A 72089-nucleotide genomic window follows, 5' to 3' on the forward strand; every position below is an offset into this window, starting at 1 on the left:
CACTAGATAGACTGACAATCTACATTATTTTGATTATTTTTTTCTTAAAGTAACCACATTCACCAGAAAACGTTCAAAAAGAAAATAATGGTTTTAAAGAAACAATAAACAACAATTTGACACTCTTTGAGGCATGGTTTTATAGGCAACTAGTTTTGGTACCATCCTTAAATTCATTTTGATAGCATATAGTCATGTGAATCCCCACTAGCCATCCAGGATATGCTCTATGTAGTTCTGTGTACCGGGCTGGAACACCCTGCAAAAATGTAAGAAAAGCTTTACCACACATGTCATTGACAGCTATACTGCCCAAAGACAACAGGTAGTGTAGTGGCAAGCTTCTATCAGTGTCACCTGGGCTGTTGGTGGTGTCTGCAAGGTTTTTGCATGCCTTTTTGGTAGTTATCTTTTGGAGCAGAACTCCATATTGCTGCTTTAAGTCATCTCAACCATGTCACATTATATCTGCAGGACGGCCATTGAAGACCACTCATGAAATCACCAGGGAAACGCCTCAGTGTGACCTTGCTGTTCCATTGTTATCTCAATTGATGTCCTCAAGTCTCAAATCACGGTGGACATAAACATGTGAATGGGTCCATATGAAGATCCTTTGCCCATGATATATGACAGCATGTTTGCTTACCATTGCAATGGAATAAAAAAAAATTCATACCAGTCTTTTTTAGTTCTACTTCATGTGGTATTATTTGTTGTAAAATCGATTTACAATAAAACAAATTACTTTTCTCCAACAGTGTCCTGAACTAAATTACTTTCCTTCTTGTACAGTAAAACCGTACTTGCCATGATGCTCAATCCAAGGCCATCAAAGCCTGCCTGAGCAAGTGAGCAAATTATGATAAGAAAATACAATGCAGACAGGTCTCGTGCATTTTCTTATTTTGTCAATGACAGTATACATTTAAAATGTGGTGGTGAAAGTTTATGAATGCTAAAAGGGAGTGGTGGTGTCTTTTCATGCAGTCTGTAAAGATCCACACATGTTTACGACAAAAGTTGTTGTAATGCTGTTTGCCCGTTACATCACGTTCAATCTGAAGTTGCATTTCTCTTTCCTGGTGTTTGCAGAGAAAGGAGTGAATCATTTTCGGCGGGCTCTGTCCAAGGTCCTGACCTCTCCGATCTAGACAGCCTCTCTGGCGTCATCCCTTGCATTTATAAGAGTTATCTGCCAGCCATTCTCACCCTTTTACTTTTATCTTAGATCTCTGCCACTAATCGCCATGGCTCCTTGTACTCATTGTAATGCCTAAGTCTTACACTAGGTCATTAACATACACCGCAGCCCCTGTTACTGAGGTTTTTAATTTGCTAACACTGTATAATTGGCTATTGAGTGGCCCAAATCACCCTGTGACACACTAACTCTGTGAGGCATTGTGCAATTGCCATTTCTCTGTCGCTACTGGGAAAGCGCTATCTAAGTGAAGCTAAGGGAGCCATTTGCACTGAAGTTAAAACAGGCGAAGACACATTTAGCTATCTATCTCAATACCTGTCAGGTCCTCATAGGACACTGAATCAGACAAAGGAATGAGTTCAGAATGAGACATTCTGTGCCGAACCCTCAGGATTCGTTTATAGTTAAAGACTAATTAGCCGCCTAGAAAACACAGTACATGCTTAGAGCAATATGACAAATCACTTTGTTTGGCAAGTACAAGGTGGTTGCTTAATTTTTAAAGCTTAGTTTCACAACTTGGTACAGATAAACAAGTACAAAGGTTATGGAGTTAATTTTGGTATCTGAAAATATGTGTGCATGTCAATGTGCTTATGGGTCTAGTGTACTGTATGTCCCACTGGTTAAGTGTGTTTCTGTGAATACATTTCCCCCCCATATGTTAAGGATTCATCAGATTAATGCAGATGTTAACTGTGTGTGTGTGTGTGTGTGTGTGTGTGTGTGTGTGTGTGTGTGTGTGTGTGTGTGTGTGTGTGTGTGTGTGTGTGTGTGTGTGGGTGGGGGGGGGGGGGTGTGTGTGAGTGTGTGTGTGTGTGTGTGTGTGTGAAATGACAGGGACTTCCTGCATTATTCAGTTGCTTATAGCCTGCAAACCTTGGCATCACTTGAATGTCAGGTAATTTTTCAAAAGCAAACGGCTTAAAGTAACCTTGTGGTGTTGATGCACACACATAGATACACAATGCTACACAGTCAAGAAAAAATACACACACACACACACACACACAGAGAGAGAGAGAGAGAGAGAGAGAGAGAGGGAGAGAGAGAGAGAGAGAGAGGGGGAGAGAGCGAGAGAGAGAGAGAGAGAGAGAGAGAGAGAGAGAGAGAGAGAGAGAGAGAGAGAGAGAGAGAGAGAGAGAGAGAGAGATTTACTTGTGTTAACATCGACATTAAATATTTATGGTACTTGTTCATCACGATTAGACCCACCAGGGAACTCATGAGAAGGCTCTCCAGGCTTGGACACTGATACTGTGAAACACACAAACACACTCTCTCTACCACTCAGCACTCTCAGTCCATTGGTGGTCTCAGACCACTACCACCAAATATGACTACATCTGTGCCCAATTTACTGTATTCCAGATAATGCCTGAATTCCCAAGTTGGATTTAGAGGACTGTGCCAAGCGTTTTTGCTGTAACACTTTTAGTAAAAAGTCACAGAAAGTAAAGTGCTTGTGAACACACATGTCAATGTACAGAACATTACTGATAACTGGAACCCAGGGGTCTGTATTGATAGCCTATGGCTTATGCTTATTGGCCCTAAATAAAAACAGATTTTGCAAACTAAAGGAGGACTGGAGGTTTTGAGGACAGAAACATTTTGTGTACGAGTTCATTATGTGCAATTCACCACATCAATTCAAACATTACTCTGCAAACTCTTATGTGCCATCCAAGGCAACTATGTATATTACAGATTAGACGTTATGAGGCTACTGCGCATTTAGTTTTAACATTTATTTTTAAGGTATGTCGCCAGACAACGACTGATGTAACAAACTGTTGCTAAGGTAATCTCCAGCCTGGCAAGAGTGCATGCAAACTGCTTTCTTGTTTACTTTGTTTCTTCAGGTCATTTTGATGGTGATGTTCTGATGCCCATGTCCTCCTTATTGCACGAAACGTCTGCAAAAAGATGAGTTGTATTTTTTAGAGAGAGGAAATAGACTAATTCATGGCCATGAAAGATCCAGTCCTTGTATGCCACAAGGTTTCTCACTGCTCCTCAGCATATAGTATTAAATGTTTTCTTATTTGGACAATTCTGAGGATTTAAAAAATATATATATATATGACATTGAGAGCTGTTGATTGGTTTAAGGACTAGATCGTAGACATAAACCACTACCGGAATCAACCAGACAGCAAAATGTCTAATTTAGCTCTGTTCCTTTAAAACCACAGGTTCTAAACTGGCAACAACTGTGGATAAAACCGACTGGAGCCCGACTGACCTGTTAATCTGGACACGACATCGGCGAGCCGTCTCAGTACATATTTTCTGACCTTAGGCTTTGTTTGTTTTTAAATGCCTGCCGACACCTAATTCCTGTCTTCTCTGCATGACCTATTGCCTCCACCGCCTTCCTCATTCTTTGTAGCCAGAGCATCATGCATAATTTAACTTTTGCGCGAAAAGCGTCAACACAGGATACAAATGCTCCATGACATTTGTACTTTTTAATAATCCGATCTCCAGACACGTTTTAACCCCGTCTCTGCATCTGGTCATCTGAGAGCACGTGTGAATAAACAAAAATATGCTAACTCAGGGCAGCCATGATGTATTGATTTCAGCATGAATTAGAGGGGAACGACGGTCAGAATCGTGATGTTTGCTTTAATTTGATCTCCATTTCTATATATTGCTGTGGATATTGTATGATAACAAAATATATCTCATTGAACAAGCGACCAAACTCATGTGAAAATATTTATTTGAGCATTCATTCAATAATATAAACAACAATATAAAGAAAATAATCTTTCATAACGATCTATCGTAACATTAAAAAAACGTGCATTTGGCTGTAAAAGACATTCTCACAGATACTTATTATACATTTATACACTTTCAAAATTCATATAAAAACAGCAACTTCAAAGGGTAGGCAAAGACAGGATACATAGAAGTGCAATGGTGTTTGTTGAAAGGAGGGTTGTGGAGCCCTTGTGTTTACAGATAATCTTTTCCAGTAATACTACGTGAACAGCTATGAGTACAAATTGTTTGATTGTCAGATATGTGTCTGTGAGCCGATATTGAGGCTAAAACACACACACACAGATACACAACAGACACACACACGCACACACGTCTTGGCCTCTGGACTTGTGCACAAAAGAGAGCAAGAGGGAGACAGTCTTGCTGGGCTTCATCCAGTAACAAACCAGGATGTATCCTTTCCATGATCTCACGTAGAAGCACGAGGCAGTAGCAAGCATCTGATGGCAGAAATGCTTTAGATCGCTGATCAGAGGACAGGAAATTAAGAGTCTTCACCACAACCCCCCGACCCCCCCACCCTCCGCCACAGGTTGTGCTGGTCCCTGGCCTGGTGGCAGCACCAGGGCTGTTTTTGCTCCAGCTGCCCTGTCACCTCCTCAGCTCCTCAGTCTGCTCCACAGAGCTCTTTAATTAACTCACGCCGCTGTCCACCCAGTTAGACGATGCTTGTCCATTGGCACAGAGCGCTGTGAACTCATGGAGTGCCTTGACCCAAAAAAGCAAACATCAGGATGTCTGGTGTTATGAGTGGACAAAGTGATTTTTCTACGATTAATTGGTTGGGATTTGAATGGGGTCGTATGTGCAGAGTGGACTGGCTTTGTGCTTGTGTGTGCGTTGTCAAGGTGGGGGTGTGAGATTCAGTTGGTGCTTCGGGAACAACAGGAACATCACTTCCTGTCCTCCAAAATGTATGTGTGTCCATGTGTGACTGTGAGTCCTTCCGTGCTAATCTCTCTTCTCAAGGATTCAAAACACACACACACACACGCACACACACACACACACACACACACACACACAGAGATAAGGTTAAGTATTACATACATGTTAGAGCTCACAGGTACTTCATCATTTTTACTGAAAGCACAAACCATTAGGGTGGTGGTTTTATTTTATATAAGTACAGCACCTTCTGGTGGCTACACTACAAACTGCATCTTCAAACTGATCTAAAGCACATGGAATTCACACATAGATATAAAGATTTGTTTAACGGCCTAGTGTGTCCATGCCAGTGATTGAAATGATCGTCCACTACAACATCTGTATTTCTGTTTATATCATATCTACTTCATCAGCATTCATATTCATATAGGACATCAGGAATTCAGGCAAATAATCTAAAGAATTTCTCCCCATTCGCCAGCATGTCTCTCATTTATACGCAAGTGCACATTTTATGCAGTATGTAAGATTATACGGTAGAGGCCATATACATTCATATATTTTACTCACCATTTTAGTGTATGTGTTCAGGTCTGTGTCACGGTCAAATTCATCATAGCAGCCTGGCCAACTGGTGTGCGATTAGCCCCAGAGTGGTGACTAGACAGAGAGGTGTAGTCCTGCAAGCCTGCAAAGACCAGAATGCAACAGCTGTCAGAGAGATAACAATGCTTAACGCAGAAAAAGGGAATATAAAAATGTACTGCACGTGTGTGTGTGTGTGTATCTGAGTGTGTTTAGCTGTGTGTGTGCGTGTGTATCTGTGTGTGTGTGTGTGGGAGGGGGGTGTTTGTGTGTTTTGATTTGATTTGATTTGTTTATTTGATGAAGAGGGACAGTGTGCATTAATAAACATTAAAATGTAAATGCACCCAATTGTAGCCAAAAGGCTAGTTTTCATTGGCAGTCCCCCTGCCAGAGTGAAACTGGCTAAAGATAGGGAAGAATTACAGCATAACATTGGGGAGGGGAGTAGAGAAAAGACAACACCCAGACTATGCTCCTAGAGAAGTACAGTGTGGGAACAGTAAAAAAAAAAAAAAACACACCTCAGTACATAAGCACATACAACTCACAAACAATACATAGGCTACATGAATACAAAACACCAGAGCTACATGAAGAAGCTGCCACTTGCGTTAGCGCTGTGTGTGTGTGTGTGTGTATGTGTGTGTGTGTTCCTATGCATCCTATGCAAAGCAATTCCCGGAGAATGTGTGCATTTAAAGGAAGTATGTGACACAATTAATTGTCACTTGACCTTGACTGTTTTCATATACTAAACTGACAGAGTGATTATTGCCCTTTCAATGGACTGTTCAGAGTAGCTGCACCACACAGAGGACATCCTCTCTCTGTCCTGCACTGGCATGGAGACGAGAATGAGACTCGACTAGCATGAGGAGATGGGACGGGGGAGACAGAGTTTGTTTGGGTTCACAGAGAGGAAGGTGGAGTTCTGTGGTTTACTCTGGAGAGATAGTCCCTCAAATGTTTACACGTGCACTGTCTGACATATGGTCACTTCTAATAAATACACATGTACACACACACAAACACACACTAAACCAACCCACACAAACAATTTGAATTCTGCAGAGGTAGGGTACTGCATAGAAATGCACACAATCACAGACCTGCAAACAAACAAATACAAAGAAATACACACACACACACACACACAAGACACCTGAGCACGGGGTCTGAATCCTTAATGAATGACCCCCCTCTGTCTCATCATCACTGTGAAGACTTTGGCTAAGGCCAGCGCTGTTTATTTAGCCTCCCAGGCTTCACGCTGGGATCTGAAGCAGATGGGGCTTTCACTGGGATCTGTAGCAGAACTGCAACAGGATCCACCTGCTTACATCCACAGCCCACTCAAAGGTGTTGTATCTTCATTCAGGACTCTGCCAAAAGTCAGACAAAGGCCCCTTGAGGGCCCATATCGACAACCAACAAGCGGAAGATCCTGGGTCTGTGGTAAGGGGTCCTTTACTTGTCTGATTTAGACTCCATTTGGCTCTTTAAGGAGTAGGTCTTGTTGCGCACATAAATTACATGAACCCGAGATCGCAATTCGCCCCTGATTCATAGGCAGCATAAAGGCTCCCACAGGCTGGGAAGTGTAACATACAGTATTTGAAAGATTCCAGAAATACCTGAAAAACACTCACGCAATCTCCTTTTAGGAGAACACTTGCCAGAAGTGTGTGCATAAGTCATCTGTCTCCCATACATTTTCCCTGGTGAGATGCTCCTAATAAGGCTGTCTTTTGTTAGTCGGGTGCTCTGTAATACGTTCTGATGGATGGGGCGTTGAAGTGATTCATGTCGCCCCACTGTGCATTCTTCAGGCTGTCAAGAATCCCCCGCAACCTCCTCAGCTCCCTCCCACTCAAACCATCAAGAAACCATCACTTACTGAGGTCAGGGTGACTTAGAGAAACAATTTGAGTTAAAACTGAGTAGTATTTAATACCCATTCCTTGAAAAGGCCTAAAATGCGGAGCTGAGGTCATGTGCTGAAACTCAGAACATAAGAGTTAGTACATATGGGCGTAGACTGAACCCGAATTAACCTCAGATCTGGGGTTGTTGCGGTGGGTTGGGGGTTTGGTGATCGTCACCTCCTCCACTCCAGCCTCAATTTCCACCGTCTCCTCCTCCTCCTCCTCCTCCTCATCCACAGATTCCTCCTCTCCCCCCATTTCCTCCTCTGACAGAGTGGTGTCTCTGTCCGACTCTGCATCTCCTGTGTCTCCTGCCTCCATGAGGAACCTGTCTAGGTCATCACTGCTCGTGTTGCCTAATTGGAGAAAAGTGCCATGACGTCATCAGAGCAACATCATACAACAACAAAACAAAAGCAGGACAGAGGTACATATTCTATTCAGCCCTACTCAAAGGGCTTAATGACATCTGCAGCAATGGAGAAGGTCAGGCAGTACTGTGTGGTGAAGCAAATACATATGTTGCTCTCACATTAAACGTTAAAAACATTCCAGTGTTAGACATCAAACAAAAACACATTTCGCCCACACGCAACAATGTTAATGTCACAGAATAACACATCTGCCTTGAGGTATGCACAACTCACAGGAAATCAGCAGCTGCAGAGTTTGGTTTGAAATAAAAAGATGTGCATATGTGGCATTGAATGGCATAGTGTCAGGCACATGGAAAGACTTACTAAAAAAGGTATAGTCAAAGGTTGGTGGATAGTCGTAGTCTGGCGTGGTTTCAGGTTCCTCAAAGTCATCCTCTTTCTCCGTCTCAGCTGCAGAAGAAAAAACAACAGTAGGGAGATAGTTTATGGAGGGCAAACATAGACATCCAGGGCAGGATATTAGAGGCGCCTTCCACACTGTCATGGCAAAACACACTAATTCTGTACACAATCATCAAGCCTTCACCGGCGCCAGAACTCTGGCCCTCACTGATGCTAAGAACCTAAACTGCCATAGTAATATGGTTCCTCCTGAGAGGAATAACAAGGACATTACCCCCACATAAGAGTTAGTACATATGGGTGTAGACTGAACCCGAATTATGTGTGTTGTGTGTTATGTGTGTTGTAACGTCGAGTCCTTGAGGGATCTCAGTGCCAGATTCTCACAAGGAGCTGCAAAGTCATACCATGTGGTTTTGTTTATGATAGTTTTTTTTTTTTTTTCAATAGCCCACTCAAGTGTTCTTTATTCACACAGGCAGTTTCATTTAGCGGAAAAAAAAAAGCCCTTGAGAAATTCTGAGTTCTGAGTTTAGAAAGAACATAATTGACAATAAGACCCAAAAGAGTCACAATCCTACTTTTATGTAAACTGTCTGTTGTTCACCTCAGGGCTTTGACGGACAGCTCGAAAAGGGCAGACAAAAGCAAACCTTGTCAGACATGATGGGGTAAAGGTTAGTTATCCAAATAATCAACATTTCTGACACCAAGTGTCAGAGCTGCGTTAGCATATGAGACTGTCTTCATTTTGCAGAGCTTATTGTTTGAAACCTAATAGCCTCTGGGGTCGGCTGTGTTGAAAGTGGAGCGTGCCAACCACGGGAACAGCTGAGCTGATGCTGTCAGTCGCCACACGCAGGTGACCTTATCCACCCCCACAGAAAAACAACTCGAATCCGCAGTGAGTCATATCGATAAGTTGCTGCCAATAGTTTTTCAATTAATTAAAACGTCAAATCAGTGTCATTTTTTGCCACGGCTACTCAACAAAACATACAAACACGTGTATTTTTTTTCTGTATTTGTGTGACAATGCGCACCATATTGAAAAATTTGATAAACTATTTGTTTTTAAGGACATCTGCTCTTCCCTAAAAATATATGAGTACTTCACAGTGCAGACAAGGAGGCCAGATCATTTATTTTTTTAAATAAACCTAAAAAACTGGGATAGTCTGCCAGCAACCCAGCTTTAAGAACCACCATGACTGACCATCACATGACCAAAACTTGGCTCCTGAGCCACGGAAGACAATCACGGGGTACACAGACTGCTGGTGTTGTCAACTCAGCTGCCAACTCGCACGCTTCTCCATCAGACTCGTGTGAAGCAAGGAAACAGTCCAGGAAAAAAAAATGCTGTGTGCTCGTCCATGTCTATAAAAAGCCCATTTGTCCCTTCTCTATCCAGGGAGATGGAGACTTGAAACACAAAGGTGGGCCTATGTGCAGTAAGGAGGATCTGGACCATTAGGACTCTCTGAGGTGCGGCTAGGCCTCTGATGGGCTTTCAAATGTAGAGGGCATGGAATAGGATTCCCAGCTGCCTAACTCCTCACCACAGGACTTACATGAATAAACAGGTGTGTGATTCTTCTGAATGACTTGAACAGCAAGGTAATGGCAATGAAGCGATTGAGCAAGTCTGGATAATCCTTAAACAATAGCAGCAGGCCCATATCTGTTTCTTGAAATATAATGAGTTCTTCATGTGCTATCTCGCCCCAAATCCTCTGGGAAATGTCTTTAAGAAATTCCTGTTAACAACAAAGAAGAGCTTCACTAAACACTGAAGCTGCTGAAAGGTTTGGTAACTTCTGTAAGGAGTCCATTATTTATTTATTTCAGTGAGACTGGACATGACAATATGGGCAGGCAGCCTGACCTGTCATTAGTTGCAGCTGTTTTTTAAGACTCTAGACAGAGCTAAGTTTGGAACTTGCACTCACTCACTAGTCCACTATAGAACAGATCAGTTATTTTGTAGTGTTGTACTGTACATTTTATGCACAATAGTGCAACATAAAATTCCCAGACGATGAATACCACAATTTGCTCCAGTATACCACAACTCATTAGCCTGACGATGTCATACTCATAATTCTAGTCAGAATATGAGTCTGAGACCGGACCACTGGGCTGTGATTATGGGGCGTGTTTCAACGAACCAGGAAAGAAAATTCCTCTTCGCTGAATTGGATACCTAGAACCAATCAGAGCAACGTAGTATTATTACCATCTGATAGATTAAACTTTTACCTGATCCCGTAGGAAGGACGGCAAAAACATCTTTTCAATCGACAAATGCCTTGATCGCGTTTCTCTGTTCCTCTTTCAAAATGAATGCGCTGTCAATATCTGTTGAGATATGCCTGCTCACGTTACTTAATTAGCACTCAAGGCTAGAAGCTACCATTAGTTTTAATGTTTTTTTGTCTACGCTGTTAGCATAACCTTTCAATAATGGTCTAGAGTGCATAAGTTAAGACCTACAATCCTAGGCAACATTGGTGTTGCGTATACACAACTAACCGAGTCAATGTAGACATAAAAAAAGTCGTGTGGATACCTTAAATCATATCAAATATGTCCCACTAAGCTCCCGAGACGGCGCCATCTTTGTTCGATGTATACCGGTATTCTATCTATGTCTGTCCATCAACGTATAAAGCCCGCCCTTACAATTTGAATGGTCAGATCCCTTTTCGGGGCCGTTTAAACCCTCCCAACTAGCTCGACTCCAGACTGAATCTCCCAGACCAAAAATGTTGTGGGCGGAGTTCAGGCTGGTATCCAGGCTAACAACTCATTGCATGGTGAACAAACTGAATAAGACAAGGGTCAGTCAACAATTGGATATGCTTTAATGATGTCTGGAACTTTCAAAAATAAACTATGTCTGAGAGCATTTACAGAGTCCGCTACAAATGGTTTCTATTTAATTTGACTTTTTATAAAACTTCCTATAGGCTATCTGGATTAATGTACACTAGAGGAACTAAAATCAACTAAACAATCTGAATGAGTGATGAAATGAGAGCCACATTAACAATACAGACAATACAGACAGTTAACAACATAGAATGTTTTGGAATGTAGAATCTCAAATCTGAAATTCTGATTAACATGAACTCAATAGATTGGTCTATGTAGAGATGGGTGAGTGGATGTTCCGAACATAGCTTTGTGCTTACTTTACTGTCAAAATGTTCAGTGTATTACTGTATTCATTTTAGGAAGATATCTAATTACCCAATAAGGCACCAGGTACCAGGAAACATTAGTAAGTTAAAAGTTTCCTGGCAAGTGTGTCTGGCAGTTCCGCTCTCTCAATGGTAATGCAGTAATGGGAAGGCACGGACACAGCAGCCTCAAACTACTGCCTGGATCGTGTGATCATTTGGACACGCTAAAATAACTGCACGATCCAGTAATTTCCCTCATGGCTGGTCTAGTCCACTTGAGTCGACCCCCATTAATCCTGGGACCGCAGTCTTGTAAAGACCCCCAAAGGATCGTGTGGACTGAAGTGTGGAAGCGCAAGGGGCCAGGAAGCTCCATTAACTCCAGGCCTGATGGAGAGGCGGGGTGTCACATGATGGTTTGCCGATGGTGCGGTAAAGCCTTGAGCTCCTTCGGCACACCAGGCTATCCAGCAGAGGGGCTTCTGCTTATCTAAACTCTACTCTCTGATAATTTTACGTTTTACTGATTATTATACGTTTGTCTATTTTTCTAATTTTTAATATCTGTAACATATTGCTCACTGTCCCATGCAGCAGTAACATGCTACTTTACTGGCAACTCAGAAGAACAGATGACAGCTACCCTAAGATTTCATTCTTGTCTATAAGAATGGGCCTGTGAATTTAAAGGAATGTGAACGAGAGGCTCCTGAATAAGGGTTCGTTTTGCTCTGTTATGCTGTTCCTAATATGCAGGACAGAGGAGGATGCATGGCGACCCATTCAAAGTAAATTAAGTAATCACTCTCACATGAACTCCAATTACACAGCTCATGCCCTCTGAGCACACGCGCGGCACACTCAACCCAACACAAGCACAGATGCACGTGTGCACATGCACATACATGCACACACATGGAAACACATACAGAGTAATATACACACACACACACACACACAAACACTCAAACAGACTAACACAGACAAACAGGCTGCAGTCCATACTACTGTGAGTCATCACCTCAGTCTCACATGACTGTTAAACCGTGGGAAAAAAAGTGGTCTGCTGGAGAAAAGTTACCTGGATCACCACCAATAAACAGCTGCCGTCGTTAATAGCACGCCATAAAAACATTGTCTCCTCAGATGGAGAGTGCCGACGGCCATGTGCCTCACTCAAAGCTGTGTGCTGTTTACTCTACTGTTGCCAGCCTGCAGGAAACACAGACTCCAGTGCAATCCATCAGCACGCCATGCAGCTAGACGCGGTGAGAACCAGGTCCCTTCTCCGCCGCACCTTCACAAGAAGCACCATAAAGCCTGCCTATCCTACCTCTGTGTAAGCCATGCAGTCTCCTTCAAACAGTTTTCAAACATGTGTCATCATAAAACACTACTCGCGTGACAAAAAGAGGATATTCAAGGCAGGAACGAATCTAAACAAACTATTAACTAAAATGATATGTGGCTTTCCAACTGTCCAGCGGCAGGAGTGTACAACATTTTTCTGAATGCACTGGCAGAATCGCACACGCTCTTAGGTAACATTCTTTGAATGAAAGGGAGCATGAGGCCAGCGATGTGGTTAGTGTGAGAGCCCGCAGCAGGTAAAGCTGGTGTTGGCACGGGAGGCTCCTCTGTGCTGATGCTCCAGTGAGTGAGATCTTTGTTTGCTGAGCAGTGGGGAACCTTTCACACGGCCCACAGAGAAATCCCCTCCTCTCATAGAGCCTTTTTACATGCAGGGTTTTCCCCCACTAAAGGCTGATTTATGCTCAGAGACGTAAGCGCAAGCGCAAGCGCAAGTGCAAGGGCTTGCGCGGCCCTTGCGCGACTTTTCACGTCTTGCGTGCATCGGCCCCTTTTTCTAGACTTGCAGACCTCGCAGCCTGCATTCTATCAACGAATGTTACAAGATGAGGTTACTAAAATATTCTGCATGTCTACTCAGTTTAACAGTGCTTCCCAAGTAAAGGTTTGAAAAGAACTTCAAGCTTCAGACTTTCTGTTAGGGAACCTGTTATCTATCTGCAGAGAAAATGTCAGGCTCATACAAAAACATTAACGTGAATTAATTGATGCTAATACCTAGCGCGGTGTCTATAGGGTTTCCCATATACGTTAGCATTAAGCTAACGTATTTTCTACCACAGTAAAACATGCAATACTATGTGATTGTTTTTAGAAAACGAATGTTACGTGATGAGATTACTAAAATGAAGTCTGCATGTCTGCTCAGTTTAACAGTGCTACCCAAGCAAAGGTTTGAAAATAACATCAAGCTTCAGACTTTCTGTTAGGGAAACAGCTTTCTATCTGCCAAGCAAATGGCAGGCTCATGACAACACGCACAACCTTTGGGAGCATGAACTGCTATTAGTAAATTTTGCGCAACAATTAACCCCAACGCAGAAGCAAGCAGCCGCCTTAAGTCTTGCATCATCACTACCCCACCACCACCCCAACCTACACACAGCACTCATCCACCCACACAAACACCCAAAACTATCAACCCACCCAGCCACCCACTCACCACGATACACACACACACACACACACACAAACACACACACACACACACAAACGCGCACACACACACGCACACCACACGCACACACACAAACAGACACACACACACACAAGCCAGCACATTTTCTTCAAAGTTGCTGACCCACATTGTATTTTTCTTTCATCCTTCATCATCTGTTATCCTCTGCGTGTCATTACCACCACCCACCCAGGTTGAGTCTGTGGGTTTGGCAAGTCCAGCTGCTTCACGCTATGGAGTGTGCAGGGATGCTGGCCTGGGTCAAGCCTGTGGACTCTCCTGAGTGAAGAGTGATTGTTATCAGATGGAGTCAAAATCACGAGGCAGCTGGTGAATGTAAGGATCCATACCAAAAGAATGGGACAGAAATGCAGAGAGAGAAACAGAGTGGTAGTGAGGGGGACAACAGAAGGAACAGTCGAGAGAGAGAGAGAGAGAGAGAGAGAGAGAGAGAGAGAGAGGGAATGAGAGAGAGAGAATAAGATAAAGCAAGAGAGACTGTGATTGGTTGATTGTTGTGTGACTTTCCCATTAAGCCTATCCTCCTTTTGCTGCTTAATTTAGGAGAATCAGCCCTTCTGCTGGCACAAGCTGCAACAACTCTGGACATGTCCCATCCGAATCTGACGCCAGCTGCGCCAACTCCAAGACAGCGCAGCATTAAGCCCTCAGTGCATAATAACAGAAGATAAAACCCCCATCATATCGCCATTTTTCCTGCAATTAAACTTCTGCGCTCACAACAAGAAACCAGTGTTGTGGAACTCCCTTTGCCTACATCTCAACAAGGGAGTGGTGAATATTTCCTGAGAGTTAGTCAATAATGAAAACCATTTATTGGTGTGCACTGTGACTTGCCTTTAAACCAAATATTCTGATCACCATCTTTATCTCATTTAGAAGTTGTTCAACTCTTGGCTGAACTTAAAGCGCTATAAATACAGTTCAAAGAACAAAGGACTAATTATTTTTCAGTAATTAGTCGCATGCAACACATACATTTATCTTTCATTTTTCATCAGCAAGCCCTGCGCACTGTCTTTGTGATCTTTCTTGACTACAATACCTCCCAAAGCCAACTGGCAAGCCAGACGCCATATTAAACATCTTGCAAAGCACACTGATACGTTATCTCCCTTCCTCTCTCTCTCTTCCTTACTTGTTCTTTCATTCAGAGAAATTCAGCTGGATAAAACAGCTGTAATGAGGGGAGGATAGGATGGAAATGAAGGAAAATGAGAAGCCTATCAAATAGTTTTGCACCCACTCGCTCTTCCTCTCTCTCTCTCTCTCTCTCTCTCTCTCTCTCTCTCTCTCTGTGTCTCTGTCTCTGCCAACAAACATGTCTATACAATGCAGCTGTGCAGGGCCAGCTCAGGGATTATGTTGTAGTCTCTTTCTCTTGACTTCCCCAGATTGAGTGGGATAGTTTCAGACAGTGAGAGAGAGAGGGGTCAAAGAGAAACTCTCTGATGCAGACCCACTACTCTCTCAAAACAATTTGGCTACAGAGAACCTGTTTACATTTCTTCGACATTTTGCTTGGGTTCGGTTGGGTTTAGGAAAAAAGTTTTTAGGGGTAATTGAATGTTCGAGTAATATGCAGGCCATATGTGTTGGGACCATACCCCCTCCATGGCCCATGGCCAACACTATATCACTTCCAAATGTGACCAGCGTAAAAACATCACAGGGCATTAAAAGGCTAATATTACATCACTGTGGTTAATGGCAATACTGGAAATGACTCACCAGCCAAGGGCTATTCCTTTTCTCAATGTACAATGTTTTTGTGCTTTACAGTAGATTGGTTGTGAATATGCACAGTTCAATCATCAGGAGTTGCCAAATGAGTCAGTGCTCTCAATGAAAATGTAAAAGCTTTGCATGGGAAAATCTTTATGTTAAGCCACTGCCAGCCACTGCCCCCCCCCACACACACACCCACTCAAACACCCTCCTACCAAAAAGTCACCTCAACTCCAAGAACACTCATACACTGCAATATGTAACATCCTTGCAAGCTGTACTTCCATTCTAATCACAGGATTCTTGTTAACCTCAAGCAAGCTAACACTTGCGCATGGCCACCCATGACACACATGCACACACACGTCGTTACAGTTGTGTGGTGCAGGCACCCTGGTATTCCATGAGTTCTCTTGGCACTCACAATTGATATTCAAGCTTGTGCTTATAGATTATTTGCTTCTCAGCTTTCACTCACTCTCCTGCACACGCCCACCACCGGCGCTCTCCAATTTCAACTTTTGAAAACTTTCCCCTCTGCCTGTATAATTTCTCTCTGTGTCTTTCTCACTCTCTCTCTCTCTCACACACACACACACACACACACACACACACACAACAGTCATAAACACACTAAATATATTCATAGTCATTTCCCAGTTGTCAGCAACTTTTTCTATCTCTCAAATGCATATAAACACACACACACACACACACATATGCACATTAACATCAGTATAACTGCAGCAGCACTCACCCCGGCAGAGAGACATAAGCAGCAGGGCTCCTAGCAGGCAGACAGTCAGATGGGGAAGCCTGGACATGCTGCACAGAAGAGAGAGCGTGTGCATGTGAGTTTGGGTGTGAGTGATCAGCCTCTACACTGGGCACTGGGCTCTGAATGACTGAACAAGGCAAGAGTGTGCGAGGGAAGGGAAAGAGACAGAGAGGGGAGGGGAAAGAGAGAGGGATGGGGAGAGAGAGGAAGGAGAAAGGGGCAGGGGCAGGGGCACGAAATGAGATTGGGGGAGTGGTTGGTGGGAAGATTCCCCTCGCCTGGATGCCCTGCAAAACCTAGTGTTACTCTGGCCAATTGGATGGTGATTCAAGATCAGCTGTGAGCTAACCAGAAAGCAGCTGAAGCCGGGGTCTTAATCATTTAAGTAAAAAGGGTTTATTGTGAGGTGGAGGGGCTAGGGATGAGATGAGGATTAGAGGCTACTGATTGTAACCACCCTTTTCAGCCTAAGTGCTTCTATCATGGATTAGTGTTTGATGAACCAGTTTAAGGCCAGTGTTTCAGGTCACAGAGTCCATGTAGGTCTTTTAAGAGGTCAGCAAGTATTGGCGTGGGTAGAGGGGTGCTGCAGCACCTCCTTTTGACAAGGGGTGTAACACACAGTGTGTAAATACTTGCCCATTTTACAGTCACCAATGGGCTATCTGAAAAGAAATAACAGCATTTGTGCCTACAAAGCCCCTGAAGTCCCACAAGGTGACATTTTGTATCTTTGAGTGCACAATTTATTAACTTGTGAGGACATGCTATTATCGTGCGCACATAGCTACAAATATCATCCTACGGGACAGAGTGCTAGCTTGAAATATTATAGAAAGATCTTACCCAGCGGTGCAAGAATATGACTAGTCTATTATGTTGTGCTGGTTGCTTTTAATAAAGAGGTTATGGGTTTTCTCATTTTTTGATTGAGATGTAGGCCTATGCTTTTGCTTCGATTATTGTTGTGTCCCCTTTTGATCTTTCCCCTTTGTTGATCTTTATGTTTGGGATATTTCCTTCCACTGCATATTGCAATCCCTTTTGCCTTCATCTGGACGATATTGCGGAGATATTTCTCCAAAAAGAATCACTGGCACCGACGAATTTAGCGCTGGTCCCCGTCCTCACCATGGCTTTTGGGTTGACAGTGTAGCTGCCAAATGTGAGGACCTGCCTGATGTGAGGCCGCATGCGCAAACTTTGCGACACTATTGTAGTACAACGAGCCAGGTAATGCTGGTGGTGTAGGCTACACTACAGCATGAAGTGGAATGACAAGCGCATTTGTTTACGTTTGAAATCCACCAAGGTTTATGATGTTAAGCTTCATGTTTATTGAATTATTAGTTAAGCAGTGCATTCATTAGCCTACTAGTAACAGTAATACAACATAGCCCCATATGTTGACACTGAGCCTTATGCTGTAAACCGTTGACAAAATTATAAAACACTACGTTAAATAAACCTACATTATGCGTTAAGAGAAGCCAGATACGTTGATATTAAACCATGTATGAGAATGCACGTCTTGGATAGTTTGCTCCTGAGCCTTCTGCCGTAAACCGTTTGTGTTTGCGCATGCGGACTCACATCAGGCAGCGGCGGACTCACATCAGGCAGGGTCCTCACATTTGGCAGCTACAGACAGTCCTGGGAGTTTTTTCGAACATAGCAACAGTAACTAAGGGGGCGGGGCTTTTGTGTTTCATAGCCTCGAAGATACCAAAACCAACAGACTCGCCCTTTCAGGTGATGCTAGTTGCTAATCTGTGAAACGAAGTATGGTGGAGTAATCCGGTTTTGGAACTACAGAAAAATTCATTGTTGTTGTATAATATGGGTATTTTGAATACATATAAATATACATTTTTTCTAATAAAATAAATACTATATTCTTTCTTGTAGGCCTACATATCTGAAAATATATTCTCCCCCTGACATCACCTTTGAAATCGCTGTAAAACATTTTAATAGACCTTTAATATGAAGGCTAATATAAAATGTAGCTATATTGATACCAGTAATATATCAAATGACGGCACTGCAGATCTGGATAGCCCTGATTAATAAAATGACAAAGGTAGCAAAAAAGCAGTGCATGACGATTTCAGTCACAGTTTTGCACAACGGCTGATAAATTATAATTGACACCAGTTCAGTTTTGCTCTAAAGCACCTTAGGATAACTCTCTATAATCGTTACCTATATAATTACATAATATCACAATATGACCTTAACTATAACATTAATTTAAAACCATATTATTTTATCTTGGTGATGGCTACTGCTAGGACAATAAAGTGGGAAAAAAAAAGTCTGGTGGAAGGTGGATTTTGCAACGGTTGGAATGGAATTTGACATTTGAACTACATTTCAAAAGTTAACGGTCAGCGCAATAGTCCTTCAAAAAGCTCTATTCCACAACAGTTTTTTTTTTGCCTATAAACACGGTTTGTGTGGGGACAATGTGATATCTTTGTAGTAAGTTTGCTTTGTAGGCCTACATATTAAAACGTAGGCTTTTCAGACAAGGGGGGTTAACTTGTGAAAGTTTTCCTGATTTTCTTCTCTGTCACCTCAATGTGTGTCTTTTGTCTTGTCCGTGCTCTCCTTCCCTGTTGCTCTCTATAGCTTGCTTGTCTGAGTGCTGATGAACTTGGCTATGTTCCTCAGTAGTCTCTGGCTGTGCCTGTGTGACTTGGCTGGCTTCCCCTTTTCTGTCGTAACTGCTGCACTCCCCAGTCCTCCCCTCCCACTCCATCCCCCCCCCCCCCCCCCCCCTCCTTCCCAGCTGTGTGAACAGAACCATGGGGATGGAGTGCGTGACTGGCAAATGACAGTGCATACGTGAGGCTAAGCATGTGCAGGCTTTAGTCGAGAATGACTCTTTGAATTCTCTTTCCTCTCTCCTTAGTGGTGTCCTTCTAGATGGGGGGAGGGGGGGGGGGGGGGGGTATATGGGTTGGGTTGAAACGTGTAAGCAGATTGGCTAAAAGTATTCACCCAATATCACGCTGAAAGGGGATATGTCCTATGATGGGGTGTGAATGAAACCTCATAGGGGTGGCTGAGGGAGTGGATGAGATCCCAGAGGGGTCATCACAAGAGAGACTGGGCACGCCACCAGTGTCCACTTGGCGGGTGCCAAGTAAAACTACCCGCATGTAAGACAGCCTTATAGAGGGGCCTGGCAGACCCACTGCCTAGGGATCAGCACTGGGATTTTATCAGTCCCTTAATCACTTCCTCTCTTTCCCTCTGTCCATTTTTACTCTCTTTGGCAGTTTTTACCTCTTCTCTCTCTCTTTAGATCGCTCTAGACTTAGAGGTGCTGCTGTGGTCCCTGTGGATTTGGTATAGTGTGCTTGTCCTGGCCAGCTAAACTACAAATCTTTTTATAGACTGTTTCCACATATCTCCCATCTTTATAAATCCAGAGAGTCCGGTCTTTCTTGGCCTTGACTGCTTTGCTGGGGCCAGAGGGCATGGACAGAGGACATAGCGTGGACTAAAGCAGGTCTAGTTTATATTATATTATAGACATTCTTTTCTCCTGGGATAAATTACCAGCCACATACAGCAGTTTGAGGCATTGGGTTTTAGAAGTGCCCAGTGTGAATGGGTCACAAGACAAGGCCAACAGTCTTAACACTGCCAGTGATAATTAATTGAATGATAAGGGGGGTTCGTGACCCACTTGGCCATCTCTCTGTCAGACAGACGTGAGGCACACACCCTGAGCATGGGGAGGGGAGGGGGATGCAGTTGGTGGAGACATAGTAAGGGGTGTGGAACTTGGCAAGATCGGCAGATCTGCCCCTGGCACAGAGCTTGGCTGCATTCTGTGAAGTAGGCCCTAAGGCCAGCTTGAACATAGCTGATGTGCCACTGTTGTGCAGCCGACGGATGGGCGGTTGGGCAACCATCAGCTTCTGTGTGTCTGGCAAAAGCCTGATGTTCGCTATCACTATAGTCTATTCCAGGCTAATGGACTCCATATGGAAGACCATCTGGTTCCTATTGTAAGAGTAGCTGGCAGCATGTGAATAGATGGAATAGTTATCTCTGTGTGTTGTCTCCTAACTCGGGCTTAAAAAGGTGCAAAGAGAGAGAGACAATACAAGAGGAGGCAGAATGGAGTGGACTGAGTTTGTTTTTGGAGAAGTGAGGTCTTTAACCACATGACTAGCAGAGTGCTAGTGAGGGGGGTTTGCCTGAGTGTGACTACAGGCCCTGTAGTAACAGACTCTCTCAGCTGGAGGTTAGATAGATAAAGACAAACTTTTATTAATCCCGTGTTGTTGTTAATATAACTGATTGCAGCAGGCATTATGTTACACTTTCACATTCTGATTTACTTATGCTGTGATTGTGTCTGCTTGGTCTAATAATGCAAGCACTAAATCTAGTGTAGTGAAAAGACTCTTTTCAGTGACCAGCAACTACTAATGTACATAGCCATGTTCTATGTTAAACAGCTATGTGGAATAGATTTACCCCTGGTCCTGGTTGAAGTGCTTCATACAGCTGTTGTTAGAAGAATTCTGTGTTTCTGTCGACAAAGAAGGAAACTCAAAAAGAAGGAAATGCAACAAGAAACAAAGTTCTTTGAAAGGCATTATTTTGCTTCTCGTCTGTTTTGTGTCTGTTAACAGTTAGAGACAAGGGAGAGAAAACTAACAAAGTAGTTTTTTGCCATGTACTGCCGTGTATTTGTCTGCCAGAAATCACAAAAGATGAACTACAACCTCTGTATGCATGTGGTTTGAGCCATGTCGCCATATTGTGAAAGAGGTAATTGCATTAACTCACATTTTTCTGAGCCGTGTCGCCATATTGTGAAAGAGGTAATTGCATTAACTCACATTGGTCGGCAGCCCAATAACAGCACAGATCAGTTTGCAGGATATGGTGTTGGTTACGACTTCAAAGCCAAGTATTGGATCTCTTGAGGAGAGTAATTTATGCTGAGACCACATGTGTAAAATGCATTTTTACAAAACACATCACAATAAATAAGTTATTTACTAACACCACTGAAAAATTCACTTTCGAATCCGCAAAATAAATGGTTTGGATCTATTCAAGTATCCCCCCCCCCCCCACCCCTGCTCTGTGAGCCAAGCCGGTGTGCTGTCCGTGTGTTTTTAGGGGAGAAAAAATATAGCAACTCTCACTGGAAAACACACCATGGAAACACCCTTTAATGATAAACATATGGACAGGATTTCTGTCCTGCTCCAAAAAAGCAGTCTTTTGTCAAACATTAAAGGTGTCCGGCTGGACATTTTCCAAGGTGCCTTTCCAAGGCAAGTATTTTTACTCTCCAGCTGTAATGCCTGTAATGGTCACCAGATCAAATTACATTCAGTACTGTTATAAAAAAAATTCTCCGAATCTTTCCAGAACATAAGTATACTCAGAAATATTCAGAATTGTTCACAGAATTTAATAGACTTTAATAATGACAATCAAGTCAGTGCTTCACATGAAATTCTTTGAGAAATACATTTAGCTCCTTATAAGACTTTCCTTAAGCGCCACTGCTTCTCTCCAGGCTTGGTGTCTCTTAAGGAAGCCCAGAGTAGGAGGACAGGAACTTGGAGAGGGTGCACTGCACTCTCCCACCAAAAGCCAGCATGGGCTCACCATGGGGGGGTTTCAGGGGCCTCTAGTACGTGAGAACATCCCGAGGATGATGCATCCCCAGGGGCCACGAGGGGACTAAGATGATCATCTCGCTCTCTCCCTCTCTCTCTCTCCCACTCTTTCTCTCTCCCTCTCTCTTTCTCTCTCCTTCTCTCTCTCTCCCACTCTCCCTCTCTCTCACCCCCCTCTCTCCCTTTCTTTCTGTCTCTCTCTTTCTTTCTCTTCCTCTCAGTCTGTACATACCCAGTGTCCCACTGCAGCAGCCCAGGCCTGTGTCTCTGTAGGATAGACCACTGTCCACTGTTTACCATTGGACATTTGCATGGAATCTGGGCACACTTCCAGACACTGTTTCTCTCAGCGCAAGAGTATACACAGGTCGGCCATGGTTTCTCAATTATGCACTCATGTCTCTCGCGCTAGCTCTTTTAACTATTCGGGATGGCAGCACCAAGAAATTTCCATGCAGATTGCAATAATTGAATTATATTACCAGGTCATTCTATGCATGGATGAAGACAATAGCAGATAATTATTGCAAAAAAACAATGTCAAGGGAACTTCTGTTTGTTGTTTCTGTGCCCTAGGCTGAGCTCTTCAGTGCGCACCAGGCTAGACAGTACTTTGTGGAATCTACATCTCCCATTCATGTCATTCTCCCTTGATCTTCTCAGAAAACACATGAACACCCAACCACTATGGTAAGAAAAACTAAAAAAAATATCCTCTCCTGTCGTGAAACATGTGTGGCACAAGGAGCAGAATTCATTCCATCTGCTCTTCATCTAATCTAAAGCATCCTGAGCCTTAAGTCCACGAAGAAGAATGAGAGACTCTGTTACCATCTGACAGGCCAGACACAGAGGGGTGCAGCGCTGGGCTGAGATTCTCTCCACTGATAAGAAAGGCCTTGTTGTCTCACTTTGCTGTAGTCGTAGGGTCCAGGCGAGTCACAGGCATGTGGCAGAGAGCTATTTTTACCCAAGCATGAGAGGATGTGATTAATATACTGCTAAGCAAGCCTTTTGGATACTCACTGACAGTAAGGGTTGTACATACAGCACTATACAGTGTCTTAAGAGGATGCTCTCTAATTCACACCAGAGTAGCTGGTTTCGGATCAGCGTCTTATGATAAGTGAGTTGCTGTTCAATGCCGCATGGTCTGTGAAACGCTGCGAGAAAGATTTGTATGATAAGGTTTTTTATTTTTCAAATCAACTGTTTGCGGTGATTTGTTTCATTTAATCTTTTCTTTTTGTGTTGCCATTCCAGCAAAGTTGGTGGTGATGGGCCAGTATCCAGATGCCACAGTAATATAATATAATTACCTCTGCAGGAAAACAATTGTTCGCTTAGTGTGTCACTTATCTGTTGTTAAAACAATTGGATGTTTTGCCTGCCAGGACTACACAGGGGTGTGTGAAATGTCTGTCTTATCACCCACAAAATCACAGTTCTTTTAATAAACTATATATACTACACTAATTATATTTTAATATACAGTATATGCTATTCTTTTAATATACCTTAGTTATTATGCCATTATCTTGTATTTACACGAAGGGGCATTTTCATCGAGTCAGAATAGTCTTACGCTGTAAAGGGCCGTATTGGGCATTTAACATGGATAGGATTCAAGAACATGACAGACAGAGAGCACATTATAGAGTTTAGTTAGGAGGAGTTGGGGAATTGGGTGTTTTGCCTACCAGGACTACTCTGCTGTTTTTGGGTGTGTGAAATGCCTTGTCCATTTTGAAGCATATTTCTGTCGTATCACCCACAAAATCACAGTTCTTTAAATGTACATTCTTTCCAAGTTATTATGCCCCTATCTTGTATTACCCTTATTTGCATTGAGACAGAATAATCTCACGCTATATTGGGCATTTAACATGGCTGGGATTCAAGAAAATGACAGACTAAGAGAAGGAAACACAGTGTCAGATTAAGAGAATTTGAGGAATGAATGCTTTTGGACTTCACTGGCTACGCTCTATGTAGAGTTATGCACATAGTGTAATGACTGTTCACAGGACGACAGTTATAAAGGGGGGATGGTGTCTTAGACATAAGCACCTGCTAGGTTTCCTGTTCCCACCATTTCCCTACCGTGAGACTGGGCAGGAAATGTGTCAGTTTGGGAAAGCGAACCCGGAGGGAGAGGAGAGGAAGGGTGAAGGTAGGAGAGTTAAGCAGAGATAATGGGAAAATATAGCTGCAAGCAGCGACGGTGGTTTCCTCCTCCAGACATTGCGAACCAGGGAAAAATGTATTTTTGTGACAATTTGTCACTGTATAGAAAGATCCATGCTGCATGCTTGCATGCCCATGCCAATGGGATATTACATTTCAAATGCATTACTTTGAAGATCCTCAAGGGCCATGGCTTCAAGCTAAGAGTGAGAAGGGGTGTGGTCATCCCTACATTTCCTTAAATGTTGTGTGTGTGTGCTTGCGCGTGTCAAAGGAGCCTGCTGTCCCTGTATTTGTGTGTGTGTGTGTGTGTGTGTGTGTGTGTGTGTGTGTGTGTGTGTGTGTGTGTGTGTGAGAGAGAGAGAGAGAATCTGGAGCACACACGCGCGGAGGAGCAGAGAGAGAGACCTTCTACTGAAAATCACCCTAGAAATTAGCCAAGCATGCATGTTTCAAATATTCACCAAAAATCCACTTTTCATCTTACAGTCAACTTTTTTTCAGATTTGTGTACTTAACATTCTCAAGTGTCTTCACATGAACTTGTGATTGAATCAGAGTATCGCTTTTTGACCTGTTGATGTGTAAAGCATTATTTTAGCTTTAACAATGTATCCAATTTGCTTTATATCAATCATTTTTTAAGATATGAAGTTGCCTTTGCACATGGGAACATGTTGTAGTGTCTTCCAGTGACATATCAAGTTTGGTGTTGATTTGTCAAAGATTTGCCAAGATATGACTTCACTTCCTGTTTGGCGACTTTTCTGCTGAATTTCAGTGGCTGTACCGGACAAACGGTTGTGAGGATCAAAATTCTAAATAGTAACTTTTGTGAGGCTAGGTCTGAAGATCATCTCTGGTGATTTTGAAGAAAATTTGCCAAAAATTGTAGGAGAAGTAGGCTTTCAAAGGTTTTTGATAAAACCGGAAATAGCGGAAAATCTATATAACCGGAAATTGACGCCATGGGGTGGGTTTAATTCGTCTTGATCCAGGGAATCCATTTGTACCTCATTTTTGAAAATCGGTCATACGGTTCAAAAGTTGTGTGTGTTACAAAAGTCCAACTTTGACCTGTTGGTGGCGCTAGAGTGGTGTAATGAGAGCCATGAAACTTGGTGTGAATGAAGAAGGGACTGTCCTTAATGAATGTGCCAAATTTCACAAAAAGTTACCATATGGTTCTAGGGGCTGCCATTGACTCCCATGGTACTAACATAATAAGAAAGCCTACAAATATAGCTGCAAGCAGCGATGGCGGTTTCCTCCTCCAGACATTGCGAACCAGGGAAAAATGTATTTTTGTGACAATTTGTCACTGTATAGAAAGATCCATGCTGCAGACTTGCCAATGGGATATTACATTTCAAATGCATTACTTTGAAGATCCTCAAGGGCCATGGCTTCAAGCTAAGAGTGAGAAGGGGTGTGGTCATCCCTACATTTCCTTAAATGTTGTGTGTGTGTGCTTGCGCGTGTCAAAGGAGCCTGTCCCTGTGTGTGTGTGTGTGTGTGTGTGTGTGTGTGTGTCAGTGCGGGCACATGATGGCAGCACTCCGATCCTATCCGATTCTCTCCATGGGGTCTCCATGGGGGGTTAACTGCTCTATCTCAAAGCACATGGAAGTGACAAAACTAGATCAGTTCAAATCAAATGCGGAATGTTTACATCTGCTACCGTTAATTATACAGTAAATACGTTGTGAAATGAAACAAAACCGTTGATTATACAGTAAATACGTTGTGAAATGAAACAAAAACACACCACAGTTAAAGTTGTATTAGTATTGATTGATTCACATCGATATGAATGGATTACATGACTAACAACGGGTGGAAAAGTAATATGAAAATATTTGTTCACTGAATTAGCGCGTTCTGTCCCAAACAGTTGCGTTCCAGTTTCTAAGTTTCAGTTTCGCTTTCAGTATTTCAACGTGAATGAGAGGGAGCACAAGAACTGAGCATCTAGCAGCGTTTATCATATCATATACATTATATATGATGCATGTATATGTCTGTGGGCACGATCTCAAGCACGTGCAAAAGTTGTTGTTGTCCAATTTGAATCAGATACGAGAGACACATGCGCGCCCAGTCCAATTACCAGCGGAATCGAATCGTGTGTCCAGGGGTTTACATCGGAGTCCAGTCAGACTCAAGTCGGACACAATGAATCTAGTTCTGGGGAGACACATGTGTCCAATATCCAATTTAAATCGGACTGAAATCGGAAATTGGACACATGTGTCCACACTGTGTGTGAGTGAGTGTGAGTGTGAGTGAGAGAGAGAATCTGGAGCACACACGCGCGGAGGAACAGAGAGAGAGAGACCTTCTACTGAAAATCACCCTAGAAATTAGCCAAGCATGCATGTTTCAAATATTCACCAAAAATCCACTTTTCATCTTACAGTCAACTTTTTTTCAGATTTGTGTACTTAACATTCTCAAGTGTCTTCACATGAACTTGTGATTGAATCAGAGTATCGCTTTTTGACCTGTTGATGTGTAAAGCATTATTTTAGCGTTAACAATGTATCCAATTTGCTTTATATCAATCATTTTTTTAAATATGAAGTTGCCTTTGCACATGGGAACATGTTGTAGTGTCTTCCAGTGACATATCAAGTTTGGTGCTGATTTCACAAAGATTTGCCAAGATATGACTTCACTTCCTGTTTGGCGACTTTTCAGCTGAATTTGAGTGGCTGTACCGGACAAACGGTTGTGAGGATCAAAATTCTAAAAAGTAACTTTTGTGAGGCTAGGTCTGAAGATCATCTCTGGTGATTTTAAAGAAGATTTGCCAAAAATTGTAGGAGGAGTAGGCTTTCAAAGGTTTTTGATAAAACCGGAAATAGCGGAAAATCTATATAACCGGAAATTGACGCCATGGGGTGGGTTTAATTCGTCTTGATCCAGGGAATCCAATGGTACCTCATTCTTGAAAATCGGTCATGCGGTTCAAAAGTTGCGTGGGTTACAAAAGTCCACTTTTCATCTTACAGTCAACTTTTTTTCAGATTTGTGTACTTAACATTCTCAAGTGTCTTCACATGAACTTGTGATTGAATCAGAGTATCGCTTTTTGACCTGTTGATGTGTAAAGCATTATTTTAGCGTTAACAATGTATCCAATTTGCTTTATATCAATCATTTTTTTAAATATGAAGTTGCCTTTGCACATGGGAACATGTTGTAGTGTCTTCCAGTGACATATCAAGTTTGGTGCTGATTTCACAAAGATTTGCCAAGATATGACTTCACTTCCTGTTTGGCGACTTTTCAGCTGAATTTGAGTGGCTGTACCGGACAAACGGTTGTGAGGATCAAAATTCTAAAAAGTAACTTTTGTGAGGCTAGGTCTGAAGATCATCTCTGGTGATTTTAAAGAAGATTTGCCAAAAATTGTAGGAGGAGTAGGCTTTCAAAGGTTTTTGATAAAACCGGAAATAGCGGAAAATCTATATAACCGGAAATTGACGCCATGGGGTGGGTTTAATTTGTCTTGATCCAGGGAATCCAATGGTACCTCATTCTTGAAAATCGGTCATGCGGTTCAAAAGTTGCGTGGGTTACAAAAGTCCAACTTTGCCCTGTTGGTGGCGCTAGAGTGGTCTAATGAGAGCCATGAAACTTGGTGTGAATGAAGAAGGGACTGTCCTTAATGAGTGTGCCAAATTTCACAAAAAGTTACCATATGGTTCTAGGGGCTGCCATTGACTCCCATGGAACAAGAATAATACTAACAGATACAATAGGTTACCTCCTACCGGAGGAAACCTAATAACAATAGGTTACCTCCTACCGGAGGAAACCTAATAAAGGGAGTAAAAGGAGAGAAGGGGATAGGAGGAGATGAGGAAAGAGGAGGAGAATCCAGTTGGGCCACCTGGAACAAAGAATCAGAATGCACAGCCATTTTTTAAAAATACATTCTTTTCACTCCCCTTCCTGTGTATAACTGAGATTCCAGAGTAACATGATTATGGCTAATCCCAACAATATAAATAAAAAAACATTCCACCTTCAAAACATCAGTGTTAGGAGTGGGAAGGGGGTAGAACAGGAGAGAACAAGGGGGAGGAAAGGAGCAGAGATATCACAAAAGATGGACAGGAGGTGTGATAAGGCAAAGGACGAGGTGGAAGAAAGGATTTAATGCTTTGAAAAGGAAATGTTTTGTTCAGTGTTCGTACTGTTCGTACTGACTTCTAATTTAGTTCTGAATTCAATTCTCACCAAAAAATTTGATAAATAGAGCCAGTGTGCCTGAGGGCCACAGTCAGTCCTGGTAAGCCAGCAGGGAAGAAGCTACATTAATGTCCATAGTAACTGATTTAAAATACCTCAACTATAAAAAGTATATTATATAAAATAAAAGAGCGTAACAGTCATGAACAAGGGAATTATTAACTGCAATTACTCTGTGTATCACCAATATCAAATTTACAACCACTTAGATATACGTATCTTAAACTTAACTCAGGTTGTACTTACATTACTGAATACATACACCAAGAACTAAACACCCAAAGAAATGCTATGGGAAACGCAAAAGATATTTATATCTATATTAACCCCTTCAAGATGGAGCACCAACATTAGCCACCTGACTCATGAAACAGTGCCTCTCTTCAAACATCTTCCCCTTTCAAACCCTTCTGACTTCCTTTGCCCCCTCTTGAAACCTCACTCACACCTTTGGAAACAATGACTGTCCCTTTCCCTTGACCTAGTGAGAACCCGCAGTGTCACACGGTGAGTCAGGCTTTGCCAGCTGCAGCGTCTGCTACTGACCCCTCTGACGCGACACGCTCAACATTGTTTCGTTATTCTTAATATAGCTGTGTGTTCTCGTGTCCGTCAGTAGTCACTGGGGGCCTTGCGGGGTCCTGTACAAATGGTCTCAAACCACTGATGTGGGAAATGTTTTCTAATCAGAACTAGCGCGTAGGAGACCATCTCTGACTGCCTCCCCAGCTGTGTGCTTTGGTGCATGGTGACTAACTATTAAAATGTTCCAAGAGTCGCTCTGTTACACAGAGCTTCAGGGGTACCGTCTGCAGGAATGTTTTAGTGGCCACTGCAGCTGTGGTGAAACCACTAAATAAAAGCAGAATGTCTTTTATGAATTTATATATTTCCTTTAAAAATGACACACAGTTGTGTGTTTCTTTTTAAATTTTTTCTTTACCTTTATCTCTCCATACATTTTGTTCCATGCGGTTTGTGAAGCAGCTTTGCCCCCAAACATCACTATGTCAGTTGCTCTTTGTAAAATAACATTCCCATGGTCCCCAGAAGAAAGATTAACCCACTAAAATGGTCCCCACAGGTGGAGCATCAGAGCTGCTTTCCCTCACTGCTCGCAGATCACTCGCTGGTCATCGCTGGTGTGACCCCACAGAGAATCATGGGAAAAGGGGAAGGGATGCGCCTGTTGGGACAGTTCTGACCCCATCATCCCCTCCATCTATCTCTCACAGCATGAATGCCCACCCAGCTCCTCTGCGCTCTGACGCTGACAGCAGGGACATGTCTATGCTGCATTAGTCACTTTTTCTCCCAAGGAGTCCCTTTTTTCTCTCCCAAAAAAGACAGAAGGAGAATGAGGGTAAACATCTGTTTTTGCTATTTGACCACATGGTCGACATGCAACCCGACCATATTTGTCCAATTTGGTCCAGAAGGACTATGTGATTTGGAAACTCTGAGCGGATGTGGCTTTGTGAAATGGTTGCTAGTCCACTACAATCACAGGTGCACAGAGGTCTTTATCAGTGTGTAAAGTACTGTCTAACAAGCAAGACAAGCATAAGGCAACACGCTTGAGCAGCTGGAGCAGTCTTAAAAGCTTTTACTGTATTTTACTGCATTACTGCTTGGTTTCTGTCACCAAAACACATACAGCGCCCTCCTCTGAACATTATAGAATCATATCATACATCATGAAGGATCTTCTCTATCTTAAGTCATAGTTTAGACTGCATTGAACGCAGCATTTCTTACATTCAACTAGTGGAAAAATAAGTCAGTACTCCAAGGCATATTCACTCAGAGAAGTACATTCAAGGACCACTTTTGAAATTGAAAACGGGAATGAACATACCTGTGATTTGATTGGCTGTAAGCCATGTCATTCTTAGTTAAGAGTTTTGATTCCCTGAAGGCCTCTAGATGTTATTTTCTCACCTGAATGCTTGACTGTCTAATCGCCATCAGATGAGATACTAAGGTTTTGGCCAACATAATATACCAGTGCCCTTGTCCAACTATTGTTGATGTTGAAGAACGCCTGAGAGGAAAGCCAGTGTGAGATACTAGTTTCCTACTTTTAAGCCTACACCTCACTACAACCCTCGGTGTGCGCTACTTTTCCATTATGTTCATCTGTACAAAACATGCGTGTTTGTCATTGTTGTGCTTTTAATGATAACTTTGCCCCGAGTGAAATTAATTAGTGTGATTCACTGAAAACTAACATATGAGTCACTGTTGAACCTTAGACACTATTATATTGAAATTAAACCTATTATTATTATTCAATACCAATTTCATGGGCACACGCAGAGTACCTTGTCTCTTCATGAAGGCCAAGGCTGACACGCGCAATCGGTCAAAAAGATTCACAAGGACACACTCAGCAGCATGTCATTAAACTTAGAGAAATGCTTTAAACAGTTCTGAATGAAATACACTGATGGGGGTTGTTCGTCAGAGGATGAGCAGGGCTGTAACCAGGGTGCCAGAATCAGTGAGGTCAGGGTAGTGTGTGTGTGTGGGGGGGTGGGGGGTCGGATGTGGAAGAAAATGAAAAGGTTACCGAGCTCTAGACCTCACATGTCAGCGGGTTGTTTTGTAAATTTTGTGTATGCACTTGAAGCCTGCAAAAACATGCATCTCGCATGCATCCACTTCAGGCTACCACTGGTGGAAATTTCAGCTCTGCCCACTTTCAGCCAAACCAGAGGTCGCACACACATACCCATGGAACCAGATGACACACTAAGTGTCTCATAAAAAAGTTACCACACTTAAAGCCCCATTATGCAACAATTATACTTCAGGATTAGGGTTAGGAAAAGCAGTTTAACCTTCAAATAACAGCTTAAAAAAAATTGGGGCGCTACAATGACTTTTAATATGGAGAATCGCCGCGGTGCCATTGCCATACCAGGGTCCATACGCATATAACTGCGCTCTGTAGTTTTGCCTGCCGCAGCCCGCCGACCTGACTTGTTTACTTTCTGCCGATCTAGTAAGTAGCTTATTTGCCGTCTTGCTTGGTCTTGTGTTGCACTTGCTTGATGTTTGACTGTGTAAGGACAGTCGTTGAGTAACTAGTTTGTCATAATGTCAAAGTCAGCACATTTCGTTAGTTTTAGCTGCTAGCATACCTTTAGCGAATAGCTATTTATCCGTTGTGCTGCTTTAATATATTGGCTAGCCCATGCATAACATCAAAACCACCACACGAGGCAGTCAAAAGTCACAGCCAGTCAATTTTAGGCATTTTCAAAATGCAGCCCACCCCGTATAACATAAGCACCCGGTTTGATGCACCTCCCGCAAAAATGACCAGCTACAGAGAGGAGTCTCTGGAATAGTACATGCTTAGACCCTCCCTCGGGTAGTGCTTGTGGACAGGCTTTGTCAAGTGTCTCAACAGGGGAAAGATCACTGAACTTGTACCGAAGCGAGCAAAGGCAGGATGAGTAATCAATTAGCGGTAGAATACAATTATCAGTGTCCCAACCCCTCTACCAGGGCTCCACTCACATGTTCTATGGAATCAGATCAATGCCATAAATATTTTGTAATCTGTAATATAGATTTTGTATCTGTGAAACCATCTACACTTTCAAAACCTATCTACAGATACGGATTTAAAATATGAAATGTATCTACACTTTCAAAAACTATCTTCACTTTCAAAATCTATTTACAGGTACGGATTTCAAATACGAAATGTATCTACACTTTCAAAAACTATCTACACTTACAAAAACTATCTTCACTTTCAAAATCTATCTGCAGATATGGATTTCAGTTACGGATTTCAGTTACGCATTACGGATACGGAGACGGATACGGATTTGAAGTACGAGTTACGGATTTCTGTTACGAATTACAAAATCTTTTTGGCACTGTCTTTATTTCCTTTCTAAAGAGCCAATCAGCGCTTTTGGCAGATTTTCTAAAGCGCCAATCAACACATTGTATCCTGTACTGACTAGCCAATCAGCGGCGCTAGCTTGCTGGTAACTGGGAAAGTTGAGTGAAACGGTGTATGCAGCAGTCATGGATCAGAGACCGAGAAATGGCACAAGTAAGAAGTCCTATATTTGGAGTTGTTAATAAAGTCATTGTAAAACGCACAATCATAGTCAGTGGTTTTCACTCCACACTTCGTTACACCTGTCGTTGTATGGAAGATATTAGGATCTGCTTTGGTAGCTAACGAAAGCTAACGTTAGCATTTTCGTGACCGATCTCCTATTCACATTTAATTAAGTTAACAATGAACAGTATTCATATGACCCATTATCACGATGAGAACATTTAGCAGACAGACTGCTATTGTCTTGTTCTCCAGACACATGCAAAGTGATGGTGGGGGTATACCATTAAGTGCATATGCATCCTCAACAGCTGGATAATGACCAGCCTGATTTCAAAACCACCTTGTAATGTCATTTTCGTTTCTTTTCATGGCACTTTGGGGTAGGCTATTTGTAACCCTTTTCTGAAGTCCTTGAAAACGTTTTATTGTGTATTTTGTGTGGAAGCGAGTTTTCTAGCGTCTCAGTGGAAGAGATATATGAGACCAATTTCTTAGTTACAATGCTTTCTGCAGCCAAGCGATCTCTGAATCGCCAGAGCCTAAGATTAACTAAATAGTACAGGTGTTCATCAGCCCTTTGGGCCAGACATAAGGCATGCTTGTTTAACTTCCCCCACGGTGTTCGTACACCGAATTGTATTCAAACCGTGCGGGGGAGACCCCAGATCTCTCCCTAGGCAGAGCGGTGGCAGATTTAGATTATAACTATTGAATAATGAGCGGGCCAGCAGCAGTTGCCAGCAAGCTAGCGCTGATTGGCTAGTCAGTAGAGGATACAATGTGTTGATTGGCGCTTTAGAAAATCTGCCAAAAGCGCTGATTGGCTATTTAGAAAGGCAGTAAGGACAGTGCCAAAAAGATTTTGTAATTCGTAACAGAAATCCGTATCCCTATCCGTAATGCGTAACTGAAATCCGTATCTGCAAATAGATTTTGAAAGTGAAGATAGTCTTTGAAAGTGTAAATAGTTTTTGAAAGTGTAGATAGTTTTGGAAGTGTAGATACATTTCGTATTTGAAATCTGTATCTGTAAATACATTTTGAAAGTGAAGATAGGTTTTGAAAGTGTAGATGGTTTCACAGATACTAAATCTATGTTACATATACAAAATCTATATTACAGATTACAAAATATTTATGTCATTGATCTGATTCCATAATGTTCTAGCTAACTATCTTCATCAGTGGTGAATCTAGCAACAGCAACCAACTCAAAAGCACTTCCAGCGTTCGGAGCGCAATCTCAATAGAATAAAGTTCTGGAATGCGTTTTTCCATAAAGTACAGTAAACATTTACTGAGGCAAATCCCTCCATACCATTGTGGTTGTACACACACATTTACATTCACATACAATACTTATGTTGCTATACAACTGTCTTTATATCAAGCACTGATTTGTCTGTAGAAAAGAGACTTCATTCTGAGAGCATCTGATCCTTTTCAGATTTTTTTTTTCTTTCAATGCTTTCTTCAAGTGACTGAAAGAAAGAGAAAGAAAGTGCAAACTCACACCTCCCCATAGTGTGCCTGTGTGAGACGATCCAGAGCCAGAGACCAGGGACAGGTTCTCAGTGGATCTGTCATAGTCCTTCATGGCAACTGTGAAATTACCATGGAGACCTAACTTACCATGGAGACGATGGAGTTTCATAGCCTTCAGTGTAATATCAATATGTAATGTTCCAGGACTGACACATCAGGTATGGATATCACTACGTAATTATGACCATAACAGGCCTTTAAGAGGCGTATAGGTGGAGGTTTATTTTATACCCACAAAGGGAATTACAATAGAAGTCAGAGGTTTTGTAACTATTCAGTGTCTGGGCAGCCAATGAACAGCTCTGGATCATGGCAGGGACGGACTGGCCGTCGGGCATACCGGGTGTTTGCCCGGTGGACCGAAGTGCAATATGGGCCGAAAGTCCCGAATTTTTATTTTTGATTTATTTCCCCATATAATGGTCTGACCGGCTGGCCCACGAAAGTAGTTCATGAGCGGCTCTATTGACACTGGGCTGGCCCAATCACATCTCCTGGGCTGACCCAACACCAACCCCTTTCGATTTGGACCTGCCTACATAATGCATTAGGACGGTAAACAAACTCAGCGTGGCCCATGGCCTTGACGTGCTTGACACGCGCACGCTAGCCTGTGGCCCATTGGCTGTCTTCTTTAGTGACAAGGGGCTCATCCAATCATATCACCAAACACCTTCTACCTTTAGCTTGGTCGGTGCACAGAAACGCACGTTTCGTTGGAATCCTTCAGTCCAAAATGGAGAGAAGCGAAAAGGGGGTGCGGAGAAACTGCAAGATAAGAAGAGTTTTGCTCTTCAAGCCAACGCTGCCAAATGTGCCAAAATATCGGAAATGTTTGCCACGGCAGGGCTGTCATCAGCTCCCGTGGATGACGGTGGCGACAGCCAGGGAGATGCGGTACAACGACCTACGGTAAGCTTACTGATCATGAATTAAAACTTCTCTAAAATATGTTTGACTTAGGACCTACGTTCTATGGCCAAGTTCGTTTGCATTGTAAATACAAGACAAGTCTGAAGCTGTTGCTAGCCCTCAGCCTACTCTACTCTGAAACAGCCAGCCATTAGCCTACACTCTATGTTGTGTGTTTGAGTGGTGGGCTAGCCCCTTAGCCTATTGGTGCGCGGTGCCATGTCAATGTTCCGAAAGCCCAGTATTCCCAAACCCTGGTATTCCGAAAATATGCCAATTTGTCCAGAAACCGAATTATGATAGCCCGTTATACGCAAGTTCAGGGGCGTGGTTCAAACGTTAGTGCCACCTCATCAAGCGCGTTTCCTACAGGAGGAAATAGACTCCCTTCTAGGAAAGGGAGCAATACAGTCTATACCTCTCGGAGACGAGAACAGGGTTTTTTTCAGTCGCTATTTTCTGGTTCCAAAAAAGGACAGAAAATATCGACCGAACTTAGACCTCCGTATTCTGAACAAAGCTTTAAAGTGTATGATGTATATTGTATTGAATTTAGATTAATTAAGATCAACACCTAAACACACAAACTCTTGTTGAACTCATAAAGTAGTAGGTTCAGTGACGTGCGGTGAGACAGCTGTCTTCTGTAGCTTCTTCGAGCCCATGAATCAATGTTTCGTTGGAATCATGATGTAACGTTGTTGTAGCGGGAATACAGCAATGCTATTTTCTAATTGACAGGGCATATGTATGATTCTAGACTTCGCTAAGCACTGAAGCGACTGAAACGGTGAATTTTGATCACATTCAGCGAAGTTAACAGGTAAAACGGGAGAAAAATAGGGCGTCTTTAGGCCGTCCTGCCTAAAAGTAGGGCGTCCCATTTCTTCTTATTTTTTAGTAGACTATAGGGCAGACGCCCTGCTAGCTAAAAGCCTGGTTGGTGTAGACATTCGAGAGACCAAAAAGACTGAAAAGGTGTGTTATCGAATTAAGTGGGCCGGTCTGGTTCAAAATGCCCGGGCCGATTTTTTTGTCCCAGTCCGCCCCTGATGGAGTGGACTGTTTTATATGTGTCCTGTTGCTCATAAAGTTTTGCTGAGCGTGTGGGTCGAGTAATTTCAGAGAAGAAATTGCAGGATCCTGTGCAGGATTTACTGGAAGACTCAGTTTACACATGGAAGAAAATAGAAGTGCCAAACATAGATAAAAATGAATGTCTTCTATCAGTGGCATGTTGGCTACCCCTAGTGAGTTTGGCTACCCCTAGTCAACATTTCTGTTACTGGCAATAGCTAAGCAAGTAAAGGATGACTTAATTTCCAAAAGACATAAAGTTAATACATACATAATACATATTTTAAGCAAGATTACTTTTTAAAATTCCATATTTTACGCTTTCAAAATAACCAAAAAGTAAAAGGGCCTGAAGCTAAAGTTTGGGCACCCTGTATGGTCGGTTCTTATTAACACCCCCTTGACAAGTATCAAAGCCTGTATTTGCTTTTTGTAGCTCGAGTTTTTCAATTCTCGTTTGGGATATTTTAACCCATTCATCCTTGCAAAAGGTTTCTAGTTCTGTGAGATTCTTTGGCCGTCTTGCATGGACTGCTCTTGTGAGGCCTATCGACAGATGTTCGATGTTTTCAGGTCAGCAGTTTGGGCCTGGCAAAACCTTCAGCTTGCACCTCTTAAGGTAGTCCATTGTACATTTTGAGGTGTGTTTAGGATCATTATCCTGTTGTAGAAGCCATCCTCTTTTCATCTTCTTCTATTTATTTTAATCCATTCTTCATTTTTTTGTGCCTGTTGTCATAATTTATGGGACCTAATTGCCCTAATGAGATGACATTTTTAAAGTTTTTAGCAGGCAATTCAGTATTTCCTGGGCTAAAGCAGCTAGTATAGCATTGGTCATTGAAATTAATGGTGGTGGTACCTCCTCACTCTCTCCAGGTCTATATAATACTACATGGTGTTGAATCCCAACCCAAATGGTTTGTCTGGTTGTGCCTCTGCCTGGTTTGTCTGCTTGTGCCCCTGCTTAGTTTGTCTGACTGTGCCCCTGCCTGGTTTGTCTGACTGTGCCCCTGCCTGGTTTGTCTGACTGTGCCCCTGCCTGGTTTGTCTGCCTGTGCCCCTGCCTGGTTTGTCTGCCTGTGCCCCTGCCTGGTTTGTCTGCCTGTGCCCCTGCCTGGTTTGTCTGCCTGTGCCCCTGCCTGGTTTGTCTGCCTGTGCCCCTGCCTGGTTTGTCTGCCTGTGCCCCTGCCTGGTTTGTCTGCCTGTGCCCCTACCTGGTTTGTCTGCCTGTGCCCCTGCCTGAAGATGTTGTACTGCTGCCTCTGCCTGAAGACATTGTACTGCTGCCTGGCCTGCTAACCGTTTTGGACCTCAGCCTGCTTTTTGACATTGACTGTGTCTGAATAATCTGTATGTTTGATTTTTTGGCATCTTTTGTGTTGATTACCTGGCCCATTTCTCTTGGACTGTGCCTCTGTGACAGGTGTGTACCATTCTGGATTTTGACCCTGAACCGTATTGCTTTTGTGGCCTCCTATTAAACCTTTATTTTAGCCAATCTCTGTAGTCTGTCTTATCTGAAACTGAGTCCTTTCCTAGTTTACTGTGACAAAGTGTTCTGGCCATAATGGACTCATCAGATATGAACCAGTTCCGCTTGGCTGTAGACAAGCAATCTCGCTCACAAACCTTCCACAGATTGTTCCATCAAGTTGTTGCCAGGAACTATGCCTCCCAGAGGATGCTTTTTTCTCTGTCAGGTCCAGGGAGAGAGGCTATGGACATCAGTGAGTCATTGGCAATTGGCATTATCTACCCTTCTTCTTCCTTCTGGTAGAAGAAGCAACCTGTCCCAGGTAATCGACCCCATAACTGTTTGTTTGTACCTGCCTCTGTTCGTTCTCAGGTCATACTATGGGGCCATGCCTTTCCTAAAACAACACTTCTGGTGGCCAACTATGAGGAGGGATGTCTCAAGGTTTGTGGCCACTTGTGCCAAGGACAAGAACAAGGTCTCAAATAAGCCTCCTACTGATTTTTTCCCAGCCTCTGCCTATTCCCTAGAAACCTTGGTCACACATCTGTCTGGATTTTGGTTCTGGTGTTCCTGCTTCTGAAGGCAAGAGTCTTAGTCATCCATTTCGTTCCTTTACCCAAGCTACCCACTGCTCCAGAAATTGCTCAGCTGATAACCACCAATGTTTTCAGATAGCATGGGCTCCAATTCAGCATTGTATCTGGCCGGGGCCCAAAGTTCTGGAAGGCATTCTGGAAGTTGCTTGGCATATCTGTCTGTTCAACATCTGGATTCCACCCTCATGCTAATGGCCAGGCACAGCGTGCTAATCAGCCTCTGGAGACATCCCTTCACTGTATGGTTTCCCAGAATCCTTTCTGCTGGTGTCAACAGCTCCCCTGTGTCAAATATGCCCACAATTTCCAACCAGTGTCCTCTACAGACACGTTCCCTTTTCACTGCTGTTATGGATATCACCCCACTCTGCCCCCCTCCTTTTCTGTCTCTAGAGAAGAATAAATGTGTTCCCTCTGCTCGGGAGTTTGTTAGATGTTGTCACATGACCTGGAGGAGAGCTAGGACCAGGCTTCTGCATTCTGCTGCTCAGTTTTAAGGACAAGCTGAAGGCCAAGCTGATCAACATCGTTCCAGAGCTCCCAAAAGCTATAGTTTGGTCTGTCTCTCCACCTAAGGCCTGCCCTTGCAAGTGGAGTCCCGAAAGCTGGCCTTTCCGTTTTTGACCTCTGTCTGTTTTGTGCAACTGTGCCACTGACTCTGTTTAATGAATTTGTACGTTTGACCTCTTTTGTGTTGATTACCTGGCCCATTTCTCTGGAATAGTTTCTGGACTGTGCCTCTGTGATCACTTTGCACCATTCTGGACTTAGACCCTGGACTGCTTTTGTGGTCTTGTCTCCTATTAAACCTCTTTTTCAGCCAATCCTGGTAGTCTGTCTTATCTGAAACTGAGTCCTTTCCTAGTGTACCGTGACATTAAGAGCATTGCATATATTCTTGCAAGTTACAAAAAAGCTAGGAAAATTAACTTTTATTCTTGGATGCAATAGAAAGCAATGCATGCTGTGCAGTGCCTTGGGTATGCCATGTTTCATTCACTCTGTCACCATGAACATATCAAAGGTTAATACAGTGTCAAAGGAAATATTTACATTATGACATGATAATTGGTAAATCTGCTCCTGTAGCTTTAAATGACCATTTCTCAGTGGGACATTTAAAAATGCACAGTTCATGAAGCACTGCGAGGGTCATGTTTTCGAGTCATAGCCATATTGTTGTTGTCAGATTGTTTCTTGAATTCGATTTAAGCTGATTAACAAGATGCGCCATGACATGGTTATATGACATTCTTATGTTCCAGCGGGACCAAGGCCCAAAGGCCTGATTCCCTGAAAGCTAACAGCAGCAGCAGAGCACACATGAGGAATGCAGATTGTCTCTCTGTCGCTCTGTCACAGATTTCCCATCCCCACATGTGCATATCAAACGTACCCACAAACACAGGGAGAGCCATGCGCATGAAACATGGCGGCCCTTCTGACAGACAGCCCCCCTCCTCCTCCACGTCTACAGATGACCTCAGAGCTTTTCCTCAGTGTCATAATGCACCCATTCACAGACTTGCTGCGCACAAAGGCATCCCTAGGCCCGACTGGCCTCAGGAAAAATGTCTTCCACTCTCCCCGTGCCATCTGTAGCCTGATGAATGGGTAGTGCTGGAACATTGCCCTTTGCTTGTAGCCGAAGGGGGGGTGGGGGTGGGGGGTGGACTGACATTGGTGGTGCATAAAGATCAACCCATGGAAGTGAGGTATGGCTTCTTTGCCAGAGGGGCTTGTGTTGTGGTGACATTGGGTGAAAAAATGGTGGCAAAGCCATATAAGCTGTGGTGTGGAATAAATGCAATATACATATGCCCTTAAATATTGGAATATGTCCTTGATGTTGACCGTTTTGTTTATTATTCCACTGCTTTCAGTGGGGTTTTCTGGAACTGAACCTCACACGATGCTAGCGTGACTCGGATTCACAGAGTGATGTCCTTTAAACAAAGACAGACTCAGCGCTATGAAAACAATTAAATCCATCTCAGGTTTTGTTGTTTTCATGTTGTGATGTTGACCTCATCAGGACGAGCTCCAAAGCACATGTGTGGCTTTGCAAGGAAGCTTTTGTATGATTAGTGCTTTTTACCATTAACATGGCCGTATGAATATCGTCGCCTGCGCATTATGATTTATATGCTCTTTACTACTGTCATGTGTGCTATGATCTTATGCCAGGTTATGTTATGACTGTCAAATGAGTGCCAGATGAACGATTATCTAACAATGCCTTTTATATCTGGATGAAAATGAAATGAAAAAATACTGTCTAAATTTATAATTTTACTGTTGAATTCTGTATAATTTACAACCATATAATAAATTGTACTACAAATTAGCAACAGCTGAAGCGATCGATCAGATTCAGTTAGCGTTACCACTTTGAACAAAACATTTTATTTGTTCCGCTTCTGTATAGTACATCTGATGTTGGCTTAGGGAAAGGCCTAGTGCTTTTAAGTGGACAAAGCTGATGCTTATGTCGTCCACTATTCAAAAGGGTCACGAGGCCCTTCCCTGCAGTGTCTGTTGTTGACATATTCTCCTGCCATCTTTTCAGCCATGTGTAACTACACTGCAGCCACTCATGAGTCTGCAATTATGCTCAATTATTGAGTCATTAGGAACTGTCCAAGTAGGCTTGTTCTCCCTCCTCCGTATTGTGTCTTAGAATGAGAATGTAACACTGTGTCACCCATTGTTTGGTCATGACCGAAGCCGCAAAGCAGCCCTCACCCCGCCCCCACAACAACACCCAGCCACCCACCATCTCCTTTCCCTTGTTAGAACAGCAGTGGCTCACCAGGCTGCCAAAGGACAAAAGGGACCAGGAAACGCAGCAGCCAAGTGTCAACGGCCCTCCATCAAGGCCTGAGAGGAGAAGCCATAGACATGTATACATAGACCCCGCCTTCGGCCTTGGACAGCATAAATCGTCGGCGCCATCTTACCAAAGGTGCTATTCGTCATCGGAGTGAAGATGCCTAGTTCATGTGCCGCTTGGGGGTGCACTACCGTCAGGACGATTCAATCAAGATCGCAAGGAATTACCTTTCACAAGTAAGACTAAACAATTGTTTCTATTTGTAATTGTAAAATTCAGTCATGTCACGTAGATCATGTATTATGTTGAGAGCTAAGAGCTAAGTTGAGACAGCTAAATTGCCACCAGAATCAGACTATAGCTAGTCTAACGTGAAATGGACATGAGGAGCAAAAGCCTTATTCTATCGTTCGTCAACAGGAGATAATATTGTCAAGAAATGTAAGATATACAGTATACAGCCGCGGAAAAAATTAAGAGACCACTTCAAAATTATCAGTTTCTCTGGTTTTACTATTTATTGGTATGTGTTAAAGTAAAATGTAAATTTTAGTTTTATTCTATAACCTACTGGCAACATTCCTACCAAATTTCAAATAAAAATATTGTCATTTAGATCATTTATTTGCAGAAAAATGACAATTGGTCAAAATAGCAAAATTGATGCAGTGTCTTCAGATCTCGAATAATGCAAAGAAAACAAGCTCATATTCATTTTTAAACTACACAATACTAATGCTTACACTTAGGAAGAGTTCAGAAATCAATATTTGGTGGAATAACCTTGATTTAAAATCACAACTTTCATGTGTCTTGGCATGCTCTCCACCAGTCTTTCACATTGCCGTTGGGTGACTTTATGCTACTCCTGGCGCAAGAATTCAAGCAGCTCGGCTTCTTTTCATGGCTTGTGACCATCCATCTTCCTCTTGATCACATTTCAGAGGTTTTTTATGGGATTCAGGTCTCGAAATTGGGCTGGCCATGACAGGGTCCTGATCTGGTGGTACTCCATCCACACCTTTACTGGCCTGGCTGTGTGGCATGGAGCATTGCCCTGCTGGAAAAAACACTTCTCAGAGTTGGGGAACATTGTCAGAGCAAAAGGAAGCAAGTTTTTCTTCCGGGACAACGTTGTACTTTGCCTGGCTGAGGTTTGTAAAAGACCATAAGGATTGAAAAAGCGGACTGGAGGTTCTTCTAAGTTCGTCTTCTCTGATGAGTCCGATTTCACAGTAGGTGCAAGACTCTCTGGCTTGTAGGCCTCTCCAGGTCTCCGTCTAACCATCAGACGACCATGTGTTGGGCAAAGCTGAAAATTGGACTCATCAGAGAAGACGAACTAGAAGACCCCCCAGTCCGCTTTTTTCAATCCTTATGGTCTTTTACAAACCTCAGCCAGGCAAAGTACAACGTTGTCCCGGAAGAAAAACTTGCTTCCTTTAGCTCTGACAATGTTCCCCAACTCTGAGAAATGTTTTTTCCAGCAGGGCAATGCTCCATGCCACACAGCCAGGCCAGTAAAGGTGTGGATGGAGTACCACCAGATCAGGACCCTGTCATGGCCAGCCCAATTTCGAGACCTGAATCCCATAAAAAACCTCTGAAATGTGATCAAGAGGAAGATGGATGGTCACAAGCCATGAAAAGAAGCCGAGCTGCTTGAATTCTTGCGCCAGGAGTAGCATAAAGTCACCCAACGGCAATGTGAAAGACTGGTGGAGAGCATGCCAAGACACATGAAAGTTGTGATTTTAAATCAAGGTTTTTCCACCAAATATTGATTTCTGAACTCTTCCTAAGTGTAAGCATTAGTATTGTGTAGTTTAAAAATGAATATGAGCTTGTTTTCTTTGCATTATTCGAGATCTGAAGACACTGCATCTTTTTTGCTATTTTGACCAATTGTCATTTTTCTGCAAATAAATGATCTAAATGACAATATTTTTATTTGAAATTTGGTAGGAATGTTGCCAGTAGGTTATAGAATAAAACAAAAATGTACATTTTACTTTAACACATACCAATAAATAGTAAAACCAGAGAAACTGATCATTTTGAAGTGGTCTCTTAATTTTTTCCGCGGCTGTATATATATAATCTACCACTACTTGCTTGTGAGTAATTACAATGTATGTATAATGTAATTATATAGCATTTATGGTCGCGACGGATGGCTGCGTTTCGGCTGAGCGACTGGCCTTAATTTCTCTCTGTGATGTATTTAAAAAAGAGACGAGATTAAAACAAAAAAAGGCTCAAAACATGCCACTGTAAATAAAAGACAAAAGCCAACAATCATAGTCTGATAGCTCTAGCTTCAAGACACACAATAGCCAGGTACCTTTGTTGGCAGGTGTTTATGGGCACCTGTTTAGAGCAATCAGTCATGGTTCCTGGCTTTTGTGCATCTTTAAGCTAGAGCTATTAAGACAATGATTGTTGGCTTTTGTCTACAGCCACGACAAGATTACATATTTGCATTCATATGGCCTTGCCTGGAAATAAACACATTAGCCTATTGGTGTTTTCATAATGACATTCATACTCTTTCAGTCATTTACTAATTACTCTGTGATATCTGCATTTCAGATCTTCCATTAGGCCTCCTGTCCAAACAGGGCCACGAGTACACTAAAGAGCAAAGGGAGTTTGCCCTCACTCTCCACCTGCACGGGCCCAAAGCCTACTCTTACCTGAGAGAGTCTCTCCACCTCCACCTACCACATCCACATACATTGCAAAGGTATTTGCCATTACATTTAATTGCATTTTATTGATAGGAAATTACTGGTTCAAATACATTTTTATTATATTATTGCTACTTAATAATAACTACTTTTTCATTTGATAAAGGTGGATGAGCTCTGTGGATTCCAAGCCTGGACTCAACACCATGATGCTGGACATGTTGAGAAGAAAAAGAGAGGAAGATCCAGTGAAGTATGGACGTGTGGCGCTCATGCTGGATGGCATGGCCATCAGGAAACATGTCCAGTACAGTCCACATTCCCAGAAAATGACCGGATTTGTGGACATGGGGGATGGCCTAAACGAGACAGATATTGCCACTGAGGCTCTGGTGTTTATGGTGGTTGGCCTACAAGGCCATTGGAAGGCTCCAATTGCCTACTACCTGACCAAGTCTCTGACGCCCGACACACAGAAGGTCGAAAGTCGAAAAAAGCTCAGCAAGACCATACTCTTTAAAGGGTTCTAGCCTAGATTAAGTTATTATATTATATCATATATATCTTACAATATAATATAATGTAATATATTTTATCACATATATATCTTAAAATATATTATCGTATCACATATATATCATATATATGTTATTCCATTGCACATTATACTGAGTCATTATATTATATTGTATTATATATATGCTATGTTATTTATATTACAGTTCAACTATTGAGATGTGTATGTGTATATTGAGATGTGTATATTTTTACTGCTATAGAAATATATAGCTTTTTTTGTAATGTTGATCTGTGAAATAACTGTGTATTGCCAATGGCACTGTTCAAGGTTTCTTAATGCACATACTTGAAAAGGAACTATTAAACTATGAAAAACACACTGACTGCCAGTTTCTCACTATTTGATGTATGCTCTTTCTCTTAATGATGGTCAATACGTAGTAACTAAAGAAGCACTATTTCGATAGTTTATAGATCTTCTCAGTATTTTTCAAAGTGCACAAGCTGTGCAAGACAGGTGCGCGTTTATCATAGACCCATGCACATGTATGACTGGCGATTTAACTAGCGAGATTCAAAGTAACGTAGAGGCAAATATTTTTCACACACTTCACGTAGAGCATAAACCCTTGAATACTCCATGAAATTGGTTGTGAAATGTAAAAGGTTATCGTGATTTTTATCCAGATAAACCGCAGCTCCTGGCAACTTGCGCTTGTTTGACACGTCTGACAGACCTCTGACGGCAGAGAGCTCCTTTCCCAAAATGGCGGCGACGCGTTTCGCCGAGGCAACGGGCTGAAGCAGTGGAGGCGGTGTCTATGTATACATGTCTATGGGAGAAGCTGTGGGGGTCCGCCTCAGAGAATGTTCCCATACTCCACTCAGATGTGTTTATAAAGACGCTCAGGTCACACTCCCCACAGATTGAACAGATCAACCTGCAATAAAAAGTGCATAAAAACTCAATCTAGTTTGCCCAAATGATCTGCCCAAGAAGTCAGTGGGCAATCCCCTAACAACAACCGCATATAGAAGATACATCATTCTTATGTGTTATGTCATGTTTATATGCCATTCTTTAAGAATGACTATGAGTTGCTATTCTGACAAATATCTATTGTAAAAATAAAAAAAAAAAATTCATGAGTGGAGCTCAACACACACACTCATGTGCTAAAAAAAGACAGATTTTGAAACAATGACAAAAAATGTCGAGAAAAAGTCGAGAAAAAACCTGCAATGTTGACACACAGGATGCACAAGCAGATTTGATCAGTTAAAATACAAAGACAATAAGTATACTCATGAATTGTATGTATAAAACAGCTGTTCTGTCCAGGCTGCTCAACAACAGCTATATTTATCCAATTGTCTTTTGAACATCTGCGCTCCTTATTTAAGTACTTTCATTTAAATTACAAAGTGCTATGTTTAATTAGATAAAGGATTCCTAGGAACTCCCAGACATGTTTACATAAGGGTGTGTGTGTGTGTGTGTTTGTGAGGCATGTATGTGAGGCACATGATTACGTAAGAGTGCTATGTCTCCTCCTAGTGTTCAGTTGTACCCAGTGCGCTCAAGTAGGATAGCAACTCCAGGTGTCTTGTCATTTTGACTGAGGGGCTTGTGCCACCTGTTGGTCAAGAGTGGTATTACATCATGTTTACAGTTTTTTCCTATCGTTTTAGGTCATGTACCGTTAGGGATGGGTATCGTTTGGGTTTTTTCCGATACCGGTACATAACCGATACTTTTAAAACGATACCGGTGCCTAAACGGTGCCAGAACCGATACTTTTTTTTTTTTTTTAATTAAAGACATTAGGCTTATTTATTGCCAAGGCAAATAGTTTTCTTTAAATTTAACAATATATTAACTGTTTGAGGTATTCTATAAATAAAAATAAATACAAAACACTTGGCTTCAAACCTTTCAACTTCAAACTATGAACAATATATTAACTTATAACAACTGTTTACAGTATACTTAAATAAATATAAATAAATACATAACAAACTCTGTACACACACTTCACACTTCAGTAATACTTTTGCAGAAATATGAGCATGTTTGCCTTCAGAGTAAAACAAATATTAATTAGTTTGCATTTATTTAAACCCACTGGTTTCGTGAATGTGTACTGCCCCTTTAAAAGTTTAGCTTCAGGGCCTCTTGAGTTCTCTCCCCCATTTACACACAATTTTGTTGTTGCATATGCTGCACGTCGCGTTGTTTGAATCTTTTTGTGCGAAATACAGCCACACTTTTGATCGTTTACCTTTCGACATTTTCTCCTTATATTGATGGCTAGCTCTGTTTGTGCTTGCGCTGTGCAAGGCTGCCTGCTCTTCGCTGTCAGACTGTTGCAATGTTATTGTAGCATCCAAGTTAGTGCTCTCTTAAGAACTCACATTGAGAAGGAATATCTTTGGATGAGACGGTAGCTCTCCGTTTAATAAAGCGTATCCAACTTCTGCTTAGAACAACCACACTTATCTTGAAACCGAAACCACACGCAAGTCAACCCATTACCATGGCAACTCCTCAACACAAGTCCTGTTTCCACTAGTCCCATACGGAATGCAGCGTGAGCGACACAGGCGAGAGTCTATATTGGGAGATGGAGCAGTTTTATATGTGCCCCACGAAATCTGTTATCAACACAAAAAAGTATACAGATCGTACTCAGAAAGATCTACGCCGCTAACGTTACTTCTCGTTAGCTATCGCTAGTTTTGTTAAATTATAAAAATTTAAATAAAAAAAAAAAAAAAAAAAAATATCTGCTCAGGCACCGCACTGCGTTGCATTTCGGTCCGGGTAGGTATCGGTTGTATGGAACCGGTGCCGTATTGGTACCGGTTCTCGGTACCCAACCCTAGTACCCATACATGGTCACTTTTCCCTATCACTTAACACAGTGGGCTTTAGAGACACACACCCAGGGGCGGAGATCCCATTTCATTGCAGGGGGGGACAATACATGGGAACATTTCAGAGAGTAATTCCGGGGGGGGGGGGGACATGAAAAAAATTGCTGTCACGAGAGCTAGCATAACTTAGCTGCTAAATACCGAATTCTAACAGTGACAAACAGAAATTCGACGTCAGTTTTAAATTCTCTAAACGGCAATACATGTCCTAATACACAACATCTACTCACAGACAAATAATGATGAAAGTTCAAACGCATACCAAGGCTCTTCAAGGAGGAATTCAGCTGCATGCAAATTAACGTCTTCTCTAGTGCCCTGCGCAGCCGTGACTGTGGAGTCCATGAGCCGTCCATTGAGTTAAAACTAATAAAATCAGATCAAGTTCCCGTGATAATCTCCAAGAAGTCCAGTGGTATAAAAAGAGGTGGTCCAACCAATATATATAGCACTTGTTGTCTCAAAACATCTCACTTATGGTGAGGTAAACTCACTTTCATTAATCCAGCCTACTGATTTTTGCTTAGCCTCCTACCTTGATTTAATTCTTTTTATTCAGACTTTACATAACTTTCATGACCAAAAATATAAATTGGCCAGCGATTTAATTCGTTTTTTTGTTCATAAATTAATGTAGGATGGTTGCAAAGCCTCATGGGAGATGCCTTTATCCAGTGATAGTTGGGAAATGACTGACCGGCTGTCAGAGAGAGAGAGAGAGCAGGTGAGAGAGAGCAGGTGAAGCGGACCTGATGGAAACAATGAATGTATACATATTCTCGTATTTTTTATTCTTTTATTTGTTTAAATCACGAGACTGTAGAATCAATAGCACATTGGGTTAAGCGTAGGATAACATGCCAGCGACCCGGGTTCGCATCCCAACTCTGGTGACCTGACAATGTTACAAAAATATTTTTTTTTTTTCAATTTTGTTGGGGGGGGGGGGGGGACAACGTTATGTGAGGGGGGGACGTGTCCGTCCCCCCCGGGATCTCCGCCCCTGCACACACCTCTGCAAATCTGTTAACCTTTGGTGCAAAATGCACTACAACAACCACACCACAACCAATGCTGCCATAACTTACTGTACTGGGAAATTACGTAATACTGTATTTGATCAAGAAACAAATCACAAACACAACAGATTTTCGTCAACATCGTAACATATGGTTTCTCTTGCCATTCATCGTGGATAAAATCTTTGTGCATGCCTTATCCAGGCCTGGATGTCTTCAGGGGCTATGTCCATACACCTAGCAGCAATTGCCCCTAAAAGTGACATCTGGTCCTGTGGGCATTGGTCATAGACCTTCCATCTCCATGCAGAGAAAAAATCTCAATGGGTTTGAGGAAAGGAGAGTACGGTGGCAGGAATAGGGACACCATCCTAGGATGCGCTGCAAACCACCCTGTGACTTGGCGGGAGTTGTGAAAGGCCAGAATATCCCATACAATCATTAAAGTTGATAAATTCTGCCTGTCTAGCTGTATTTCAAAAAAGGAGTTCCATGCCGATTCACCAAGAACTATGGTGCACAGGAAAACAAAAATAATAATAATTAAAATAAAATAAATAAACTATCTGCTAAAATAAGAATGCTGTTTCTTACTGTATTCAAACATATACAGTAACTTTATTTGTCAGTCCAAATGATGCATCTTTCCATCTACAGTGATCTTTTGAACTGAAAGTTAACTGTTTTGAACAGAGTATCTAAACATTGGTGAAATATGCTGTAGTTGCACAGCGTTTTGCCGGGAGTGAACATTGACTGGGACAGGTATCCATGAATTTTGGAAGAAGGTGTCATTGCCAGCATTTGTATCTAAGCTTAGGGGCAAGTATCCACAGTTTGGTTCACATGGTCCACTGGTATGCTCAATGTGTTACTAAGTGTTTTGGGAATGTGAACATGGTTTAGGTAAATTGACTAAAACGATAGGAAAAAACTGTAACCCGCAAGCTGTGCCCTCATAGTTCTTTTACGGAGTAAAAGGTTCTTATACAAAGGGCCCTTACAAGGACCATTTAAAATCCAGAAAGGATCTCAAAAGCCACTATTTCATGCACCCAAAGCTAAGATGTTTTGGAGCCAGTGCATTTTAAAGATTAATTGAATGTTTGGTTGGCATTTATCCGAAAAAACTCCACCAATTCTACACTGTAAACTGAACAAGTTCAGAGTACTTAAAACTTTTGATGTAGTAAAAAAGATTTTTTTTTCTTTTTTAAGTGAACTTAACTTAAAAATTATACATCGGCTATACTCATTTATTTTGTTATCATTTTCATAATTTTTAAGTTATCTGAACTCATATTATTCCAAAATGGTCCAGGATTTTGCCTCGTCAGATATTTTTGTTTCTCTGGGTCTTTCACAAACTAGTTATTACATCCTTACAAGTTTTTGAAAGGGTATCACCCTTACGTTCCAACTTCTTGCCCAAGTTTAGAGAGAACTGTCATTGGTCGGCCGCCTTCCCAGTGTTACCAGATGTACATTTACATCTGTGATATAGCAGACACTTTTATTCAAAGCTACTTACAAGGAATTTTGCATTTACACATCAGGAGCAGTTTAGGGGTTCACACTTATACACTTGGTAAGGAGGAGTGGGGAATCGAACTAGCAACCTTCCAACCATCTTTCGATTACTAAACCACTCCTCTACCTTAAGTCTGCTGTCTCTGTCTCTCATCACAATATCTCTGCAATGGTGTTCTCAACGACGTTGATCACGTCAGATACTAAAAAAATATGAGTTATCAGGCAATGCTTACTCAAACAAATACATTCCAATTAATTAAAAAGTCTTCACTTGCTCAGAAAACTAATACATTTTCAGTTGGGTCAACTAAATACCAGGTTTTAAGTACTGAATACATAATGTTAATAAGTTAGTAGAACTGTTTGGGTTTACAGTGTAAGACTTATCGACAACTGTGCTATCAGGAAATCTTACTTTATCAGAGCACCTACTCTTATGATGGCTATCAGAATGTAAAGCAACCTTAAGTATTCCAAGAAAGTACAAGGTTGAGTAAAATAAGGATAACTTAGGTACAACGTAATTAAATAATTTATTAAGGTTTATGTTATATTAGAAAAGGTGTGGAGCCCAAAAGGTGAATACATTGAGCACCCTTCATCAGCCTACACAAGTGTTTGCTAAACTTGTTATGCTCCTAAAATCTGGTGTTGGATTTCAACCTGATCTAGTGAGAAGAAAGACCTCAGCCTGCAGACATTGTCGTAGTTTGTCTTTATAAACATAGCACAAAAAAGGAAATTTGTGTTTGGCAGATTATTTCTTTGTTATAACAATGCTTCTAATACCGTTGGAAAGCCTGTTTATTTCCCTTTTAAATGGTGCCACATTTGTAAGGAACATGCATTTGGGTGATGAGCAGCAGAGCTGAGTATGTGGTTTGCGCCCATGAAAAATGTAAAATAAACAGGCTTTCCAACAGTATTAGAAGCATTGTTCTAACAAAGATTTATTGCCGAGAAGCATTGTTACAACACAGAAATAATCTACCAAACACAAATGTCCTTACTTTTTGTGCTATGTTTATAACAGTGCTTGCTGTGGGATTTTCAATTTCAAATGAGGCCTTCAAGATCGCATATGCTTTTCAGTCATACACAGGGAACACAAGTCAATTTCCTTTGCTAGTAATCAGGGGTTGTCACACAAAGGCCAGATGACTCAACAGAACATGCATCATTTTATACCGAAGCAGCCAGCTGCATTCTAACCTATTCAGGCAGCACACTTTACTATGGAATGCCAGAGGCTACTCAGTGGGCAAGGATGGGGAGGGGTGGGATGGGGCGGCCCGGCCTAGAGAGTATAAACCAGGATTAAGGGTTGGGATAGGAACCCTGTTTAGGGATAAGGGGAGTAGTTTGGAGTAGGAAACAGTTAAACAGCTTTGATACAAAGCCCTTGTCTCCTTGTAGGCATTCACAAATAATAATAAGACTACAAATACTGTGCTACAATACCACACTAGGAACGTTTATCGGTGCGACACAACCAAACACTGCCCCCAAATGTAACTCCATCATGTGAGGCATATGAAGTCTTCTGTATTAGCAAATATATTGTAATGGATGCCTTTTCACTAGATCCCTATAGAGTACAATCATAAATACAAAAATATGATTTAATATGTAAATAATTACTAAACTGTTATTGTGCATACATTTACTATTTAACATTAAATTATTATATTGAATTGATTATTTGAAAATACCCAAGCTTGTTTTGAAGGCCTGCTCCTTTGGCCATTACTGACATAATCGGAACTACAATTGAACCATATGGCCCCGCTCAACCCAACCTTCCCATATGCTCATAGTATTTCTCTGTCGAGAAAAAGTATCATTGTTTCAAAACTATTGTCAGTGAAAAATATCTGCCGTCATCTAGATATACTTAATATCTCTCAACAGTTGTTTTTGCTTCAACGTATAAGAAAGAAAGAAAGAAAATAGACTGAATTAAATGAAACTGTATTAGTAATTGGGAGGGTGATGCATTTGTGGAAATGTTTATTAGCTGTGTTGTACCACTGTGAGAGCTTGTGTTCCAAATGTCTGTCCCATTTAAGCACTGGAAACACTAGTCTGGAGCATTGAATATTAATTTACTGAGACAACCTGGTCAAATCAGCTTAGCTGTTTTGTCATGCGTTTCTCAGGTCAATGTCGTGTCCCTCCAGTGGTCACATTGAGTCATTGCATACAAACTGGTATTGGCATTTCTTTGTGCAGACATATTTGGTAAGTGGTTACAACATTGCAGTATGTTGTAGCAATGTCAAGTGACTTTTACGAGTATAAACCCATTAGAATACCAAGACACATTGCATTATATTTTGTAATGCAAACGAATTCACAAAATTATTTTTATTTTTTTTCTTTAAAAGTTAAACATTGTATCGACTGCATGGGTTAACGGAAGTATTTGTTAACCTTTTACATTTTATTCTATTCTGCAATAATTTCGACATCCACAGAATAACTATTTCGCACTCTATCAAATTGAACACGCAGTATCACCCTTGGTCAAATGCACAGGCTCCCTCGTCTGATGTAAGGTTTTGCACAAAAGACTTTGGCCTATGAGACCAATGGAGGCAGCTAAGCGGTATATAATACTGCGCAGATGGCGTGGCTCTGTCTGCCTAAGCCCCAGTGCCTGCCTTGGTTCATGGTCAGCCATTTTGTAACAGCTGAATGGGAATAACATGTTACAGCTTGTCTCGAATGCCTGCAACCGCTCACTTTTCATTTAACTTTACGCGAGGCCAAAGTGTCGTTCTGTGTTTCGTTTAAGACTCGAAACCAACTTCCCGTGTACTCTACTTCTAGCACCAGGTTATCGTTCTTCTGACCTTACACCTCGAGTTACAGTCGATTTATGTAATGAGAGAAAATAAGGCGTTTTGCTGATATAAACCGCAGCTCTTGCCTACTTGCGCCAATGAGACCAAAGGGTAGGTGGAACTGAAGCGTAAAACCTACATATTGATGTTCATTGTGACCAATCCGTATTTACTGCGCGCGCAATTCTAACCAATGACCGGGCTTTTCATACACCGATTATGTTAATCAGTATTATCTATTTGAATGACAACATGATCGTGTACTCATATTTCGATGTGTAAAGTAGCGCCAATCCGTGTATCCAATGGGCGGGACTCAGGAGAGGGGGTTGGGTGCGAAGTATCATGGAGGATCATTTGGAGAACTGAAGCCGCGGAAGCGAGCCTAGCCGTGGGTCCGTGTCTCAGCCAATTTTTGTTTTCATCTTTGACTTTTCCATCCTGTAACTTGTATATTTATTTTTGAAAATGGAAATGAAAAAGAGGATCAGTTTGGAACTGAGGAACAGGACTCCAGTTGAGGTAAGACGCAGAGACGTTTTTTTTTTAAGGAATGCAAGATGATGTTCACTTACAACCTGACAGTAGAGTGGACTCGGCATACTTGCGAAAGCCGCCTACAGTGGGATTCTGGTAGACCACATGGACACCTGAAGGGATGCGAGTAAGATCACGTCCCATACAGATAAGCGTTGTATTTGGGGCATTTGCAATATAATTGCACAGACTAACTGTTTGTGGTTCTTTAGACAACGGTTTTTGAACCGAGAGCAGAGCAAATAAAACCAAGTCTATTGTTGACTGGTTGTCCTACCCTCCCTCCTCGATGTGATACATTGTAACAAACGTTCTATCTGGCAGAAGCGCGACGAGAACGAAATTAGAATATCGCCCCAGATTACCTTTTAAAGTGCGAAATGTGAAATATTTAACTTGACAGATTGACAATTGTTTGAGGTTTGGAAACGTTTTCATGTTTTATGTTCTATTTTGGTCAAGTTATTAAACTGTCCAAAAATGCTTGGTATGCCTATCATTGAGAATGATGAGAACAACTTTCAATAGCAGACGCCCAAGTAATTTTCCTGTTATTGTCCCACCCATTTGTAGCCTATTTAAACGCCATTTCTTCGACGTTTTACCAGCTGACTCAAACTATAGAAATAGTGCAATACCAATCTATCTTCGGTGGAGTTATAATTGCCCACTGACTGGCTTATCGGTCGGCAGGAGCGAGTCTCTTCGTCTCCCTTAGCGGACATTTTACGCTCTCGAGCGAGTTAACTTCGACCTTGTTAATGGCATCAACCATTTTCTTGAATGTCTTCAGTCGTAATATATCTTTCGAAGCGTTTTCGGACAGAGTAAGCTTGTAGGCTGCGTTAAGACATTCGTTGACTTTTTTTATACGCATCAATACTAGGCGGACTCCTCCGTCGACGACGCGCTCTACTCTGGCGAGTGAGCGAGCGTAGGAGCTTGTGTCTAGTGAGCTGTTGAGTTCGTGCAGGCGGGTGGGGAGTGGAAGTCATTTTGTTGCATCAATAGACGGAACTCTTATCGCGGTATGGTTGAAGCTGTAGATGTTTTAAAGACCGTATCGAGTGTTAAAGTAAGTCATACTACGAACAGCTGGTAGGGCAAAAGGAAATAGTCTTAGGAAAAGCAGAAATGCCGTTATACTGGGACCTCTCCGCGCTTTTAAATGGAGTCCATAAAGAAGCTGCACTCGCGCTGGGTGTTCTCTAGATGAAGTGATTATGTAATGCCATCGTACTTGCATTCAATGGCTAGACTGGGGTTTCTCTTTTCCTATCACTTATTTTCATTTAGTCCCAATTAAATATGTTCGCAAACATTTTTGTCTGGTTTCTAAATTGAAGGAATTTTGGCAGATGGTGCGGGGGGTTACACACAACCTCCCCCCTCCCCCTTCGGTAGATTACAGTAAAACCCCCACCCTTCTGACTCTACTTGCCTATAGGGAGAGAAGATTTTCTTCATTCATTCATTTGAATACGTGCACTACGACCTACACGCTTCCCTACTGAAAAAAGTATGTCTTGGTGATCGTCTGTAAACTTTGTTTCTATTCAGCCAATGCTCAAACTGTAGTTGCCAAATATCCAGAACGAATGCTGCTCGGCAGTAAATATTCCCGCGTGCCCGTGTGGAGCGTTACGCCCACATCTCAACGCTGCTTTGTTTCCTGATTTGCCCAAACGGAGGCTACTGCTGTTACATTAGATGTAAAGAGTTTAAGGAAACTATTGATACTATCTGAGTATTGTGGCAGTCGTCATCTTCCACTGGCTTTAAAGACATGGCCCGCAGTATTTTTTTTGTGCTGTCAAATATGATTAGTGGTGCATTTAAAATAGACACAATTATACAAACCATATTATTTATTATTATATATAATAAACAACATGTAGATACAACCATAGGTTATTTGACTGTTATGATAAATTGATCCATCTGTGGACGTCAAAAGCTATTTACCCCTTTACCCAAAGATGCAGTTCGCGATTCGGTTTCGTTTTTGCGAAAGGTTGTTGATATTAAGGCACAGTCTAGTGTCTCCAGTGGCAAGAAGTGTCTCCCGTGGCAAGAAGTTAACATCACAAAAGTAATTCAACCGGCTTGTTCGACGTATGAAAATGTAAGAATACTGCATAGCAGACATTGTAAACCTGATACACACTGTAAATGTGATGATAGAACTCCCTTTACTCTGCTTTCTAGGTGGCAGAGCTTGTGGTGGACAACTGCCGCTCCAGTGATGGTGAAGTCGAGGGTCTATCTGATGACTTCAAGGAGTTGGAGTTCCTCAGCATGGTCAACGTGGGCCTGACCTCCCTGGCCAAGTTGCCCGCACTGCCCAAATTGCGTAAGGTGAGTACAAACTCCTACTCGTTTTTACACGGAAAACCGATTCAAGATACCCAGTGACCACTTTAGTATCAGTAAAGACATATCATTAAACCATTTTTTTAATTATGATAGCTGAACAGGACTTCTTGTTTAGTGTTCCTAAAAGTAATACAATTAACTGGTCCCCTGTTAGTAACATAGTTCTGTTTATCTGTTGTTATTTCTTAGTTATCAGTTTCAGAACTTTGGACAGCTCCGCTTATTTGAAGCTGGTACTTCAAATTTTGTCGCGTAATTGCGATATTGCATTGAACTACATGCAATCTTATGAGCACAACGCTTCCCGTTCAAAGCATACCAAACAAACAGGAACAATACATATTAAGGGAGCTTGGAAGTTATTAATACATCGATTAACGGTTTCAGTACCACGGACAGCGCCAGTTACGCAAAGCAAGAACTGTCCAGCGTGATAAATGTTCAAAATCCTGTTACTTTATTTAGTTTTCCATAATTTGTCTGTGACTAAGTACTTTTGACTGCAAAAACTATATACAGCCGCGGAAAAAATTAAGAGACCACTTCAAAATTATGAGTTTCTCTGGTTTTACTATTTATTGGTATGTGTTAAAGTAAAATGTACATTTTAGTTTTATTCTATAACCTACTGGCAACATTCCTACCAAATTTCAAATAAAAATATTGTCATTTAGATCATTTATTTGCAGAAAAATGACAATTGGCCAAAATAGCAAAAAAGATGCAGTGTCTTCAGATCTCGAATAATGCAAAGAAAACAAGCTCATATTCATTTTTTAACTACACAATACTAATGCTTTAACTTAGGAAGAGTTCAGAAATCAATATTTGGTGGAATAACCTTGATTTAAATTCACAACTTTCATGTGTCTTGGCATGCTCTCCACCAGTCTTTCACATTGCCGTTGGGTGACTTTATGCTACTCCTGGCGCAAGAATTCAAGCAGCTCGGCTTCTTTTCATGGCTTGTGACCATCCATCTTCCTCTTGATCACATTTCAGAGTTTTTTTTATGGGATTCAGGTCTCGAAATTGGGCTGGCCATGACAGGGTCCTGATCTGGTGATACTCCATCCACACCTTTACTGGCCTGGCTGTGTGGCATGGAGCATTGCCCTGCTGGAAAAAACACTTCTCAAAGTTGGGGAACATTGTCAGAGCAAAAGGAAGCAAGTTTTTCTTCCGGGACAACGTTGTACTTTGCCTGGCTGAGGTTTGTAAAAGACCATAAGGATTGAACCAAAGCCGGCTGGAGGGTCTCCTAGTTCGTCTTCTCTGATGAGTCCAATTTCACAGTAGGTGCAAGACTCTGTGGCTTGTAGGCCCTGAAAATTGGACTCATCAGAGAAGACGAACTAGGAGAGGACTGGAAGGTCTCCTAGTTCGTCTTCTCTGATGAGTCCAATTTTCAGCTTTGCCCAACACATGGTCGTCTGATGGTTAGAGGGAGACCTGGAGGGGCCTACAAGCCACAGAGTCTTGCACCTACTGTGAAATTGAACTAGGAGACCCTCCAGTCGGCTTTGGTTCAATCCTTATGGTCTTTTACAAACCTCAGCCAGGCAAAGTACAACGTTGTCCCGGAAGAAAAACTTGCTTCCTTTTGCTCTGACAATGTTCCCCAACTCTGAGAAGTGTTTTTTCCAGCAGGGCAATGCTCCATGCCACACAGCCAGGCCAGTAAAGGTGTGGATGGAGTATCACCAGATCAGGACCCTGTCATGGCCAGCCCAATTTCGAGACCTGAATCCCATAAAAAAAACTCTGAAATGTGATCAAGAGGAAGATGGATGGTCACAAGCCATGAAAAGAAGCCGAGCTGCTTGAATTCTTGCGCCAGGAGTAGCATAAAGTCACCCAACGGCAATGTGAAAGACTGGTGGAGAGCATGCCAAGACACATGAAAGTTGTGATTTTAAATCAAGGTTATTCCACCAAATATTGATTTCTGAACTCTTCCTAAGTTAAAGCATTAGTATTGTGTAGTTTAAAAATGAATATGAGCTTGTTTTCTTTGCATTATTCGAGATCTGAAGACACTGCATCTTTTTTGCTATTTTGACCAATTGTCATTTTTCTGCAAATAAATGATCTAAATGACAATATTTTTATTTGAAATTTGGTAGGAATGTTGCCAGTAGGTTATAGAATAGAACTAAAATGTACATTTTACTTTAACACATACCAATAAATAGTAAAACCAGAGAAACTGATAATTTTGAAGTGGTCTCTTAATTTTTTCCGCGGCTGTATTTGTTAAGTATAAATGATGAGTTGAATAACGATGATGTTCCTATTCCTCAGCTGGAGCTGAGTGATAACAACATCTCGGGAGGTCTGGAGACACTGTCAGAGAAATGCGCCAACCTGACATACCTTAACCTGAGTGGAAACAAGATTAAAGAGCTCAGCACAGTGGAGGCTTTGGTAAGAGTTTGGAGATTTGATTAAGATTAAAAAACATTATTGAACTAGTAATGCCCACAGCCACAAGATCGATTAATGTTTTGTCCTACAATGCTAAGTAAGAGAGTACACAAAGAGTCTACACAAAGAGTCTACTACACAGTGTGACCCAGGATATAAGTCTTCCAAGGACTACACTTAAAACCTTTTTTAGTGGTTGCGGGTCACCTTCCTGAATAGAATCTGTAGAGGCAGCCACAGTGCCCTACTAAGCTGTGTTTCCTTTCTTTAAGAGCCACTCACCTAAGATTGTTTTGATGCACAAAGTGATGTGACATCTTTAAATATTTATATATTTATGGAGGCTTACACAACTGAAACCAAAGACATATCTGACCATTTGACCATGAACTCTCTCTCTCTTTGTCTCTCTCTCTCTCTCTCTCTCTCTCTCTCTCTCTCTCTCTCTCTCTCTCTCTCTCTGACTGACTGTGTTGCCTCCCATTTTTTCGAACACCACAGCAAAACCTAAAGAACTTGAAGAGCCTGGACCTGTTCAACTGCGAGATCACCACTCTGGAGGAGTACAGGGAGAGCATCTTCGAGCTTCTGCCTCAGGTCATGTACCTGGACGGCTTCGACGCAGAGGACAACGAAGCACCTGACTCTGAAGCAGACGATGACGGTACGAAGCAAGGAAGTGACGGAGCAGACAGAGCGGCACCTAATAGGGGGCTTTGTCTCTGTTCTTAGCATGTTATGAAAATTCAATTTATGCATAGGGATGAAGTGTTTAGCAATGAAAGTCAAAAGGGTGTTGAAAAGAGGTGGTTTCTTTATGAACTTTATGGATAGGGGTAAAGATATATAGCACTAAACGTCACAGGAGTGGTGGTTTCTTTATGAACTTTATGGATAGGGATAAAGATGTATATCACTGAAAGTCAAAGGGGTATAGGACCTTACACATAAAAACATTATTCACGTTTTATAATTAACTGTCTATCCAGATGATGATGAGGATGGTGAGGAAGGAGCAGGTCCCTTGGGTGACTATGATGACGAAGATGACGATGATGAAGGTTCAGAAGGTGGAGAGGTTGGGCTGTCATACTTAACGAAAGAGGGCATACAGGTGTGGGCTTCCTTTGTCTTTGTACAGAATTTGTTTTGGGTTAAGTACCAGACTTGCAATCCATGTTCATTGTATGACAGTATCTTTTTTTCATAAAAATGCATCTTTATTTTTACACATTATTCCCCAAGTCACACCAAACAACAAGTCACCTAAGCATTCGATTGTGTCACATAAGTAATAGTCTTTTATTTTTGTTCTGAAGAGCAAAGGTTGTACTGCTTTTACATTGACATCTTCTCTTTTTGACCAGGACGAAGATGATGATGATGATTATGTGGAGGAAGAGGAAGAGGAGGCAGGAGCGGGTGAGCATTTGAAACTGGCAGGGCAACTACTGTAGACAGCGTCAGGCTTTGACATTGACATGTTATTGATTAATATCAGTTTCAAACCAGCCATTGAAACGAATGGGTCTCCTCTCTGTAATGACTGATTCCGTAGACACTTTTATTGATCCACTCATTCAAAGCAGCTATTGATCCCTGCTGTTGCCAAGTGTGAGGTGTATTGATTTGACACTGAACCAAGCACTTTACCCCATGGGATGCAATCAATGGTGGTTAACAGCATGCACCATAGTATGTGAAAATCTCCTTTGCTTACCCCAAGAACTAAGGCCATAGGGAGGTCTTGTAAAACTCCTTAAATAAATAATTAAAAAAAAGCCACTATGCCACTGTTAATCATGGAATAAGCATAATATATGCATGGTGCAAAGCTTTAAAGATTATTGTATGTCATGCACAGCTATCTGCAGTCCTGGCATGGGTAAGTGTAGATAAAGTGCACCATGCTTAGATGTAGTAACATCATAATACTAAATAGATTCCTGCCACTTGTTGGGGACCATAGCTATGACTAATATTACATAAGGGCTATTGCAGTGGAAGCAAAGTTTGCAAGACTTTTAAAATGTGTTAGGTGATTAGCAACTTGGTTGATCTGTCGTCTGAACGTGCAACTGGAAATTTTGCATTGCAGTGGTGGCCGGAGTTCATGGAGAGAAGAGGAAGAGGGAAGCTGCGGATGAGGGAGAGGATGATGATGACGATGATGATGATGACTAGTCCTTACTCCCAGGAGCTTTAGAACCCAGATCCAAGCTGTTAGAGCAACCATGAAAAAGAGCGTGATCTTGCAGATTGTTTTTCTCTTTGTATACCATAGATATCACTGTAGAAGATAAGTGTTTTCCTTTTGATATATAAAAATATATATTATAATATATATTATATAATATACTATTTGAAATAAGGAGAGGTTTAACTGATAATTCATTTATAACCATTCCAGCTGTAATGTCCCAATCTGAGTATGTTGTCAGTGGGGTCAGGATCGGGGGGTGGGTGTGGGTTAAGGGGTGTGTGTTCAAACCAGCTTGTGGTTCTTACGTTCATTTTACCAGCTGCACAAAAGATGCAGAACAGGGAGACAGAAACAAAAAGAACACAACAACACAAGAATTCCTCCAGCAGGTTTCAACGTTGTTGCCAGTCCGGAGCTTCAACCTTTCAGGGACTTTTATTCTGAAAGCATCTCCAAGAACACATCGAGCCCCGCCCCTTTCGCTCATCTACCTCTGGGCGCTGCTACTCCACCCACCCCAATGGAGTAGCGAGCCAATCATCTCCTGCCATCTCCTCCCCACTGGGCAGAAACGGACACTACCACCATAGTCTTCTCCCCAGAGCATCAATTGTATAGGGTTCTTTCCGCTTGATCCAGAAAACGCTACTCTCTGATAGATTATAGTAATGTATATGACAGTTGGTAGAGTTCCTAGGCAAATTACGCTGTTTCATAAACCTACACAGGTAAAGGGCAGTAATGTAATGTGAGTTTAAAAATCAGCGCACCAGAAACTCTTGGTGGAGGTAAATGGATAACAAAAAGTGGGGGGAAGGCGGTCCTAAAATGTTGTAGCTTTAGCGCAGTGTCAGGGCTTTCATGGAAGTGTCATTGTCGGCTCCTACATCTCTCTACAGGACGGGACACAATCTACTCTTTGTAAAGTAAACAAATGAACACAAACAGCACCTGTTTTCTGTTGAGGGGTGTGCTTCAAACTCGATCAGAAAGCAGTTTAATCCCAACACCTGTTCTCTTTTGACATTGTACAATAAGACCATTCAACACAATTTTTTTAGAATGAATCTTGACTGCTGATACTTTACTAATGAAGTTAGGTTTAAACTGCTTTGTAATGGGATTAGTAACTGCCCCTTGGTAATGGAAAAAAATGTTTAGTTTGTGATTTTTCTTCTTATTTTACAACGTAAGAATGATAATCTTTTAATCTATTGTTCGTATGGCAATATGTATATAGTATCTGTTCCAACAGTTTTTGTGTGTATTTTTTTAATCTTCTTGTGTTTGAATAAGAAGCACAGGTCAGAGGGGCAAGCTTTAGACCCTGCACTCTCAGTCTCCCCTGTTCTTTTTTGGTCCCTGGCTGTCGTGAGAGTTTTGTGTTTGCCGTTTTGTGTGCTGTAAACCTCTTCAGAGGGTGTTTTTTTGGAATAAAAAAAATCCACCTAAAAGACAAGCTGTATATAAATCATTTAAATTTCTTAAGTTATTATGCACTTGCCACCATGCCAATATAGATGTCTTAATGAAGTTGACCCAGTTTGCAGACCTATTAACAGTGTTCTGTTAAATTGGAACTTTGAAGTTTTTAGACATTGCAATAACAAAGCTTGAGTGATTTGGCGGAATAAAAAAATTTCATGTATTGAAGGTTTGAGCATAATAGCTCACTTGGAGTTCAGCCTCAAAGTATTTGTGTAAATGTCTAAATAGAATTTTTTTTCTAACAAAGACCCCTTTGTGTAGAAGAGGGTCTTCCAGTAAAAAAAGGTTGCTGTAATAAAGCTGTCGCATAAAGCAGAACAGAATTAGAACAACCATCAAGGTCAAACATCCGGACAAAGAAATGTTTTTGAAAAGTATTCTTGAAAGTAAACTAAAGCAAGGACAGTTTCCTCACATGTCAAAGAACATCTCCCATAGAAATCTGTTGAAGAGCCACGTCCCGTATTGCAATGTGTGTGAAATGTAAGCTTAGGGGTAAGTTGACTGCCCCCTGGCGTATGTCAGTGTTGACCTTCACGACAGCATGCCTGCTGTGTGCTAAATATTACACACGGCTGCCATCTGTGGAGCCTGCAAACGCAAGCACTTAATAATTCATGATATTAAGGCTTCTCAGAACACACCAAGAGAAGGGAGGGCGGGGCCAGTGTGTGTGACCAAGTGGAACGGAACAGAGAGAGTTGCCGTGGAGATAGTCATGAATAATTCATGAGTCGCAGGGGCATCATCCAATTTGCCAGCCACTGGAGAGAGACGGAGGTGGGATTACAGTGTCATGGGTGGAGTCGCTGAGACCCATCTTATCAGTTATTCATGAGTGACCGGTCTGTGTGCTTTACAGCGCTTAATGGACATGTTGTCGGTACGTTTGAGACAAGATACAGACAAGGCCTTGCATTGGTCTGAGGAGCTACATCCAGTGACCTTTGAGTACAAACTGCATCACTGCTTAGTAGGTGAAAGACACCAAAATCACCCTTTTAAAAGTAATTCAGACAGCGTGTATAAAATGACTCAAACTATTTTATTTATTTTTTTACATTTTTTAAAAGAAAATGTCCTCTTCTTCTTCTTCTTCTCCTTGCAGTTTTTATTTCATCAATTTTTGGTCGACAATATCAAATACTTAGACTTTACCAATCCTCATGGAACTTGGTGTGGGTATAGTTCCATATGACTGATAAAGAATTTAAGTTTTTCTCCATAGGGAGTGCTCCAGCTGACACATTTCAATATGACAAAAGCCACTGAAGCTAAAAAAGAATTGTATTTGTTATGCTTATACTTGGCCACATTTGCTCACATTTCCTGAAGTTACATTTAGCTTGCTCAACAAAAATGGTTGCCAATGGTCTATATAGGGGTATATAGAAGCTATTACAAACAAATCCTCTGTTCCTCTTACATAGTTTGGTCTATCATGAAAATGTATTTTGTCTTATGCAACCTTTACAAAATTCACTTTTACGGCAGCTATTATTGGTGATCTTTTGTTAAGCTACCACAAATCATTTATGAAACTGACCTCTTATTATTCATAGAGAGTTATTATTGTAAGTGTAGTTATTTTCCCCATTAGTCTCTCAAAACCCAGCAAAACTTTAGAATAATGATTAAGGTCTTAAAGCGGTCATTTGTTGCAGTGTTCCGTTGTAGGACCATCTATCTTGTCTCTATGGGCCTTCACAGTTTGGCATGCCTCAAATACCTTTTAACCCTGTGACACTTGGCGTCTGAACTATTTCAGCAATGCAAACATCCGTCTCACAGCCATCATCCTTCTGGTTTCAGCTTTCACCGTCTGCCAGGCTGCCGTGGTGACAGCACAGTTAGATCATTTTATCAACAGTTGGTTCATTGGTCGTGTTAAACTGTGGAGGCTCTAGAACACATAGAGTCGGTTCCCTTCAAAGAACACCACTGACGAAAATGTTCCTCTGGATTGAGAGGAACCGCTCAAAAGTGAAAACTAGTCTAAAGCTTGTAGTTAAAGGGCCAGAAAGACATTCTATGAAAGGGTTGTAAAGTAAGTCACCAATGGAACTTCCGAAATACTTTTTCTCTGAAGTATTTATTCTCCAACAAGTACAAATAGTATTAGTATATACCTTTATATCATCCATGACATTAAATAACTAGTTATTTTAAAGTAAATAACTAGTTCTTCTAAAGTAAATAACTCGTTTATCTAAAGTAAATAACTAGTTCTCTTTTAAAGTAAATGAATAGGAAAATGGAAATCTCCCTCTGCCCTTTTACAGTTATCACCTAACTTCAAAAAGGGGGCAAACTGTGAAAGAAAAGGACACATATCATATAGTGTATGCCTCTCTAACTGGGGCCTGGACCCTTGTATTGAGTATTGTATTGTTGTTAACACATGTTATTATTGCTTTCAGACAAAACAGCATAAAAATTCAGGAACAGGGAGTGAGACATCCTGTTCAGTCCCCTTGATAGCCCACCCCTCCACCACAGTGTTGTGAATTAATACATTTGCTTGAATATATTTCTCTGCTTTAAAACCAATAGCCACAGATATATCAAATAAATATAGCTTTAGCTTCAAAACACAATCATTGAAGACATTTCAATCAAAGGAAACATTGCAACAACTTTAAAAAGCACCCAAAGGATTCACTCAGACATTTTAAAAATGTCATATTGTATGTGTTTTATGTCAAAAAAAGAAAACGTTGCTATTCCTCCAGTATGATGTTTGCAAAGTCACCGAATTTGACAGCTAGTAGCAGGCCTATACAAGTCCCGTGCAGGCCAGCTACCTCATCATAATCAGCATGAATTTGAACATAATGAAGGCATGACACCAGAAGATGGCACTGTGGACCACAATATAACAGATACAATTGGCGCAGTAGCCATTTAAAGGTATCTTGTAATTAGACTAAGAACTGTGGGATATGTAGACTAAAGAAAACCCCATGAAATATGTACTCTGTTTGGAAACATTCTGTTCCATAAGCATTTCAGAATTATTTGCACGGTTTTCCATTCATCATTAAAATAAAGACAATTCTGTGAATTTCATTGCAGAAGTGTGGATGACATTCTGCTTACATTTCACAAACCCACTGTAGTTTTCTGGAACAGATTTCATCATTCCACGCTTCAAGACGATTGGATCGGTCCCAAATCAATGCACAGTCCTGACCTTTATGATTATTTGGCTGACCTTTGGTCCAGTACCTACAGGACCATCATGAACAACACTCAAAAAATTGGTCTAAGAACTGAATGTATGTATGTATGTATGTAGGTATGTATGTATGTATGTATGTATGTATGTATGTATGTATGTATGTATGTATGTATGTATGTATGTATGTATGTATGTATGTATGTATGTATGTATGTATGTATGTATGTATGTATGTATGTATGTATGTATGTATGTATGTATGCATGCATGCATGCATGTATGTATGTATGTATGTATGTATGTATGTATGTATGTATGTATGTATGTATGTATGTATGTATGTATGTATGTATGTATGTATGTATGTAAAGCATTATCTTCAAGTGTTCACATACTCAGTATACTCTAAATCTATTATGCATCTAAATCTAGCATAATCTAGCATTTAACATAAATCAAAATATGCTACACATTTTTGCATGTGCGGTGCACTAAAATGCAGGATGTTTGAGGAGAAGTTTTAGTCACACATTGCTTACGCTTTGGTTAGATTGGTGTTGTCCACCCATTTCCACACACCCTCCTCTTCCAGATCAGTGAGACCGATCCAGGCTTGCAATGCCATTCCTGCAAGAAACAGCTAATGTGGGAGGTTAAATATCAGGGGTTAGAAGATCGACTGTTTGATTGCTATTGTAAAACATGATCATTAAGTGCTGAAAGTTACATTTGGAATTCATAATACTTGATTATATGACCACAGTTTTGTCTAGTTTGAGTTTATGGGGAAGATAATCAAATCTGCTTGTGTGAAATCCTCTCCACCAAATGGATTTCACTTAAGAGTGGCCTCATGCATTGAACTGTTGTGAATTCAATGAACGACACAGGATATTGTGATGAGAAATTATGCAGACACACATATGCATTCACACACACACACACACACACACACACATACACACACAAAGACACACACACACACACACACACACACACACACACACACACACACACACAGAAATAAACATGCACATGCACACGTATGCAGACACACACAAACACACACACAAATATCAATCACCTGTTCTTCCTCACTATTTATCACTACCAGGTCTATGCCTCTGTCCTTGCAGTCCTGTCGGCTGCCACTCCAGTTTCTCTTCTCACTGGAGATGTAGTACCAGCTGAGGTTGAAGTAATGCCATCCTGACAGGGACAGATAGGGGGCACCAAGTCACAGACACAAATGGTGATCTATTAAAGCTGCAAAGGTTGGCTCGTCAATATCATGCAAAAACAAATATTATATGGGTGTTGTGCTGTTAACACATGTTATTATTGCTTTCTGACAAAACACCGTAGAAATAATAGAAAAATTATTTTGCTGTTTAAAACAGGAAGAAATTCAGGGACAGGGAGTGAGACATCCTGTCCAGTCTCTCTGATAGCCCACCCCTCCACCACAGTGTGGTGAATTAATACATTTGCTTGAATATATTTCTCTGCTTTAAAAGCAATGGCTCAGCATTGATCTGACCTTCTGTATAAGAGTGTGTGCAAACAGATTTTAACCACAGAATATTATTCGTGAGATCTTTATACACATTTTTACCAAGTACTTCTACTCACTCAGGTCAGTGAGCTTCTTTCTGTTCCTTTCGTTCATCTCAGTGAGGTTCCGTTCACGTTCCACTGTGTTTTGGTGAAGGGAAGAGAACAATTTTCTCGTTAATGTTTTTTATACTGTGTGAAGACATTTGGGAAATTCTGCATGTCCATCAGGAATTCACAAATCTGTAGAAGGATTTGTGTGCTGTGCACATTATGTGTAAATGGGTTGGGACAGGTTTTTTATAAATGATATGTTGCCATGTCATCAACTTATTGTGACAGCAATACCACAAGACCTACTCATCTGAGAAAGCCTCCACTCGAGATCTTTTCTCTCCTCTGACAGTTTCCTGTTTCTCCAGTCTGAGATAGAAAAACACAGAAGTAAATATAATAATAATAATAATAATAAACTTTATTTGTATAGCACCTTTCATACAAAACAATGCAGCTTAAAGTGCTTAACAGCAAAGAAATAACATGCACAAAACTGCAGAAATATGCCAGTACATCTCGTCTCTTGTTTTCATGCAATCGTGTTGAACACTCAACCAACTTGTCAAAGGGGATACCTACAAGTTCAGTAAGTAGAATATAGCCCTCGTAGAGCCAGGCAAGTCAGACTTGATCTTTGATGTCTGCACTGAAGTCTCCTCAAGTCACATGTTGACATTTGGCTCCCATTGTGTTTGTATATATTTGAACTCACCCAGTTCGGAAATGTTTGTGTGCAGTCTCCCTTTCTCTTCAGTGACGTTTCTATGAATATTATCTGTGAAGAGAAATAAAGAGTGAACACTTTTACTGTGCTTTCGTGTCTTTCTATCTCATACCCTTACATTTGCTAAGAAGAGCTTCTCTGTCGTGCAATCGGTTATGTTTTGCCAATGAGTGTAAAGTTGCAGTTTGTTACAGGCAGAAGTCCCCTTGTAGAAGAAGACAGAGCTGGACCCCTTCATTCAGAACTCTATCCAAAGCTGGTCCCTTAACCATTAGTATTAACTTATGACATAGTGCTCTGTGCTCCCTAAACTGATTGACAGGCATGTATGTGAACTCATGCAAATAAACAGATTAACGGGTAGTGTCAGAGCCAAGGACTGTTGTGGATGTTCCCTAAACATAATTAAAACAGTGCTAAATAAAATACTAATAATAAACTGTATATTTATAAATGATAAAATCAGTGCTAAATAATATACTGTTGCTTTAAGTGAGTATGCGGAGCTATCAACACAGACGCAGTCAGCATAAAGAATGTGCAAAGCAAAAGCGTTTTAACAGCAACTGCAGAGATGGTGAACAAAAACTCACATTTGAAGTACTTAATGTATGCAATCATGGACAAGCTTCAAAGGCACTCTCGCCAGAAAAAAGAGTGGAGTTATTTTATTAGCTGATTGAGTATTGTTGTTCTATAGTACACTATCAAAAAGTATTTATTTTAATATTTGTTTTATAGAAGGAGCCCCTTTGAATCATTCCCTTTCCTCTGGATTGGGTATATTTAGGCCTGGGTGCTTTAGCAGGACCTCTGCATGACACAGACCTGTTAAATATGTGAAAAAAATGAATGAACATGGAGCTGAGGCTCCTCTGCGGATAAGATGAAAGTGTCTAAGGGCTCAAATACACATAAGCGTTTTTTTTAAACGGGACGCGAGCAAATGCATTGATTCCTATGGCACGGCGCGTTTACCTTGTGCGCCCCTTCTCCACCACGCGTTGCGCCTTTGAAGCGTTTTTTAGGTGCGCTTAAAAGTTGAACTATTCTCAACTTTCCAGCGCAAGGAAGGGAAGCGTACCGCTTCTGTTTTGGCCGCCGCACTTTGCCAAGGCGTTACTGAAGCGTTTCTGCCTGAAAAAAGACGCGTATGTGTATTTGAGCCCTAAGGCTGGCAATGGGCACAACTCGCTAAGCATCCCTTTAAAAGTGTTTTGTGTTACCAATACCATCAACTTCAGCACAGTGCAGCAGTAAGGGAGGGGGAAATAATTATTTGTATAAAAGGAGTTATTTGTATTTGAATTTGACCATTTCTGCTTACCCAGATCAGACAGTCTTCTCTCTAGTTTGGCTCTCTCTTCAGTCCAGTCATGCATAAGTCTGTCTGCATCGTCACAGAAACCACAAAATGAATTGTGTTCTCACATCATTTACATAAGCATTAATCTCACATTGCATATTTTTTTCCACAATATGTTCAGCAGCCTTTCCATTGAGACATAAAAAGGCTCCAACCAATTTGACTGTGATACAGAATTAATTATAGGTTTCAATGGCAATGGAAAATGATACCCAGCACTGACCACCGGCTGACCACTGACTTACCCAACTGATAGAGCCTTTTCTGTAGGGTGTCTCGCTCCCTTGTCAAGTTGATGTAGTTCTCCTGTAGATGGTCTTTTTTCGTGTTGTTCTTCACAAGCATCAGAACCACCACCAGTAGGACAAAGCAAGGCAGCCCCAGGCACAGAACCTGACCCCACACCTGCTTCGCTAGCTGCTGTATCCTGCTGCTCCAGCTCACTATCCTGATCCTGTTTGGATTCTCATATATATTTTCGCTGTTTCTCTCCAGGGAAAAACTGTGAACTGAATGCATAGGTATATATGCATTCTCTGAGTCTGGAGTCTCCATATTTGCTTGATTCTGAATTGCTTGAAGAACAGAAGACACGTCACGACATACTAATGGGCTATTAGATGTCTGTGTACTGGAGTACTACGTTCTGTATGACTTCTTCATAACAGCAGGAAGCGTGTGCGTGTGTGTGGGGAGAGGATGATTTTTGGAATGCCACGTGTTAAGACATTTTTTTTTCGTACATTTGGCATTTCTACCCAATCAAGTAAGTGTGTTTCCAAGATGTCCATAAATGGAATATAACTACCCGCTGAAAAAGAGAAGAAACTTCACAAACCGCCGGCCTCTCGAACGTGAAGAGGATGGAGACTCACCACAGGTGGTCAGGTTCAGGCTGGTGAAATGGTTATGCGTTTGTGTGAAGATTGCCGAGTGTGAAGAAACACACTGCTCTTCCCTTTTTATTTGGTTTCCTCTTTGCGCTTCAGAGTCACAAATCAGACACTACACAGAGACAACCTTAGCTTCTAGAACAGACCTGAGCAAAGTGCGACCCCAGGGCCATTTGCGGCCCCTTGGCTGTCCCTAGTCAATAGTAAATTAGGAATCAAACGTTAAACGATAAAAATTGATATTACTATTAATTTGTATACTTATACTATTGCATGGCAAGCTTGCTCTCGTGTGTGTGTCATGCGTATTGGTCTTCTGGGCACAACTTAAATAATGCAAAAACATGCTAATTTTTTATGCTGAATTGAGTTCAGCCTATTGGTCCGGCCCTCCACAACAGTCCCACTATCTCATGTGGCCCCTGGGGGAAATTAATTGCCCACCCCTGTTCTAGAATGAATCACATATTTGATGTCCAAATCTTTTAGTGGTGTGTGGAAATCACTTTGTGCCACTTGAAGTGGTTAGAGTTCTAATCACTGTAATCAGGGGTTTAAGATATGTGTACAACAATACCCTTACCTTTTTCCAATTGATAATGGAAGAGTTTTGCATGCATGTTGTGTTTACAGATTTGTGCACAATAGCGATTCCGCAGGGGCACAGTAATGCAGTAGTTACCTGTGGCCAATAGAGGGAGCCCTTTTCTTTTGTAAGCAGAGTGTGAATTAGAGGTTACACAGAAGATGCTTCCTGAGGATCTCATTCTGTGAGGAGGGATGGAATATCAGCACATGAGAAATTCAGAAATGAATTTCTGTGATTTGAGAATAAGTTGTAATTAAAGACATTATGTGACACAGAAACAGGGTGAGTGTTTGATTTACAGTGAGAGGGCAAGTATTTAGTGAATGTAAAAGTGTAATTCAAAACTGTAAAAAAATGACCTGTTCAAATCAGACAGGCTGTGTAATCCTGTATCTGTTGTTCTGTCCCTGACACTTCTTATATCTTCAAGTGATTCAGCAAGAAATACAGGCTCCTTGTGCCAGACATTTTAAGAGAATCTTCAACTACGAGATTCTACCAGAACATTGAGAACAAAAGTGGGTGATGGGAAACTGAAATAAAAATGCAATCCTAAACGATACCTATCACTTTCCAACTGACAAACCAGATTGTAGTTTAATTGTTCACTTCACTGCATAACCTCACCAGAGACGCTGGAGAAGAGTCTTTTTTTTCAATCTGTATTGGAAATCTTCATTTTAAACAACAAAGCTGTTATTGGAATAATCTGCTATGTTCCTATCAGATTCCAGGAATATGCCATGTGGTATCACACACCAAAACCTCTCCTCTTTACCTTTTTGTCTAGTGATGGTGACATCACTGAGATCAAGGCTCAAGTGCAGAAACTCCCACGTCTCCATGTGAAATGAAAAGAGTTGAAATGAAAGTTCAACTGATTTCTTTTGACTGTGAAAGAATTCGTAAGATAACGATATGAAAAACTAAATGAAAAGACAACTTGAGTTTAAAACCAAAAGCCAGGACAACACAAGAGTACTGACTGTCATAGCACATATAAGCTGTGTCTATGCAATAGTGCTTCTCCATCGCTGCCCTACAGTATACGTTTATCATCGTTCCTCATGCATCTGCCCATGTCACAGGCACTGTGGTGAGCCTGCGTTAACACATGCAGGTACTGTATGATAAAGATACCGTTGTGTGCTTATGCTTGAAGAGTACACTGTCTGTGGATTCTGGGGTTTCTGTGGACATGCAAATGCAACAACAATTGTTCTTGCACAAACACACCCACACGCACATACACACGCGTGCACACACACTCACACAGATGTCACAGCCTGAAGCACATCCATGCGCACTGCATTGCAACCCCCTCCACCCCCACCCCCACCCGCTTCTCATGCATCTCAGCTAACCAATTACAGGGCTCAATCCTCTTTATGCCTTATATGGACTGTATGCTGTGAGGGGGAAGCCTGGGTTTGAGCAGTAAAGAGCTCCGTTTGGCTTTTTACGATGCACCACTGCGTCTTCTGCACTCTCCCCGCAGGGACCAATCGGTGAAGTCCTATGAATCTTCATCACCATCACCTCCAATCCTCCATCTTCATCATCATCAACTCCAAACCTCCACCGTTTCCAAAACCACCTAACAGAGGCTTCCCGAGTGCTAAAGATGGCAAATAGAAAATGCATACATCCATACACACAGACAAACACCGGAACACACCCACACAGACATACAGACACTCACTCACAAACACACACACACACACACACACACACACACACACAAACACACACACGCACACACACACACACACATCCATGCACACCCGTATGAGGCTCCGGTGTGAGCACCAGTAACACTATGACACTGTCATAAGCACTAACAACAAATATGTGCTCTGGTTGCTGATAAGCATCTCCAGAACTGCATGATTACACAGTAGAGAAAGGTCACATGGCCACACCGCACACACACACACACACACACACACACACACACACACACACACACACACACACACACACACACACACACACACACACACACACACACACACACACACACACACATAAAGTGTGAGTGTATTGCCTGTT

At 41.6% G+C, this 72089-nt stretch overlaps 2 protein-coding genes across 3 annotated transcripts; one reads left to right on the plus strand and one right to left on the minus strand.

Moving 5' to 3' along the window:
• Positions 1-4009: 4009 nt before the first annotated feature.
• Positions 4010-16561, minus strand: LOC308381260 (uncharacterized protein). Of its 2 annotated transcripts, none has more exons than XM_080858798.1 (5): positions 16432-16561; positions 8151-8237; positions 7540-7766; positions 5468-5585; positions 4010-4966 (listed from the first exon to the last, which is right to left on the minus strand). In XM_080858798.1, exons 1-4 carry the CDS (start codon positions 16523-16525, stop codon positions 5511-5513), a joined length of 483 nt encoding a protein of 160 aa, XP_080714924.1. In that variant the 5' UTR covers positions 16526-16561; the 3' UTR covers positions 4010-4966; positions 5468-5510. The 2 variants fall into 2 exon arrangements, with proteins under 2 accessions (XP_080714924.1, XP_080714923.1); XM_080858797.1 differs by having other exon boundaries at positions 4010-4969.
• A 36458-nt stretch (positions 16562-53019) lies between these two features.
• anp32e (acidic (leucine-rich) nuclear phosphoprotein 32 family, member E) lies at positions 53020-60422 on the plus strand. Its single transcript, XM_080859622.1, has 7 exons — positions 53020-53164; positions 55388-55537; positions 57860-57982; positions 58484-58646; positions 58972-59096; positions 59350-59404; positions 60081-60422. The coding sequence occupies exons 1-7, from the start codon at positions 53111-53113 to the stop codon at positions 60164-60166; spliced, it is 756 nt and encodes a 251-aa protein (XP_080715748.1). The 5' UTR covers positions 53020-53110; the 3' UTR covers positions 60167-60422.
• Positions 60423-72089: the final 11667 nt, after the last annotated feature.

The sequence above is a fragment of the Sprattus sprattus genome, assembly GCF_963457725.1.
Source record: "Sprattus sprattus genome assembly, chromosome: 20".
Classification (NCBI taxonomy): Eukaryota; Metazoa; Chordata; class Actinopteri; order Clupeiformes; family Clupeidae; genus Sprattus; species Sprattus sprattus.

Excerpts from the sequence above, each read along its gene's own strand:
- LOC308381260 (XM_080858798.1), bottom strand. The coding sequence starts at position 16,525 with ATGCACACGCTCTCTCTTCTGTGCAGCATGTCCAGGCTTCCCCATCTG. Across the intron at positions 8,238-16,431 it reads GCTTATGTCTCTCTGCCGGG|CTGAGACGGAGAAAGAGGAT; the intron begins GTGAGTGCTGCT and ends TTTCTTCTGCAG. Across the intron at positions 7,767-8,150 it reads CTTTGACTATACCTTTTTTA|GCAACACGAGCAGTGATGAC; the intron begins GTAAGTCTTTCC and ends TTCTCCAATTAG.
- anp32e (XM_080859622.1), top strand. The coding sequence starts at position 53,111 with ATGGAAATGAAAAAGAGGATCAGTTTGGAACTGAGGAACAGGACTCCA. Across the intron at positions 55,538-57,859 it reads CACTGCCCAAATTGCGTAAG|CTGGAGCTGAGTGATAACAA; the intron begins GTGAGTACAAAC and ends CCTATTCCTCAG. Across the intron at positions 59,405-60,080 it reads GGAAGAGGAGGCAGGAGCGG|TGGTGGCCGGAGTTCATGGA; the intron begins GTGAGCATTTGA and ends TTTGCATTGCAG.